Raw genomic sequence first — 67172 nt, 5'->3', positions numbered from 1 at the left:
TTTCCTATTCCTTGAATTGTCTGGAAAATGTAAAACAATATAGGAGACAGTCCCCATTTGCACAGGACACGCTGCATGTGAAAACATAATTGGACCCCGATAGGCCTTGATGGTTATTTAAGTAGGATTTATTCAATTTAAGTAAGCTTAAGTGAAATTTATGAGGAACTAATAAACTTATTACATTTAATAAAATATAAGTAATCATATTTGTCTTTTCACATTAAAAAGAATGAAAAACTACTAAAGTTCTGAGAAACTTGAACACTGATTTTTTTTTTTAGAAGATGTTGGGGGTAGGAGTTTATTAATTAATTGATTTACTTTTGCTGTGTTGGGTCTTCGTTTCTGTGCCAGGGCTTTCTCTAGTTGTGGCAAGCGGGGGCCACTCTTCATCGCGGTGCGTGGGCCTCTCACTATCGTGGCCTCTCTTGCTGCGGAGCACAAGCTCCAGACACGCAGGCTCAGTAGTTGTGGCTCACGGGCCTAGTTGCTCCGTGGCATGTGAGATCCTCCCAGACCAGGGCTCGAACCCGTGTCCCCTGCATTAGCAGGCAGATTCTCAACCACTGTGCCACCAGGGAAGCCCTTGAACACTGATTTTTGACAAAAATTTCCTACTCTTTAGATTTCTGATTGTACAGTCAGACTTCAATAACACAAACCCATTTTTCATTAAATGAACACATTCTAGATTCTAGTCATTTCACGTAAAAAGAATGGAATGCTTCTAACAATAAGGATATAATCTTAATTTTAATTTTTAGGTTGTAAAGGAAAGGGACTTGACAGATAATCATGCCTGGGCACTGGTGGCTGGGTGTTCTGCTCAGTGGTTCCGAAGTTTCAGTGTGGGATACAGTCGCTCACTCCAAAGACTTATTTGTCCAAATACCAACAGCCCTCCTTTATCCAGTCCCAGAGTCTCCTAAGGCTCCTTAACTCAGAAATATCCGAAGCAGTCAGAAAAACCATGATGCTATTTGTGGTTTTAGATCGCCCTCTTCTGGCCAAAGCCTAAACTTGCACCGTGAAAGTAATTCACTTTCCACTGCATACTATAATTATTGATAAAATGTTTCTCTATTTCTACTTTTGTAACCTAAACGTCCCCAAATATATATAACATGTAAAGAGTCATAATGAACATATTTTATCTATCTATTATCTATTTTCCTGTCTACCGTCTAATCCAACTGTCACAGGCAGATAGATACAGATAGTAGGTGATAGAAAAAAGGAAAACAAACCAAGCTAAGTCTTTATGACATGGAAATCCCCTCAATAAGGTATTTTAAAGTGTTATCAATTGATAATTTACCCTTGACCTTGATGTCTTTCCTTATATTCCATTTATTCTGTACCTTTTAATCCTGATATTTATCTAGTTCTCTGAAGTGATTTTTTCCTCCTGAAAGTGAAGTTGACTAAGCCCAAATCACAAAATTTATTATATCAGCCCATGTTTCTTTCCTTTCCTTTCCATTTATCCCTCCACTCCTTCCTACCATTCCTCCTTAAAAAAAATCTCTTATAATTGCTTAAATGAATTTTAGTGCAATGCAGGGAATACTGGGGACCCCAATATGGGGAAGATGATAGTCATCCATAATATATTCAGAGGGTTTCTCTATTTTTTATAATTGAAATATAATTTACAATGTTGGGTTAGTTTCAGGTATATAGAGAAGTGATTCAGATATGTGTGTGTGTATTCTTTTTCAGATTCTTTTTCATTATAGGTTATTAGAAGATATTGAATATAATTCTCTGTGCTATAAAGTACATCCTTGTTGTTTACCTATTTTATATATAGTAGTGTGTATATGTTAATCCCAAACTAATTTATCCCTCCCTCCCCTCTTTCCCCTTTGGTAACCATAAATCTGTTTTCTATGACTGAGTCTACATCTTTTGTAAATAAATTCATTTGTATCATTTTTTGTGATATATGATATCACATATGGTATTTGTCTTTCTCTGTCTTACTTCACTCAATATGATAATCTCTAGGTCCATCCATGCTGCTGCAAATGACACTATTTCATTTCCTTTTTATGGCTGAGTAATATTCCAGTGTGTGTGTGTGTGTGTGTGTGTGTGTGTGTGTGTGTGTGTGTATGTATATACCACATCTTTATTCATTTGTCAATAGATATTTAAGTTGCTTCCATGTCCTGGTTATTGTAAATAGTGCTGCTATGAACATTAGGGTGCATGTATCTTTTCAAATTAGAGTTTTCGCTGGATATATGCCCAGCAGTGGAATTGCAGGATCATATGTAACTCTATTTTTAGTTTTCTAAGGAACCTTCATACTGTTCTCCATAGTGGCTGCACCAATTTACATTCTCACTAACAGTGTAGGAGGGTTCCCTTTTCTCCACACCCTCTCCAGCATTTGTTATTTGTAGACTTTAATGATGGCCATTCTGACTGGTGTGAGGTGATATACCTCATTGTAGTTTTTATTTGCATTTCTCTCATAATCAGTGATATTGAGCATCTTTTCATGTGCCTGTTGGCCATCTGTATGCCTTCTTCGGAGAAATGTCTATTTAGATCTCCTGCCCATTTTTTGATTTTTTTTTTAATATTAAGCTGTATGAGCTGTTTGTATATTTTGGAAATTAAGCTCTTGTTGGTAGCATCGTTTGCAAATATTTTCTCCCAGTCCATAGGTTGTAATTTCATTATGTTTATGGTTTCCCTTGCTGTGCAAAAGCATTTAAGTTTAATAAGGTCCCATTTGTTTATTTTTTCTTTTGTTTCCTTTGCTTTAGGAGGTGGATACAAAAAAATATTGCTGCGATTTATGTCAAAGAGTGTTATGCCCATGTTTTCCTCTTGGAATTTTATAGTATCTTGTCTTATATTTAGGTCTTTAATCCATTTTGAGTTTATTTTTGTATGTGGTGTTAGAGAGTATTCTAATTTCATTCTTTTACCTGTAGCTGTCCAGTTTCCCCAGAATCACTTATTGAAGAGGCTGTCTTTTCTCCATTGTATATTTTTGGCTCCTTTGTCATAGATTAATTGACCATAAGTGCATGAGTTTATTTCTGGGCTGTTTATCCTATTCCATTGATCTATATGTCTGATTTTGTGCTAGTACCACACTGTTTTGATTACTGTAGCTTTGTAGTATAGTCTGAGGTCAGGGAGCATGATTCCTCTATTATTTTTGTTACTCATTAAGTTGAGCCAAGGTTTTGTTGGATTTACTTTTAATTAATTCATTTGTTTGTTTATTCATTTGGAAATAATTGCATATGATGAAAAATTTATGCAATACCAAAATGTATACAGTGAGAAAAGTCTTTCACTTGTCAGCTTACCTGCTGGGGGAGCAATCTCTAATGTCAATTCCTCAACACATGTATTTTATAAGAGAAACCCTCTGCACATGCTTAACAAAATAAAGAAGAATTTCAGGGTGATGACATATTATGTTCCTCATTTAATAAGAGAAAAAAGCATATGCCCTCAAATGCCCTTCTGGCATTTTCTACTAATCCTTCCTACACACACTTTGAGTGGTTCTTCAAGTGGGTAGGAACCCAGCAACCTCATCACCTGGGAAACTGTTAGAAATGCAAATTCTCAGCCCTCTCCCAGACCTACTGAATCAGAAACTCTGGGGGTGTTTTCCCAAACTCTTCAGGTGATTCTGATGTTTGCTAAAGTTTGAGAACAATGGCATTAGAATATCAATGCCTGAGCCCCACCCCAGACCAGTGAACAAAATCACAAAGGTGGGTAGTTTAAATTTTCCTCAGGTAATCCTAATGTACAGCTAGTATTAAGAACTTGGGCTTGCTTAACTGAAGACATCCTGAGTTTCACCTCACCTCAAGCTTTTCTGATTCTTTACCTTTTCATCCTGTTATCATCTTCCTTGGGTGCCCAGTCTTCACTCCCATTTTACAGATAAGAAAGCTGAGAGTCAAAGAGATTGAGTTACTTATTCCAGAAAAGTAACTAGATATTGGTAGAGCTAGGTCTCAAAATCAATGTCCTTGGAATCCCTTGTCAGCGCATTTTCTGTTTGTCATGCTGCCACCTCTATTTAATTTGTACATGTTTTCTAAGAGGCTGTAAGCATTTATGTGACTTGTAAATGTCAGTTAGGAGATGACATCTAAATGTAGGGTGAATGAGTGAAGAATACAGGCCCTCTGCTGGTTCAAGTGGGTAAGAGTTCAACCATTTATCACAGACACACTGATCATGCTGTAAGTCAATCACTGAGCAACTAAACAATGGAAAACCAAAGCTACCAAGTATTCAGAAAAGATGGGGTTAATGGATTTGATGTATAATTACAACATCTGGCATTTCACACTTTTTTGAATGGATGTGAATCTCTAACACTATGGTGTTTCTAAGAGACTTCTCATAATTACCTGTAGGTGCTGTCAATTTTAATTGGCTGTGTCCATCCTGGGTCTTCCTGCCAATTACTTCCATTTTTTTTTTTTTATCTATAAAAAAGAACAATTGGTCCTGTTTTTATTCGCATCAAAGACATGACTTTGGGATGGAGGAAGACTCCTCTAAACATGAAAAACTTACCCTTTTACTCCATAAATATAGCAAACATTCAGCTTAGAGTTTTCTTTCTAGTCTAATCCAAAAGTTGCTCCTTTTTTGAATTTGCATCACTTAGTTCACTTAAGTAAAAAACAGATTTCAAGATTGTGGATTTGTAGGACCCAGGTAGGGTATCGTGGTTGAGCGTAAGCTCTGGAGCCCAACTTTCTGTGTCTGAGTCCAGCTCTTCCAGGTAATCATGGTGAACTTTTGGGCAGGACATGTAGGTCTGTCAAGCATTGCAAGACCTGATTACTAATGAGATTTATGGGCCATTTATCTTTTTCTTTGGGGCTAATACCATTTCTTTCCTTTGCCCATTTTTCTATTAGATTTTTTTTCTTTTTCTTTTGAATCACAGTTATTCATATATTCTAAATCCCAATCCTTTGTCAGTTATATTATTCACTACATATAACTTCTATTTGTAGATTTTCTTTTGCCCTCTCCTTATGGTGCCTTTTGATAACTGTAAAATTTATCAACTTTAAAAGAAATGGCTTCTGTTTATTGTATCATTTTAGATGAATCCTTCCCTTTCCTGAACTTAGAAAGTTATTTTTCCTATATTTCTAAAGAGTATGTATTGGTTAATAATTTTGCTTTTTCATACTTTCATCTTTAATCCACCTGGAATTTATTTTTGCATATGCTGTGAGATATAGTTTAATTTCATTTTTTCCCATGGGGATAGTCATCCCAAAACTACTTATTGAAAAGTACATTGTTTCCAATGATCTACAATGTCCCTATGTCACATAAGTTTGCATACCTTTCACTTCTTATTCACTCTTGCCTTGGCTACTCTTGATCTTTTACTGTTTTGAAGAATGTCTCTCAATTTGGTTCTTTTTAATGTTTCTTCAGGATTAGATTCTGGGCATACATTTTTACCAGGACTACTGCAGAAATGATATGTCCTCAATGCATCCTTTCAGGAAGCACATATTTATTTCTCCTGTTACTGATAATATAAATATGATCACTTGGTTAAGTTGCTGTTTATCAGGTTTCTCAACTATAAACTACTATTTTTTCCCCTTGTAATTACTTTGAGAATATGTAAGTCTCCTGTTTCTTACCAGACTTTCACCCACTAGATTTAGAAGGACTGGTCTAACCTATGAGGGAAGAGTGATTATCTTTTGTTTCATAGCAATGCATTATGTCAGACTATAAGAAGGGGAACCATCAGTGAAAGCCAAAGGTACCAGTCAGAATGGGCTAGGTTATGCTTCTACAACAAACAACCCTCAAATCTCAGCAGCTTAACATAACAAAAGTTGATCTGTTTTGTTCTCCATGTTCCTTTGGTTGTCAGGGGGTTTCTGCTCACTCAGGGACACAGTCTGACTGAGGTTCATCTTGACAAAGGCTTTCATAACTGCTGAGGTAGAAAAACGTAACAAGGTCAGTTGTGCATTGTCTCTTAAAGCTTCTACCTGGAAGTGAAACATCACCTCTACTACATGTCACTGACCAAAGTAAACCTTCAAGTGGGGGCACTGAGTACAATCCTATAATGTGCTCAGGAGAGTAGAACTGGAATGGTTGAACAGGCCCCAGGACTCAACACTATATATCCCAGAGTTCAGGTTTTAGCTAAATAGATTGCAGTAAATTGAACTGTTCTTCCCCATTTTTTCTCTCTTTTGGAAGGCAAAATGTGTTGATATACTCCTCCCTCCTCCCCACCCTCCTTGACTTCAGGCTTGGCCCTATGACTGCTTTGACCGGTGGAACATGAGCAGAGTGACAGGATTTCAGCTCTGGGCAGAAGCTTCAAAATCTAGGGCAGGGGACTTCCCTCGTGCCCCAGTGATTAAGAATCCACCTTCCAGGGTCTTCCCTGGTGGCACAATGGTTAAGAATCCTCCTGCTAATGCAGGGGACACAGGTTCAAGTCCTGGTCTGGGAAGATCCCACATGCTGCAGAGCAACTAAGTCCGTGTGCCACAACTACTGAGCCTGCACTCTAGAGCGCGCAAGGCACAACTACTGAGTCCACATGCCACAACTACTGAAGCCCATGCGCTTAGAGCCCATGCTCTGCAACAAGAGAAGCCACTGTAATGAGAAGCCAGCGCACTGCAACGAGGAGTAGCCCCCGCTCACCACAAGTAGAGAAAGCCCGCACATAGCAACAGAGACCCAACACAACCAAAAACAAATAAATTAAAAAAAAAAAAAAAAAGAATCCACCTTCCAATGCAGGGGACACGGGTTCAATTCCTGGTGGGGGAACTAAGATCCCACATGCTGCGTAGCAAGTAAGCCTGTGCACCACAACTACTGAGCCCGCATGCTCTAGATCCCATGCACCACAACTAGAGAGCCCACGTGCCACAACTACTGAGCCCGCATGCTCTGGAGCCTGCGCATCACAAGAGCCCACGTGCCGTAACGAAAGATCCCACATGCTGCAACGAAGATCCCGTGGGCCGTAACTAAGACTCGATGCAGCCAAATAAAATAAAGAAATAAAAAAAAACAAAAAAAAAAATCAACCTTCAAACTAAACTAAACTAAACTAAAATAAAATCTAGGGCACAATTCATCCCAGTGTGTGGAAGTAATCTCCCCTTTGCTATGGACTGAATGTTTGTGTCCCCCCCTCCCGCTCCAAATTTATATGCTGAAGCCCTAACCCTCAATGTGATGGTATTTGGAGGTGAGACCTTTGGGAATAATTAAGTTTAGATGAAGTCATGAAGGCAGGGCTCTCATGATAGGATTAGTGTCCTTATAAGAAGAGGAGGAGACTGGAGCTTACTCTCTCTCTGCCATGTAGGGACACAGTGAGATGGTGGCCATCTGTAAGCCAGGAAGAGAGCTCTCACCAGAAGTTGACCATGTTGGCAACCTGATCTTGGACATCTAGCCTCCAGAATTGTGAGACATAAATTTCTACTGTTTAAGCCACCCATTTTATGGTATTTTGCTATGGCAGCCCAAGCTGATTAAAATACCCTTCCTCTTCTCACCCTCTACCATGAGAATACCCCAGAGAAAGGCCACTCCTTTATCTTCCACGGGTTCTGGAAAGGGAAGACACGTAGAACCAAGCTGAGCACAGCCCATCTGAGTCCATCAAAGTTGAAGCTGACCTGTAACCCCAAAGAAATATGAAGAAGAAATAAATATTTTTGTTCTTGTAAGCCACTAAGATTTGAGGTTGGTTGTTATCTAGGGTGATGGGAGTGAGACACTCTTTTTGAGTGCAAAATTCACAGGGTTTCAAACAACTCAGTAATCAAGATGAGTGATATTTTTATGCAATGTTTTCAAAAAGGTCACAATTAATGCAAAAAGAATCCATGATGAACAAAATATCAAAAGTTTGAATAAAGACAAGATCAAAAGTGCAACCTGGCCAAAGCTCACTAAAGGAAAGAGTTTTGATGCAATGAAAACCCAAGTGGAGTTTCAGCAAATGGTAATGGACAGAAAACTGGTAAGACATAATACATAAAATGTCAACATCAGTTAGAAACATGTTTCTGAGTTAATGATCCATTATCACATTTCCTGCTTTGTTTTTAGTGAGTTCTAAAAAGCTTTAAACAAATCAAACCTTTTAAACAACAGATTGCAAAAGAAGAGCAAATCAAAAAGAGAAAAAACAAACAAGGGACACATTAGGAATCTAGGCCCAAACTCTACCTCCCTGGAAAGGATTAGGAGCCAATATGGAGGGGAAGGGTGGTATAGGGATGCCCCTCCCCAGCCTGGCAGGGGGAATTCCTTTTATGCTATATGTTTTTCAAAAACAAGGCTTCTGGACACAAATATAATTCAAAAAGATACATGCACCCCTATGTTTGTAGCAGCACTATTCACAATAGCTGAGATGGGGAAGCAACCTAAATGTCCATCGACAGATGAATGGATAAAGATGTGGTACATATATACAATGGAATACTCCTCAGCCATTAAAAAGAACGAAATAATGCCATCTGCAGCAACATGAATGGAACTAGAGATTATCATACTAAGTGAATTCCAAGAGAAAGAGAAATACCATATGATATCACTTATATGTGGAATCTAAAACATGACACAAATTAACATATCTACGAAACAGAAACAGACTCACAGACATAGAGAACAGACTTGTCGTTGCCAAGGGGTGGTGGTGGGAGAGGGATGGAGTGGGAATTTGGGGTTAGCAGATGCAAACTATTATGTGCAGAATGGATAAACAACAAGGTCCGACTATATAGGACAGGAAACTATACTCAATATTCTATGATAAACCATAATGGAAAAGAATATATACAAAAAAAGAAAAAATATGAATCACTTTGCTGTATAGCATAAATTAACACATTGTAAATCAACTATATTTCAATAAAGAAATTAAAAACAAAACAAAAAAACAAGGCTTCACTGTAGGCATACCCAGGTACACTATGTATACCCATAGTATACATAGTGTATGTTACAAAATATCTAATGTATGAATGTATTCTACTGCCTGGCTACTTTCTGAGATGGAAAATTCTCTGGTACTGACAGACAAGCAATCAGAAATAGTGGAGTCCCATTCCAACATTGGCCTTAGACTGTATTTCTGGGTTAGTGAAGCTTTGAATTCAGATCTTGATAGGTTCTGGAGCTTGAGACTTTACAGACTCAACTTTGTCATGCAAACCTCCAGAACTATGTAGGGAGACTTCCATCTAACTCTAGAGGCAACAGATAGCTTAGAGTTTGCCTCTAGGTAAGTTACCAACAAACTCCATGTGGTAAGAAGGGATGTTGATGGATATTGGCAAATTTCTTTTGATATGATTCACTTGTGTCTTGCTCCATGGTCTTGACATTCCAAAGGTTTTGTTGGCAGCAAATACACCAATGCAGAAAGCACTCTTTGAAAGGATTATGGGCAATAATAGCAAGTACCACATTAAGAGAAAGATGGTCTAGTCTTGTTCGTAAAATTTAGTACAGAGACTCCTTTAACTTAGTCAAAGGAGAATTCTGTTACAACCTTGGACCTGGCATGCACTTCTGTTCAAGGCAAAGGCAAAATGGGGGCTCTGAAAGATGAAGCATCTTGTCATTGTTTTGGGTAGGCTCTTTTGGTTTGGAAGTCAGCTCAAGTAACCAGGGGCAAGGAGGGATGAAAGTTGAAGAAAGGAGATAATTCTGAGGATATACAATGGGGAAATAAAAAAGCAATCTCGAAGTTCATGGGAGCGGGAACTGAGAACCCATCAGAAACATCGCAACAGCTCTGGGGTCAGATTTCTCTCTCCTTGAGCTTGTTCTCAGCATCTCTGCTTCCCTCATAGCCCCGACACTAGTTTATATAGCTTGTATTCCACTGCGTCCTCTCCATTTCTGCTCCTGTAGCTGACTCCCAGTTTCTCAGTATTTCCTAGTCCAAAAAGGTCTTGAACTAGCTGTTTGCCTCAGTTATTATTCTTATTTTTTGGTATCAACGTCCAGGGTCATCAGGAAGCCTATTAAAAGGGTGCCCTTGAATAAAGTGCCCATAGCTGTCACCTGAAGTGTGGGACAAAGAGGAGAGACACATGGTATAAAATGGCTCCCTGTGTGCAGTACCTTTAGCAGGGGCTATAGGAGGGGCAGTTTCCTCAGAACTGGATAGGGTTGTGGCAGGCACCATGACGATTCTCCAATATGGTGCAATGAGGTTTTTATATCGAGGCTGCCAGACCTTCTGGTGATGTGGACACCCCTGTGGGAGCTCCAGGTATAAGAAAGTGTGGGTAGTTTACACTTGTTCAGTATCTATGGCCATTCATATAATGAGACAAAAAGCTCCTGGAAGGAATGATGATGTTAATTCCCTGATTTCACAGGAGTTAAGCCATAGGATTCCTGAGTAAATAAGAAGCCAGGCAAAGCAACTGATTGAGCCCAAAGTCGCCCGTATCCTTTCAGGAGCCCAAGGTCCTGAAGATACAAGACCACTCTCTCAGCCTTAATCAAAGCCGCTGCTCCCCGAGGGCATGAGACGGCCTTTGCACCTTTGCACCCTCCTTTGAGTTGGCTAGTCCTACTCCATACTTCAACGACAACTTCTGTTGAGTTTAGATACTAATTTTCTGGCTCTTGACTGCCCCCAGTCCATATTTTGTATGGATTATGACCAAATTCTGTATCTAGGCACCTACCTCAACATATGTGATCCAACAAAACTTGAGTAATCTAAAAGTCTAACTCTGTAAGATTTGTCCGCATACATTCCTATCATGACATGATTACTCCATAATTGTGGAAATGATCATGTGTTAAAATATTTAAATTTAACCCTATTATTAACTAGTAAGAATGAAAAATGAATTGGAAGTTATTACAATTTCTGAGTACTTTATATATTATTTCATTTCATATTTACAACCAACCCTATGAGGTACCATTACCTCTGTTCTACATGGAAAGGAACCAAGACTCAGAACAATGAGGTGCCTTTGCTCAAGGTCCCCAGATAGTAGGTGCAGCAGTAAGGTTTTAACCCAGGTTTTGTCTGACTCCAAAGCCCAGTCTTTCCACTATCAATGCTGCTTCTCTAGAGCGGGTTTAAATGAATGAGAAGAGTTGATTATGCTGAATCACTCAACTTTGTGCAAATGAGTTTGAGTAACATTTTAACTTTATTTTCAGGAGTGGCCCAATAAGGCTGTACTTGGTCAATACTACAGACATAATCTAGGGTCTAGGGGTAACTTAAAGAACATTAATAAATACACAAGCACACACACACATACCCAGTATTAGAAATGATTTAAAAAAATCAGATCTTAGCTCAAAAAGATGAACTACAGTTAACCTTTATTGTTCTTTAGAAATGAACTTTCCACAATATTAATAAATCTCATTTTTAGCTCTGCTTTGAAGTTTTGATACCAGTGAAGTAACCTTTTTCTTCTTTGAATCTTTTCTTGTAAAATTATAGTTTTCTCTTTTTCTAAAATAGCAGGAAGTTCCTTCCAGTTCTTAATAAAGATAAAGGGAGCATTCATGGACTTGAGTAACTGCAGAGGAGCATTATGGTAAACAGATGAATTTCCACAGCTGCCAGCTGTCATTACGTCTTCTACCACGGGAACGGAGCCATAGGAGCAAGCCTCATATATTCTGTAACACTCCGTGTTTACTCCTGCTGGGCACAATGTGAGATCACTCTGACGCAGAGCATCTTGATAATTCTTAAGGCTTTCATTTGTTTCTTGAGGCTGCCACCTAGAAAATCAGAAGAAAACCTGAAGTTTTCACTTTACTAAGCATATCTTTTGTGGAAGAAAATATTTTATCTTTTAATGTTGGTTACAAGAAATGGTAAACACATTATAGAGATGGCAGGCAGAAGAGATGAATAAAATCTTGCCCAAATAGATTTCTTGAAAATATTTAAGAATTTGAGAAGTTTACAGCTACACATTAAAAAAAATCTAGTGGCCATACAATTTCTGAATGAAATTCTATCAGCCAAAATTTTGTGAGTGCTCGTCTTCTTTCTCTACCTCATCCTCCATCCAAATTCCTGCCCTTATGGAGCTTATTATCACAGTTCTAGTGGTGGAGACAGACGGTAACCAGGTCAAGTCAGTAAATTATTTAGAAGGTGTTAAGTGTTGTGTGGAAAAATAAAGCAGAGAAGTGAGGAGGGAATTTTTGGTAGGATGGTATTGCAACTGTAAACAGGTGATCAGGGAGCGTCTCACTTCATGGGCATCTGAGCGGGGAGCCAGAGGAGAGGGAGCAAACCACACAGATATCTGGGGGAAGAAGAGAGCATAGAGCAAGCATAAAGGCCATGACATGGCATGTGCCAGGCATGCTCAAGGGACAGCAAGGAAGCCAGGGTGGCTAAAGCAGGTTAACTGAAGGGGAGAGGTATAGAAGATGAAGTCAGAGCACCCATCACACAGAGTTTTGATCAGAGGGGTAACTGACTTCATCTATGTTTTATCAGAATCTATCTGGCTGTTGTGTTGAGAAGAGATTGTATGGGGCAAGGGTAGGAGCTGAGAGGCTAGTTAGAAAACTAAACGTTCCCTCCTGACTGTTCCTATTTGCTCAGTGAAATAAGCAATAGGGTCATAAGGTAAGAGCAGTTGGGAAGAGAGAAGAAGGTATGAAACAATCTTCCAGGAGAGAGGAAGAATACATGGACAAGGGAGATGGATGACTGCTGGACACTCAAGGGTCAGGGTCATATATATATATATATATTTTTTTTTTTTTTTTAAATAAATTTATTTATTTTTATTTTTGGCTGTGTTGGGTCTTTGTTGCTGTGCGCGGGCTTTTCTCTAGTTGCGGCGAGCAAGGGCTACTCTTTGTTGCGGTGCACAGGCTTCTCACTGGGTGGCTTCTCTTGTTGTGGAGCATGGGCTCTAGGCACACAGGCTTCAGTAGTTGTGGCACGTGGTCTCAGTGGTTGTGGCTCGTGGGCTCTAGAGCGCAGGCTCAGTAGTTGTGGTGCACGGGCTTAGTTGCTCCGCGGCATGTGGGATCTTCCCGGACCAGGGCTCAAACCCGTGTCTCCTGCGTTGGCTGGTGGATTCTTAACCACTGCGCTACCAGGGAAGCCCAAGGTCATATATTTAAAGTGAGATCAATTGGCACCTTTCTCCAAGTGTGTTTGGCTGCATGGGTGAAGGTATGGAGCAGGTAAGAGAGCTGGATTTAACCAGAGTTAGGGTTTGCTAGATTAAGGAACTAGGGAGCTGAATGTATATGTGGTCATGATTGATTATGAAATTTAAGTGGGTAAAGAATAAAGTAAAGATGAGGTGGGTGAAGGACAATGAAATGGTATTAGGAACAATGAACTGTAAGTCCCAGCTAAATTGCTGAAGTCAGATTATTACAGGGAATGAGCTGGAATGATAGAAAATGATGTTTACAGAGAAAGAGATGCTGGAATTTGAGATCATGCAGTATGTGTAATCATAAGGCCCAGGAAATGACCATGACAGTGAATGGCTGAGGTCAAGTGGAGACCCAGATTGCTGGGGGAGAGGAAGTAAAGGAACTGCAAGACCAACGTGATGGAAAGACCATCTATGTGGATTTGGGAATCACTAAGAGTGAGGCTGGAAAAAATGTCAGGGAGACTGAGAGTAGGCCAGGAACTAGACTCTTCAAAGAATTAAGGGGATAAACCCAAGGGTCAGTATATGATTTCTCTTTTCTTTTAGGAGTTTTTTTAAAATTAATTTTATATTGGAGTATAGCTGATTTACAATGTTGTGTTAGTTTCAGGTGTACAGCAAAGTGAATCAGTTACACATATATATACCTCCACTCTTTTTTTAAGATTCTTTTTCCATGTAGGTCATTACAGAATATTGAGTAGAGTTCCCTGTGCTATAAATAGGTTCTTAGTTATCTACTTTATATATAGTAGTGTGTATATGTCAATCCCAATCTCCCAATTTATCCCTTCCCCGTATGATTTCAAAGAGAAAGAATAATGGATAGTTTTGTCTGCTGGTATGAGATTCAAAACTGGAGGTTTTAGGGAGGGAAAAGGGAGAGTGGTCTGGAAGCAGCAATGAGAAGGAGGACACCTACTCCACCTCCTGGCTCAATGGTAGGAGAGAGATTTCAAGAATAATTCTGTTCCCACAGTAAGCTTTGTTATTTTGCCCTCACTCATTCCATTCTAGGCACACTGTCCCTTGTTCCTCACACATGGTAAGCATGCTTCCACCTTAGGCCTTTATATTTGCTCTTCCCTCTGCCTGGGCAACTCTTCTCCCAAATAGACATGAGGCTCACCCCTCTGCCTTTTTCAGTCCTGTGCTTAAATGCAAACTTCTAACTAGCACTTTCCTTGGCTATTCTAAAATATCAAATGCTCCACTCCTGACCCCAAGTCCTCTCTACATCCCCCTCCTCTGCTCAATTTTTTTACATGGTATTTATCATCGTCTGACACTATATATATATGACACAATATATTTTATTGGTTTGTCTCCTCCAATAAGCATTTAAGTTCTAAGAGGGCATGGACCCTTTTGACTGTTTTGCTCACTGCTGTATCCCTTTATGGCTAAAATAGTTTTTGGCATATAGCAGTCGCTTGATAAATATTTGTTGACTGAATGGATATAATATGATTACACTAGCCATTAGAGAAATGTAAATCAAAACTACAATGAGGTATCACCTCACACCAGTCACAATGGCCATCATCAAAAAATCTACCAACAATAAATGCTGGAGAGGGTGTGGAGAAAAGGGAACCCTCCTGCACTGTTGGTGGGAATGTAAATTGATACAGCCACTATGGAGAACAGTATGGAGGTTCCTTAAAAAAACTAAAAATAGAACTACCATATGACCCAGCAATCCCACTACTGGGCATATACCCTGAGAGAAGCATAATTCAACAAGCCATGTACCACAATGTTCATTGCAGCTCTATTTACAACAGCCAGGACATGGAAGCAACCTAAGTGTCCATTGACAGATGAATGGATAAAGAAGATGTGGCACATATATACAATGGAATATTACTCAGCCATAAAAAGAAACAAAATTGAGTTATTTGTAGTGACGTGGATGGACCTAGAGTCTGTCATAGAGTGAAGTATGTCAGAAAGAGAAAATCAAATACCATATGCTAACACATATATATGGAATCTAAAAAAAAAAAAAAGTTCTGAAGAACCTAGGGGCAGGACAGGAATAAAGACACAGACATAGAGAATGGACTTGAGGACACAGGGAGGGGGATGGGTAAGCTGGGACGAAGTGAGAGAGTGGCATGGACATATATACACTACCAAATGTAAAACAGATAGCTAGTGGGAAGCAGCCGCATAGCACAGGGAGATCAGCTCAGTGCTTTGTGACCACCTAGAGGGGTGGAATAGGGAGGGTGGGAGGGAGATGCAAGAGGGAGGGGATATGGGGATATATGTATACGTATAGCTGATTCACTTTGTTATACAGCAGAAACTAACACAACAGTGTACAGCAATTATACTCCAATAAAGATGTTAAAAAATATATATATATGACGCGGACCTGCTGGGGAATGGACTTGGGGATATGGGGTGGGGAGGGGTAAGCTGTGACAGGGCGGGAGGGTGGCATGGACGTATATACACTACCAAGCATGGAATGGATAGCTAGTGGGAAGCAGCCACATAGCACAGGGAGATCAGCTCGGTGCTTTGTGACCACCTAGAGGGGTGGGATAGGGAGGGCGGCGGGGAGAGAGACGCAAGAGGGAAGAGATATGGGAACATATGTATATGTATGACTGATTCACTTTGCTGTGAAGCAGAAACTGGCACACCATTGTAAAGCAATTATACTCCAATAAAGATGTAAAAAAAATATATATATATATGATTACGCGAGCAATACTGAATGGATATGATTACACTAGCAATAGAGTCAGGATTTTTTTTCTTTTTTTTTTTTGTATTTCTATGCCTGATTGATTGGTTCATTTTTTACAATTTCCAACCCCTTTTCTTTGAATGAAACATTTCTTAAATTGTATAATGCTTTACAATTTTCAAAAGTTTCACACACATAATTTCATATAATCACATAATAACCCTTCTTCCCCCTCTACCTCTAAATTGCCTCTCCTGCTTCCCTCTCCTCACTGGTAACCACTAGCTTGTTCTCTGTATCTGAGTCTGCTTCTTTTTTGTCTTATTCACTAGTTTGTTGTATTTTTAAGATTCCACATTAAGTGATATTAAACAGTATTTGTCTTTCTCTGTCTGACTTATTTCACTTAGCATAACACCCTCCAAGTCCATCCATGTTGCTGCAAATGGCAAGATTTTGTTCTTTTTTATGGCTGATTATTATTCCATTGTATATATATATACCACATCTTCTTTATCCATTCATCTGTTGATGGATGCTTAGTTTGCTTCCATATTTTGGCAGTTGTAAATAATGCTGCTATGAACATTGGGGTGCATGTACTGGTATCTTTTCAAATTAGTGTTTTTGGTTTTTTTCCAGTTTTTTTGTTTTTGTATATACCCAGGAGTGGAACTGTTGTGTCATGTGGTGGTTCTATCTTTAGTTTTTTAAGAAATCTCCATACTGTCTTCCACAGTGGCTGCACCAATTTACATTCCTACCAACAGTGCCCTTGTCTCCACATCCTCGCCAATATTTGTTATTTGTGTTCTTTTTGATGATAGCCATTCTGACAGGTATGAGGTGATACCTCATTGTGGTTTTGCTTTGCATTTCCCTGATGATTACCAATGTTGAGCATCTTTTCATGTGTGTGTTGGCCATCTGCATTTCCCCTTTGGAGAAATATCTTTTCAGTTCTTCTGCCCATTATTTAATCAGAATGTTTGCTTTCTTGATGTTGGGTTGGATGAGCTGTTTATATATGTTGGATATCAACGCCTTATCAGTCATATCATTTGCAAATATCTTCTCCCATTGAGTGGGTTGTTTCTTCGTTCTGTTGATGGTTTCCTTTACTGCGCAAAAGCTTTTAGGTTTAATTAGGTCCCATTTGTTTATTTTTGCTTTTGCTTCCTTTGCTTTAGGAGACAGATCCAAAACAATATTGCTGTGATTTATGTCAAAGAGTATTCTGCCTATGTTTTCTTCTAGGAATTTTATAGTATCTGGTCTTATATTTAGGTCTTTAATCCATTTTGAGCTTATTTTTTTTATGGTGTTAGTGAATGTTCTAATTTCATTCTTTTATGTGTAGCTGTCCAATTTTCCCAGCACCACTTATTGAAAAGAATGTCTTTTCTCCATTGTATATTCTTTCCTCCTTTCTTCATAGCTAAATTGACAATAAGCGTGTGGGTTTATTTCTGTGCTCTCTAGTCTGTTCCATTGATCTATGTGTCTGTTTCTATGCTGGTACCACACTGATTTGATGACTGTAGCTTTGTAGTAGTATAGTCTGAAGTCAGGTAGCATGATTCCTCCAGCTCTGTTCCTCTTTCTCAAGATTGTTTTGGCTATTTGGGGTCTTTTGTGTTTCCATACAAATTTTAAAATTATTTGTTCTAATCTGTGAAGAATGCCATTGATATTTTGATAGGGATTGCACTGAATCTGTAGATCGCATTGGATAGTATGGTCATTTTAACAATATTAATTTTTTCAATCCAAGAACAAGGTATACCTTTCCATCTGTTTGTGTTATCTTCAATTTCTTTCATCAGTGTCTTATAGTTTTCTGAGTATAGATCTTTTACCTCCCTAGGTAGGTTTATTCCTAGGTATTTTATTCTTTTTGATGAGACGGTATATGAGATTGTTTCCTTAATTTCTCTTTCTCATAGTTCATTGTTAGTGTACAGAAATGCAACCAACTTCTGTATATTAATTTTGAATCCTGCTACTCTACTGAATTCAGTGATGAGCTCTAATAGTTTTCTGGTGGCGTCTTTAGGATTTTCTATGTATAGTATCATGTCATCTGCAAACGTGACAGTTTTACTTCTTCCTTTCCAATTTGGATTCCTTTTGCTTCTTTTTCTTCTCTGATTGCTGTGGCTAGGACCTACAAAACTATGTTGAATAAAAGCAGTGAGAGTGGGCATCCTTGTCTTGTTCCTGATCTCAGAGGAAATGCTTTCACCTTTTCACCATTGAGTATTATGTTAGCTGTGGATTTGTCATATATGGCCTTTATTATGTTGAGATATGCTCCCTCTATGCCCACTTTCTGGAGAGTTTTTATCATAAATGGATGCTGAACTTTATCCAAAGTTTTTTCTATCGAGATGATTATATGGTTTTTATTCTTTACTTTTAAAATATTTATTTTCTTTATTTATTTTCTTTATTTTTGGCTGTGTCGAGTCTTAGTTGTGGCACATGGGATCTCTGTTGAGGCACGTGGGAATATTTTGTTACAGCACACAGTCTCTTCATTGTGGCACGCGGGCTTCTCTCTAGTTGTGGTGTGTGGATTTTCTCTCTCTAGTTGTGGCACGTAGGCTCCAGAATACGTGGACTCTGTAGTTTGCGGTACACGGGCTCTGTCGTTGAGGCACGTGAGCTCAATAGCTGTGGCGTGTGGGCTTAGTTGCCCCGCGGCATGTAGGATCTTAGTTCCCCAACCAGGGATCAAACCCATGTCCCCTGCATTGAAAGGTGCATTCTTAACCACTGGACCACCAGGGAAATCCTCCCAATTACTGTTTTTGATATCATATTTTACATCTAATTGTTTTGTGTATCCCTTAACTCAGGGGTCCCAACCCCCAGGCCACAGACCGGTAGTGGTCCGTGGCCTGTTAGGAACCAGGACGCACAGCAGGAGGTGAGCAGCGGGCAAGTGAACAAAGCTTCATCTGTATTTACAGCCCTCCCCACTGCTCGCATTACCACCTGAGCTCCACCTCCTGTCAGATCAGTGGCGGCATTAGATTCTCATAGGAGGGCGAACCCTACTGTGAACTGTGCATGTGAGGGATCTAGGTTGCGCACTCCTTATGAGAATCTAATGCCTGATGATCTGAGGTGGAGCGGAGGCAGCGATGCTAGTGCTGGGGAGTGGCTGCAAATACAGATTATCATTAGCAGAGAGGTTTGACTGTACAGAGACCGTAATAAATCAACTGCTTGCAGACTCATATCAAAACCCTATCAGTGGGACTTCCCTGGTGGCACAGTGGGACTTCCCTGGTGGCACAGTGGATAAGACTCCATGCTCCCAATGCAGGGAGCCTGGGTTCAATCCCTGGTCAGGGAACCAGATGCCACATGCATGCTGCAACTAAGAGTTCACATGCCACAACTAAGGAGACTGTGTGCCACAACTAAGGAGCCCTGGAGCTGCAACTAAGGAGCCCGACTGCCTCAACTAAGGAGCCCACATGCTGCAACTAAGACCCGGCACAACCAAATAAGTAAATTAATATAAAAAAAAAACCCTATCAGTGAGTGGCAAGTGACAAGCTGCACCTTATGGAGTAGACTGGACATAAGCAACACACCTCGGGTGTCACTGTCTCCCATCACCCCCAGATGGGACCATCTAGCTGCAGGAAAACAAGCTCAGGGCTCCCACTGATTTTATATTACGGTGAGTTGTATAATTATTTCATTATATATTATAATGTAATAATAATAGAAATAAAGTACACACAGTAAATGGAATGAATGCGCTTGAATCATCCCCAAACCATCAACACCCCCACCACCCCAAGTCTGTAGAAAAACTGTCTTCCACAAAACTGGTCCCTTGTGCCAAAAAGGTTGGGGACTGCTGCCTTAACTGCTTATCGTGGATATGGATGATTTTACTACTTTTGTATTTTAACCTCCCTACCAGCTTTGTGTGTGGTGATTTCCTACTTTCACTGTATGTTTGCCTTTACCTCTTTCATTTTGTAATCTTCTTCTTTCTAGTTGTGGCATTTTCTTTTTTTCACTTAGAGAAGTTCCTTTAACATGTGTTGTAAGGCTGGTGCTGTACTCTTTTAGCTTTTGTTTGTCTGTAAAGCTTTTGATCACTCCATCAAATGTGAATGAGAGTCTTGCTGGGTAGAGTATTCTTGGTTGTAGTAGAGTCAGGCTTTCTAAAAGAGAGTATCTGCTCCAATTAATGTATTTCTAGATCTAAAAGGACATTTTTGTTTAGGCATTACTTCTCTGATGACTCTGCTTTACACACGAAACTCCATTTGTTTATCTAAAAATAAAATGAATGATCCCCAAATTTCTTCCTTCAGTCCATGAACACCTGTTTCATGATTACCATGTAAAAGATGGAAGAAAGTTAATGAAGTTAAATCCATCCATCCATCCATCCATCCACTCCCCACTTATCCTGGCCTACTTTATTCAAGGTCCTATGTTACATCTGGGGATTCAAAGAAGAATAGTACATGGCCTCTGTCCTCAGGGTGGTGTCAGGTTCCTGAAGGTGTGAGGAGTATGGCATGCCAGTCTTGGAACACTGAACTGGTTTGCCGAACATCTCAGAGATGAACCTAAGACCATTACTGTCATTTACAATCTCCTGTGTTCATATCTGACTAACAAATATTATTGAGGAAACCTGAACAATTGACATTTGCATATGATAGTTACCAGCATTCCCCTTCAAGATGGACTACAGGAGAGTCTCTCTATTTTTAATGTATATAGCATAGTTTCTTCACAGCTTTAATTACTCATGCATCTTCTGGAGAAAGACTGGTATTAATGGAGTTTAAAATGTCTGTGAAAACCTGTGCTGTCACACAAAGCAACTCTCAGATTGGAGACAAAATGGATGAATCAAGTAGACACAGAACTTACTGTTCTCTTGCTGAAACCCAACAAAGCTTATCATTCCCATCTTGTTTCAAAATGTTCATTAGTGCTTGTCTGGATGAATTTTCATAAATGGTTCCTACGAAATTACACAAGTATGGCCTTTCATTATGCAGCATTGACCAATTCGCCTCCACCACAGGAAAATTCCTGTATCTATAAAAATAAGTACATGTGAGTTAATAATATATGACAATAGGGCTAGCAAAATTTCCATAATCTAACATCTTAGGTAGCATGATGATGTAGAGAAAAGAGATTTAAAATATGATTTTCTAAACCCCAAATTATAATTTTCCATGCTTACTTTGGAAAAGTTCCTAAATCTACTGACTTAAAAAAAATTCTCACTTTGACATCTTTTACAAAATTGCTATAGAGACTATGTGCCTAAAGTGCTTTGTTTTTTATTCTTCAACTTCCATTACTTACCTGAAGTTATAAGACAGGTTGAATTTAAGACATTAAAGGTATAAAGAATCTTCTACATTCATAATAATCATGATTTAATTAATGTTTTAGGCAGGTGATGGAAAGATTACAGAATACATACTGCTATAGCAAAGAACTCCAACTCCAAAGGCTTATCAAGTAGATAAAAAAAAACAACCTTACATCCCACACAGGAGAGGCCTGTTGCAACTGGCCCATTCTAATAGGCATTTGGTAATTCCAGGCATCAAATTATGTGCCTGAACTACAACCTTCACATAAGAGAAAGCTTAACGTAACAGTTAGTCTGTAACAGGTTTTCTCGATTTTGGCATTACTGCCATTTGGGCCAGATAATTCTCCATTGTGGAGGCTGTCCTCTACATTGTAAGATATTTAGCAGCAGCCCTGGCCTCTATCCACCAGATGCCAGTACAACCTCCTCTCTCCACTTGTAACAACCAAATATATCTCCAGACATTGCCAAATATCTCCTGGGGGTGGGGGTGAGGTGAAATTGCACCTGGCTGAGAACCACTGATCTATAGGAAAGATACTGGCTTTGTCCAACATTACCAGAGTTACTGTGAAGAAGTAATTCTTTTGTTTCAAAACATTTTACAAATATGGGCTCTACACAAGGGATAGATTTTTCAGAGCACCTTAAACTTGGCTATACCTAACAAACCTTTTTGTCTGCCCTACCCTAAGCCTGCTGAGTCAGAATTTTGTTGTGGAAGGCCAGGGAATATGTCTTATTAATGTGCTTCCCTGGTGATATTTGTGTAGCCAACTGGGCAGCAGTCTAAGGTCACATTTTGTAACCAGTGATAAAATAATGCATAATGAACATCTGATTCAAATACAGTATCATATTACTGAGTTATTTCATAATTCATCCATTCAACAAATATTTATTGAATGATTACTCTGTAGGCACTGTTTTAGGCTCTACAGATAAAGTAGTGAACAAGAGACAAAAATCCCTGCCATCAGGAAGTTTATGTACTAGTGGCAACTTAAAGTCAACTTACTGTTATTCAAAGGCTCTCTATTAACAGAATGATACAAAATAAGTTTCCAGTTCTATAGAAAGACTTTACGTATATTACATACTATTTAATTACCCTTTCTTTTTACACAACAGATTTGTGCAAATTCTATCAATCTTAGTCGGAGACCTGAGTATATTATAATCCTCCCAAACCCCAGGGTCAGTGTGCTCTTCATTTAATATTGGATCTAAAGTAAGGATTTAAGGGGAGTTTGCTGGCAGTCCAGTGGTTAAGACTCCATGCTTCCACTGCAGGGGGCATGGGTTCAATTCCTGGTCAGGGAACTAAGATCCCGCATGCCATGTGGCATGCCCCCCTCCCCAAAAAAAGAAGAAATAAAGTAAGGATTTAAGAAAACTCGATATCTATATAGTTATATAGGTATAGTTATATATATAGATTCTATAATTGTTTTAGGAAGGTCCGTCTGTCTGCCATCCACCGCTAAACATTTCTTTAAGGTACTAGTGATAAACTTTAAAATTTATCCTATGACTTGGGGTTCTAAAATACAAAAATGTAACTCATCTGCTCTCCTCATAAAAGTCTAAAATACTCTAAAAACATCATTATTACCAAAGCATGAGACCAAACCATATTTTTGCCCATAGAAAAGGTTGTACACAGCCTCAATGAGCTCAGAAGAACTACATTTATTACAAATTTAAAACACAATCTTGCTGATACAGAAATTCAGGTCTTAGAGTCTAAAAACATGTAAGAATATTTGGTACTTACGTTGCTACTCCTAAAGGCCATTGAAAAACATCCATGTTATTAATCCAGGGGCTGTCATATATTATGAAAAGTAGTTCCACAGAGCCTCCATTTCTTTTGAGAAACTGGTTTATCCACTCATTATTACAATGTTCATTTCCAAGCAAAACAACAGCAAGATGCTGGAGTTTTTGAGTTTGCACTAAATTTTGTGCATAAAGTAACCACTGGGTGGCATAAAAGACCTTTGCTTTTTCTCTTCCATTTAGAATGAGTACCACATTATTCTCATCAGCAGAGAAGTACCCTGGGACCACAGCTGGACCAGTGATGAAGCTGTTAAAAACAAAACAAAAACAAGAGACAAACAAAAAGAGAACAGAAGTATTTGCTATCAGAAGTTTTAAATCATTTTATATAAAGTATATAATGAAACTTAATCCATATTCTTTCTAGAAATAATTTCTATAACACGTTTTTTTGAACAACTCTGGATGATGGGACATAGATGTAGATTAATGGGAAACTTTGGTTGTAGACAGATTAATTATATGCAAATTTGAAAGTACTCACAGGAAAAAATATTTACCTTATATATCTAATAAAAGTATAAATTTGAATGGGAAGATATATATAACAAACCCACGATAGTTAGTGGTTGTCTCTTAGGAGGAAGGAAGAGGAAAGGGCCTGAGGAACAATACAAAGAGAGCATTTATTGCCTTTACTGGAAATATCTAATTCTTTTACGAGGAAAGTTAATTATCTGAAGCAAATATGACAGCCAGCCAGAATTTGTTAGTTCTAGGTGGTGGGTAAATGGGAATCTGTTGTATTACTCTCTATTCTTTAAGGTATTTAAAAAATATCATAAAAGGAATAGATACATGTCATAACTCACATTTCATATTATGTGTTGCTTCGAACAACCAATACCACTGAAATATTTTAAACGAATATGTATTAAATACAAAATATACCATTTAACCTATCGTAAACTTAGTTACAACGGTCCTAGATTCTTTGCAAGCTGCTCAAACATTTCTTTATAACTTGCTAGAATCTTTTAATATTTAGTACAAATACGCTGAAATCCTGCTTTTTTTGCTTACTGTTGGGGATTAAAAACTAACATTATTAAATGCCTTTTATATACATGATACATAGGCACTCTGCACAGGTCATCCTTTAACCTCCACAACAACTCTGCAGAGATTAGTCCCCCATTCTGCATTTGGGAAATCAGGCTTAAGTTGCACAACCTGTGATGGCAGCATCAAGTTTTGAATCAAGATCTAACTTCAGCAAAAACAAAAACAAAAAAAATGATCTAACTTCAGAGCTTGAGTCATTCCCATGACACTATGGTTAACAAGTAATCAAATTAGTAGATATTAATTAAAACACAAAATATAAATATGTATTTGTCTGTATATGTACTGTATGAATTCTATGACATTATTCTACAGTGATAATAAGCTACACGGATCAGAACTACATTTTGAGGCTGCTTTGGACAGGAAGATGCCAAATAATTCAGCAATCATTTAGTAATTTAAGAGAACGGGCAGAATCTGAGGGGTTAGAAAGCACTTTAAAGAGAATGATAATAATTATGATAGGTTTAAAATACTTATTATTGGTAGTACATGAACAGTTTTTCTCTCGTTTAAAATTATAGGTGGGAATAGTTCTAATTTTATTGATCCACACAAATTAACAAAAGCATTATTCATTCAGGGCACATTTGACCCATCTTGGAATCTCCACAGCTCTCTTTTTGTAGAATGCTCTCACATTCCAGCAAGCAGGCATGTCAGCTCTTATGCTCTGACTAATTGGTTTTCTAGACCTCAAGGCCATGTTCAAGTAATAGTGAAAGCCCTGGGGTCAATGCTCTGGAGCTAAGGTATAGATCGGAGGTTCCCAAATTTTATTGGTTCCCAAGACTTTCAGTGTTTTAGTAATTTTTTCAAGCCAGAAGAAATGAGTAATGGTTCAGTTTTTTAAGTTGTTAGATCCAAATAACCTAGTATTTATGTCCTAAGAGCTTAGAAGCCACTTTAAAAATAATACACATACACTGAAGGAAAAAATAATATTCCTATTTCATTCTTAACTAACCACACACACTTAATAATGGGATGTGTGCACCCGTTGAGCACTACACAACTTCTCAAACCTTGGAATCAGAGAGGATACTGCCATGGTCGCTGCCTGTTGCACTTTGATTTTTGCACAGTACTTGGATTTGATCACAGCAATCATAGGAAATCCAGCTCCACAAATGTATGACATCTCTGAAATGGATGTAGGGTGATCTAATGTTGAAATTGTGAACTACCTCAAACTGGTTTGCATGGTGTTTGACAGATATGAAGTATAATTGTGATTCCTACAAATATTTGTGGTGCCCCAGGGTGCCTTAGTATACAGTTTGGGAAGCACAGATTTAGGTAAAGAAACTTCAGGGGTAAAAAAAAAATCCCATAAGATTCAGATAGTTGTGTGTGTGTTGGGAGGTGTGTTAGTCAGACTGCAGTGGGTTGAGAAGTGAATGAGAAGGGGACAGTAAGAAGTAAGTGGGGAGAAATGCAAATCAAAACTACAATGAGGTACCACTTCATACCAGTCAGAATGGCCATGATTAAAAAGCCTACAATTAACAAATGCTGGAGACGGTGTGCAAAAAAGGGAACCCTCCTACACTGTTGGTGGGAATGTAAATTGGTGCAGCCACTATGGAAAACAGTTTGGAGGTTCCTCAAAAAACTAAAAATAGAGTTACCATATGATCCAGCAATCCCACTGCTGGGCATATATCCAGATAAAACTCTAATTCAAAAAGATACATAAACCCCTATGTTCATAGCAGCACTATTCACAATAGCCAAGACATGGAAACAACCTAAATGTCCATTGACAGATGAATGGATAAGGAAGATGTGGTACACATACACAATGAATATTATTCAGCCATAAGAAATAATGAAATAATGCCATTTGAAGCAACATGGATGGACCTAGAGGTTTTCATACTAAATGAAGTCGGACCTAGAGGTTTTCATACTAAATGAAGTCGGAAAGAAAAATGATATCAATTATATGTGGAATCTAAAATATGACACGAATGAACTTATCTACAAAACAGACTCACAGACATAGAGAACAGACCTGTGGTTGCCAAGGGGCATGGGGAGTATGGGAGGGATGGATTGGGAGTTTGGGATTAGCAGATGCAAAGTATTATATATAGAATGGATAAACAACAAGGTTCTACTGTAGAGCACAGGGAACTATATTCAACATCCTGTGATAAACGATAATGAAAAAGAACATGAAAAAGAATGTATATATATGTATAACTGAATCACTTTGCTGTACAGCAGAAATAAACACAACGTTGTAAATCAACTATACTTGAATAAAATAAAATACAAAAAAGAAGTAAGTGGGGACAGTAAGTGTAGACAACTCTTCTGAAAGTGTGGATGAGAAGGTGAGAACACAATAATGAGTGAAAGGTGGGAGACAAAGGAGAGCAAGGAAGTAACGGATGGAGCAAGGTCTTGGGATATGCAGAAGGAATGCACAGGTGGAGGGAGTTAATACTGAACACAGGTGAGGGAGATCACCTCATTGTCTGAGAGCTGAGGAAAGAGAGAAGGTTAGGCGAGGGATCGCATAGAGATCATGTAGGTAAATGTTAGAGAAGCAGCTAGTTAAGGGAGATAATTGTGGATATCTTGAGGAAATAGAGGCAGGGTTGTCTGCTGAGAAAGAGGGAGTTAGGCAGGTGTTGGGTAGTGGCCTAGAGAAGAGTAGAAAAATCTGCTTTTATTCTTTCTGTATTTTCTATCTTGAACGCATACTAGCTATCCAGTCATGCAAGCTAGAAACCAGGGAACTATCACATTAGATTCTTGCTCTCATCTGATAATCCTTAAATTCTGATAGTTTTGTCCCCAGATTTCTAAAATTCCTGGCTCTGCTGGAATACCACTTCCCAATTTCATCCCTTATTTATATCTCTGCTGGATACTTATAGTTTCCTAATGCAATGTCCTGGTCTGCCTGCATTCAGCTGTCTCCTTCAAATCATTTTTCCACATGGCTACTGGAGACATCTACACAAAAAACATACATGACAATACCACTATCTAGCTTAATCATCTTCAACTGCTTTTCACTGAACAAGAATAAAGTCCAAGAGTTTTAATGTGGCAAATACAAGGCCCATGATGATCTGGCCCTTGCCCTCCACTCCCAATATGAGCTACCCTACCCCATCTTCATGCTCTAGGGATTCTGAACGGTTTGCGATTCTATGCACAACCCAAGCTGTTTACCAATTCTTAGGCCCTGATATTGCCTCCGCTGGGAATATAATCACTCCTCTCACTGCCTTCCTAAATCCTACTAATCTTTTAAGACTTAGCTCAGCTATCACCTCCTCTAGGAAGTCTTTCTTGATAGGCCCCATATCCCCAACTCTACTCATATTGAGTTAGTGGCCTTCCCTCTATATTTCCCTAACAACTAAGGAGTATGCACGTCCTTACCATTAGGCTTTGTATAAGGTATGAGAATTATTTATGTGTTTATCTCAGCCACTAGTGTGTGAACTCCCTGAGGCTAGGGAAAAGTATTTTATTCTCTTTGAAATCCTCAGAGCCTAGTAGGAACTAACTAGCAGGCACTTAGTAAACGCTGAATGAGTTAAGCCATAATTCTCTTTAAGGGAGTTATCTGCTCTACCAATTTATTTAAGTTCTCCTACTGCATTTAAAATATGAATCAAGTTACAAAAATTCAATTTATTAATAAATTTCTAGCTATACATTTATTACATAAAGTAGGGCATATGTATGAGATATTATAGTATATTTATGCATGATAAAAGATGTATTTTAGTTTCCTGAAGTTATTCATCATGCATCAGTCACAAATATCCATTAGCTGAAAAATGAACATATTTAAGGAGCTCATACACAGAATTTTAAAACAGTGACTTGCTCTTCTAGATTTCTTAGCATATATTTAATAGTCAGAACTTCTATTTTTCAATATTTATTCTTTTTCTGCTAGGTTCGGAAGAAAACTTTCTTCCCAATAAGTACTTTCAATACTTACAGAGTCCAGAGAAATCATTTGAATATTGAGTTCTAAGCTGAACAAGAGCAAAATATATTTTTTTAGAATCCAATATAATTATTGTTTCATTCTTTCTAAATTCAGTGAGTGCTACTGAACAAACGCTATATGCTATTACATTAAGTGAGTTACAGATAAGATTAATAATTGCCAGCTAAGAGTCTGGCAAATGCCTTGATAAAGAATAAGCGCACAAGCTAAACCATCCACACAGCTCTCAGCCATCGAATTCTACATCATTTTTGGTTAATACATAGTTTTAGAAAATAGGTATACCGAGCCCATGAATGGCCCTTACTTTTGAATAGCTGTTGCAATTCACCCTACTTCTGTGGCCAGCATCATTGCCATGACTCCACGCCTTCTGAATTCAGTGTTTATGATGGAACACTCCCACCCTCATACTAGCTTGGCTGGAGTGGGAGAATGGGCATTATGAAAAATTAACTATATTGTCTTTCTTTACCAATGAAAATTTTATTTGAGATCTGTATTGATCTACGGTTCAGTATATGACTGAAACATAGTATAGCCATTAATATTATCTATAAAAGCTTTCACTCACTGTAATGAGTAGTGAGCTCACTAAATTCTTATAATAGTAATATCTGGAAATTGTAAAAATAGGAATCAGACACATTTTATCATGATCTTCAGAGAAAAGTTCAACTTTTTCATAAGGAGCAGATGCTCATTGAAAATATAATTGAATTTAGGACTTCCCTGGTGGCACAGTGGTTAAGAATCCGCCCGCCAATGCAGGGGACACAGGTTCACGCCCTGGTCGGGGAAGATCCCACATGCCACGGAGCAACTAAGCCCGTGCACCACAACTACTGAGCCTGCGCTCTAGAGCCCATGAGCCACAACTACTGAGCCTGCGCTCTAGAGCCTGCGTGCCACAACTACTGAAGCCCACGTGCCTAGAGCCCATGCTCCGCAATGAGAGAAGCCACCGCAACGAGAAGCCTGCGCACCACAATGAAGAGGAGCCCCCAGTCGCCGCAACTAGAGAAAGCCTGCGCGCAGCGACAAAACACCCAACGCAGCCAAAAATAAATAAAATAAATACACTTATTAAAAAAAAAGAAAGTATAATTGAATTTAGATAACAACGAATTAAGTAATTTAGCATCTAACTTTTGTTTTATCAAATGGGTAGACATTTATATATCTTATGATAATGCCTGCACATGCACATTACAGAATTCTGAAGGCAGTCTTTTGGGGATAATCAAAGGTTATGATAAGCAGAAGACTCCTCCTAAGAAATTAAACATAAAGTTGCCCTTTGAAATTAAACTATAAATGAACATATGACAGATATGAGCAGAGACAGGCAAAGTTCCTTCAAGAGACGGAATGGGTGCCATGCTAGCTTGTAACCTAATTGAACACATTAACAGAAAACATGTATCAGAAAGGTGTTTATTGGGAGGTATGTGAATGGAGAGATAATAGACAATAATGGAAACACAGAAAAAAGGAGAACTGAAAGGTAGAGAGATGTTGCAGTACCTATTTAAGTAATAGTAAAAATAATACAACTAGTAACAAGACTTCTATTAGTGATTACCATGTGTCAGATACTGGTCTAAGCACTGTATACCTATTAATGTGTTTAATCTTCAAAACAATCCTGTGAAATAGAAACTAATGTTTACCTTAATAATTATTTTAAATTATTATATTATATTATATATATTATATATATATATTACATTATATTATAATTATTTTAAACTCAAGGAAATCCAGGCACTGAGAAGTTAAGAAACTTGCCAAGGTCAGACACTAATAAGAGGTAAAGCTGGAATTGGAACTGAGATATTCTGGCTTCAGAGTCTGTGACCTTAACAACTCAGTCACACTGCTACACTGCCCACAGGTGGCTGGACTTCACCAGCCTGCCTCACAAGTTCAGTCTGCCCTGTATGTATTCATCTATTCACATCCTGAGCACAGCCTATGTATGGTACTGACTCAGTGGTGAACATGGAGTCATTCATTTCTTCCCTTCTGAAACACACAGATTTGGAAGTGCTATATATAGTTATAGCCCACATTTTGATTCCATATTTAATCAAACAACTCTCAAATATTTAGGTATCATTTGTAGTCTGCCTATATGGAAAGAATGTGCTGTTCAAGCCAATACAAACATGTGGACTGACCGATAGTTCTATTTCCATTCTGAGTTATTTACCTGACATTCTGGATTACATTATTTGGGCCTATGAATGGATAAGAATCAGCATTCAGGAGCCTGATCGACCCTGGAACACTGAGGATACCCTTTCTATTTTCTGTCTCGGAAGTGCTGTGAAATTAACGTTAAATGATATAAGCTCTTTGTAAACGTAAAGGTTTATTTAAATAGAATGTATTTATGCTTATTTAAAGGATTTTGATAGTATTTAGAAACTCTTTCTGTATCTTCAAGATGACCGATTACTGCCAATTCACTTTTGGTCAAATAAAAATGAATGTGTTGGGACCTCCCTGGTGGCGCAGTGGTTAAGAATCTGCTTGCCAATACAGGGGACAAGTTCGAGCCCTGGTCTGGGAAGATCCTACATGCTACGGAGCAACTAAGCCCGTGCACCACAACTACTGAGCCTGTGCTCTAGAGCCCGCGAGCCACAACTACTGAAGTCCATGCACCTAGAGCCCATGCTCTGCAACAAGAGAAGCCACCGCAATGAGAAGCCCGCACACGGCAATGAAGAGTTGCCCCCACTCGCCACAACTACAAAAAGCCGGCGCGCAGCAACAAAGATCCAATGCAGCCAAAAATAAATAAGTAAAATAAATAACTTAAAAAAAAGAATGTGTTGAAACATTTAAGTTAATACCCATGTAGCCTGATTCAACTCAAAACTTGCAATTTCATAAAAGTTTATTAATTTTGGATAAATTATGTATGCTACTTTCCATAAGCCTAAAACTTTAATAAAATGTTTAAAAAAATCTTTTACAATAGTGAACTTCCTTGAATATACAGTTCTCTTAAATTCTAAAAGGAAGTAGCATTGTTATTGAATCATAATATAAAATCTCAGGTAAAAATTTCAGAAGGAAACAGGAAGTTAGTTTTTCTTTTGGGAATTAATGCTATTTGCTCAAAACCTTTGCTGTAGTAACACCGTATATTAACTTCTCTATGAATTTCAAATAATTCTTTTGAAAATGCTAATATATATTGTAGGTAGACCTAATAGACTAATACTCATAACACATGTTTACTTTTAAAACAGCAAAATGTTAAATTTATATGCATAATACACATTTACTTTCAAACACCCAAATCCAACTATTTTAAGTTTAGGATTATGTATAAACTCTTCAATGGGATTAGAGCAATAGAAGCCTGGAGATAAAAGGAAAAATAATCATTACCAATGATGATTTAAAAGCCTGTTTACTTTTCAAGAATGATTACTTTGAAAAGATACATGCAATGAAATTGCTTTCCAAGTGTGTATACAGTAAATAAAGAATTAAAAGAGCAGCGAAAATTCAAATGAAACTGATATTAACTACAGCTCTTCCTCTTGATTTCTGTGAGAAATAAATGGAAACCTAAAGGAAACCATAATCTTTGATTCACATTTTTTTCCCTTAATAATATAATTGTAAAATGAAATAAGCATTTTAAAATAATTATTTTTGGTTTTTATTTCAATAAGAAAGCAAAATCTAATAGAAAATAGCATTCTTTCATTGTCACAATATTTCTAAATAAAATGATCTTAATTCTATTTAAAACTCTTCAGAAAATATGCAATCACAGATAAAAAGTTTTATAAAAATAAGAGTGCAAAAATGTCAATAATACATTGGTTTTATTGAATTAAAAAAAGATTTCTGAATATTGCAGTGAAATGGTAATCTATACTATCAAATCATGATAGAATTCATATATGAAATGTTTTGATAAAAATTTCAACACTAATAGCAGTAGCTTTGCTACCACGTGAATATATAAAAATATGTGAATCTATTACATGAAGGAGAAAAATAAAAATACTTTAAGTTTTCATATTATTCCAACATACAGAATGTTACATGTTTATCAACAACCAAATGTTGCAAAATTTAGAGCATGAACTTTTCCATATAATCAGACATGTTTTGATTAAAATGAAATAGACACATGATTCCAAAAAACCCGTATTCTGTAACATCCAATTTTATAAGAAAATGTTTAAGGTAAGCTTTAACTACAAATATATATACATGAGGTTTATCTCTCCATCCTTCACAAGTTGAAGTGAAAATATTTTCTATAAATATTGAAATATTTTCCTCTGATTTTTCTTCTCGTATTTACATAAAAAATTGTACAGCAACATATCAAAGGTTAATGCTGCACAATTAATACCTGTAATGTGTTCTTCCAACAATTAAATTTCCTTCTCTCCGCTGAGCAGTCACATCAGTGGGCTCAAGTAAACCTTCAAAAATATGCTCCCAGAGATACAAACCTGGTAATTAAAAAAACAAAAAACGAAAGCATGTACCTTCTGGTGTACTCTAGTGCGTGAGATGAATTTATGTTCTGCTCTTTCATATCACTTGATTAGGAAACCAGATTCTATTCCTCTTTGGGCTCAAAATCATCAATATGGCAGCTAATGTACGAGAGACTAAACTCAGAGGTTGTCAGTGTAAAATGTGGGTTATATTAAAGACAAAAAACTCTCTTACTCTATATTTGAGAAACCCCTAATCATCACTGGACCTTTACTACCTATCTTATCCTGAAATGTGTTATATTACAGAGTAAGTTACTATATGATTACAGTGTAAGTTACTGTATGATTAGGACTGTTTCTATATTATAACACAAGGAGGGGGGAAATCACCATCTTGTGCCAAACAGAACCAGAGAAGCTCATGTATGTACATATACATTCAATATGTCAAGGAGATATTACCTCCTCCCCACCTGAACACACATCCTTCACTGCATGATGCCCTCTGCAAACAAATGCCACTGTGTCTTTTCTCCTTAGGCTGGCCCCTACGTTTTATCATGATTTCACCTGAATGAAAGCTCTGTGAGTAGAGGTCTCAGAACTCTGTGTTGTCATACAATGAGGTAATCTGGAGATGAGGAGGTAATCAGGGAGCCCAATTACATAAATGTAACTAAAAAGTTAGATTGAGAGATGTGTTTTGTTCCATTCTCATTACACCGTGGTACTAAAAGACACACACAAAACTCATGTTTAAAGACTTGGCTAATCAGATAAAGCTTTCCAAATATGGTAGGCTGAGTAATACTTTCCTCCAACCCAAGAGGTCCAAAGATGAAATCTCTAGCACCTATGAATGTTAACTTTACAAAGTAAAAGAGGCCTTCTAAATGTGATTAAGATAAGGATGCTGAGGTGGAGAGATTATGCTGGATTACCTGGGTGGGTCCTATGTAATCACAAGGGTCCTCAGGAAAGGGAGGCAGAAGACTGAAAATGAGGGAAAGAGATGTGAGGAGGAAGCAGAAGTCAGAGTGAGGTGGGGCCATGAGTCAAGGAATGCAGGCAGTCACTAGAAACTGTAAAAGGCAAGGAAGCAGATGCTCCTCTAGAGCCTCCAAAGGGAATATAGCCCCGTGGCCACAGTTTAGATTTCTGCCTTCAGAAACGTAAGCTAATAAACTTACGGTGACATCAGTTAATAATACTGTATTGCATATTTGAGAGTTGCTAAGAAAGTAGATCTTAAAAGTTCTCATCACAAGAAAAAAAATTGTAACTATGTGAGGTGATGGATGTTCACTAGACTTACTATGTTGATCCTTTCACAATATATATAATATATCAAATCATATGTAGTACACCTGAAACATAGTTATATAATGTTATATGTCACTCACAGATCAATTAAAAAAATGTGTTGTTTTAAGCCACTAAATTTTTGGTAGTTGGTTATGGCAGCTAAAGGAACCTATAGATTATGTAGCAATAGATTATGGTACCTGGAAATGGGGTGCTGCTGTAACAAATACTTAAAAATCTGGAAGTGCCTTTGGAATTGGGTAATGGGGAAAAGCTGGAAGAATTTTGAGAAGCATGATTAAAAAAAACCTAGATTAGATTGCCTTGAACAGACTGCAGGTAGAAATATGGATGTTAGTGACTCAGTTCTGAGAACTCAGAAGAAAGAGAGGAGAACAGTAGAAAAAAACCTGTATCACCTTAGAGAATACTGAAATCACCATAAACTGACTGTTGGTAAAACTATACACATTAAAATTGCTCTTGGTAGGGGCTCAGAAGGAAATGAGGAACATGTCATTAGAGACTGGAGAAAAGGGGATCTTTGTTATACAGCAGCAGGAAGTTTAGCTGAATTGTGTCCTGCAGTTATATGCAAAGCAGAACTTGTAAACGATAAACTTGGATAGTTAGCTGAAGAGATTTCTAAGTAAAGTGTTGAAGTTGTGGCCTGGTTTCATCTTGCTGATTACAGTAAAATATGAGTTGAAAAGAGAGACTGAGGAAAAAACTGGTAAGCAAAAAGGAACAATGACTTGATGATTTCGGAAATTCTGAGCCTATTCAGATAGCAAAAGAGGTGAAAAATTAGGAGATTCACTGTCAAGAAAGCATGTTCTGGAGAGAAGGCTAAGGATGTAGGTGACATCCTTTTGCTAATGCCTGGTCAGAATACTCAATCACAAAGAGGGTTTTTTGAAAATATTAGGTGTTAATTTATGGATCTCCTTAGCCATCTCAGCAGAAGCTAGAAATAGAGATGGGATTATCCAGGTAAGACCTGTGGAGGAACTCTTGTCTAAAAAAGCAAATCTTTGTGACATAAATGGGAGACCCACAAGGTTCTTGAGAATGTTATATTAGCAGAAACACTGCCAGCTTGGACTAAAAGGGACAGAGACAGCTTGAAATGAAACAAGCTTATTGGACTCCCAAAATCCTAACAGCAGGAACAGGATGATAAAACTACTGAGCTGCAAACACATGCTAACCTTCCTGAAAATGGAAGGATGACTTCCCAAGCATGGAGCTGAAAGTCCAGAAGTAAAGCTCTGAGCCACAGAGTACTCCCAGGCATTGAAACCTAATGGAGTTTGCCTGGCTGGATATCAAAATTGCTTAAACCTGTGACTCCATTTTCCTTCCATTTTCTCCCTTTTGGAATGGGAATTTCTATAACTGGTATCCTATGACTGTGCCTAGAGAATAGATCGATGAATGAATGCAGTGCTTGATAAAGCTCATCTGGACACTTTGTGCCTACTGGATTGAAATGAGAAAAGTCTGGAAACATGAAACTTGTTAAGAAGTCGATATAATTAAAAACTAGAATGAGGAAGTGGAAATTTAAAGGAAGAAATTAATATTAGAGATTTTAAAGAGAAAAAAGTTGCTAGAACTTGATGATTGGATGCCTGGGTCTGGGTACTAGAACTTCAGAGGTCAGTAGTAATTTTCAAGGATGTATATATGCAAGTGTCTATGAATTTATGAAACATCATGGGTCAGGCACTACTCTTCTGTTTACTTTCCTTTCACCTGGTACCTTCTATCCATATCCCTTACTGTACATAAATCTAACTAATGTTTTATGGCCAAAGAAAGCCCCTTCTAACTCACTAAATTCCTTCTGACTCTTCTGTCATTGAGGGTCCCCCATTCTCTAATTGAGCATATCATATAACTTAGAACACTACACTCTCATGATACTCAGAGCAAAAATGCTTTTGTGGGCAAACAAGTTTAACCAACTACATACTATATCCTCTTCTTAGACATTCACAATGAACACTGGCATATTAAAGGCTCTGACAAAGTCCTGCAATAAAGAACCTTGTTTAACTTTGTGCAGTTCAATGTTTCCCAAACTTGTTTGGCCATTAAGGGCAGGGGCCACATCTTATACTTGTGCATCAAGTGTCCAATAAACACATAATTCCATGAAAATTCAGTTGACATAGGCATTTCAGTATAATTATGCATACAAAACCCACTCTTTGTATTGACAAATAAAGCTGTGCTCTGCTAAAGACCAACAACAGAATATATGTGTGCATGTGTGTCTTTGTGTGTGTGCATTTACACAGATGTTGTCTAACAGAAAAGAGAAATGGAATATTGAGAAAAAGTGAAAAAATGCATCAGGATGTCTTAACAAATGATGAAATAAACTGTAAATGTATTAACAAAGTGCTTTTTACATGTCTTAGCTTTAAACATTAACTTACCAATGGCAGCTTTGCCCCAGATTTGTACATGGAAGTCTTCTTTCTCTTTTGTGGACTTATTTAATATCTGCAGTCTGTGTTTTTGCTCATTTTTTTCATCTTCTTCCCAAGGATTCCATTCTTCACTTCTCAAAGTAGATTGTTCTATGTTATAAAAAGAGCAACAAGTGTTATCAATAAGGCAGAGCTGCAGTTGTAGATAAATTCAAGCCACTTAAATTAGATGTTAGGGAGTTTTAATTGCATCCTAACTTCAATTTTTCAAAGAGATAAAGCAACAGAATTTGAACTGGTTAAACACTGTAAAAATAAAAAAAGGAAATCATAACTTAATTTTGATTGGACCGTTACCCTGAAAGAGCTTGATATAAAATAATAAAATGTTAACACAAGGCAGGAAATTCTCTCTCCCAAACAAAGCCTTCTAAAATGACTGGGTACAGTAATATGCATCAAGTTACAAGCTTAACTTTTGCCAGTTCTTTACAGATCGTATATATGTAACGCAACCTATACATAAAAACTTGACTTCAACATGAAAAGTGTCCCACAGTTTCAGATACTATTGTGCAAAATTCTGAAAGAAGGGAGAAATAAGCCTGAGTCCGATCCTGACATAGGTCAAAATACAAGAGAGGGGATCAAAACTTGGAGATGAAGCGCTCTGGCCTTTAGAAGTCACAGCAGGATTAGAGCAGGCCCTTTGTTTCAATATGGGAATAGGTGTCCTTAAGCCAGCGGCATTCCAGCAAATCTCTGGCATTTCGTGACAATATCTTGGATATATTTTTTAACATCTTTATTGGAGTATAATTGCTTTACAATGGTGTGTTAGTTTCTGCTTTATAACAAAGTGAATCAGTTATACATATACATATGTTCCCATATCTCTTCCCTCTTGCGTCTCCCTCCCTCCCACCCCTCTAGGTGGTCACAAAGCACTGAGCTGATCTCCCTGTGCTATGCGGCTGCTTCCCACTAGCTATCTATTTTACGTTTGGTAGTGTATATATGTCCATGCCTCTCTCTCGCTTTGTCACAGCTTACCCTTACTCCTCCCCATATCCTCAAGTCCATTCTCTAGTAGGTCTGTGTCTTTATTCCTATCTTACCCCTAGGTTCTTCATGACCTTTTTTTTCTTAGATTCCATATATATGTGTTAGCATATGGTATTTGTTTTCCTCTTTCTGACTTACTTCAGTCTGTATGACAGACTCAGGTCCATCCACCTCACTACAAATAACTCAATTTTGTTTCTTTTTATGGCTGAGTAATATTCCATTGTATATATGTGCCACATCTTCTTTATCCATTCACCTGTTGATGGACACTTAGGTTGCTTCCATGTCCTGGCTATTGTAAATAGAGAGCTGCAATGAACATTCTGGTACATGACTCTTTTTGAATTACGTGGAGAAAAGACAGCCTCTTCAATAAGCGGTGCTGGGAAAACTGGACAGCTACATGTAAAAGTATGAAATTAGAACACTCCCTAACACCATACACAAAAATAAACTCAAAATGGATTAAAGACCTAAATGTAAGGCCAGACACTATAAAACTCTTAGAGGAAAGCATAGGCAGAACACTCTATGACATTAATCACAGCAAGATCCTTTTTGACCCACCTCCTAGAGAAATGGAAATAAAAACAAAAATAAACAAATGGGGCCTAATGAAACTTAAAAGCTTTTGCACAGCAAAGGAAACCATAAACAAGACCAAAAGGCAACCCTCAGAATGGGAGAAAATATATGCAAATGAAGCAACTGACAGAGGACTAATCTCCAAAATTTACAAGCAGCTCATGCAGCTTAATAACAGAAAAACACATAACCCAATCCAAAACTGGGCAGATCTAAATATCTTGGATATTTAAGATGCGTTTTAAAGGTGTGCGCACCTGTCAGCCCCAGGGGTAGGGAGTGGGGACGGCGTGTGGGACTTGGGCGAGGACGGGGGCATTCATACATACATCCTCCAGTCCCGAGGCCTGGGCTGGCTACCGAGAGCTGAAGGAGGAAAAGCGCATACCGGGGCCCGGGGGCAATCCCGGACCCGAGAGCCGGACCGGTGGCCGCGCGTCTCCGCTAGCCCAGCCCCCACCAGCCCGCAGCCCCGAGTCTCGGCGCGCCGCTGAGGAGGGAGGCCGCGGGCCGGTGTCCTACCTCGGCCTCGCCTCTCCCGCGCCGGGGCAGCCCCCTTCCTGAGGCCCCGCAAAGACGCGTCCTGCGTCCGGCGGCTGCGCCCGAAGAAGACGTGGTAGGCGGCGTAGATGGAGAAGAGGCAGTACAGGGCGATAAGAATCGAGCAGAGACGCTTCCGCGTCAGCCGCATCCCACTCAGCCTTCCCCTCAGGCCACCACCACAGTGGAGATGGGCCGGAGGCGAAGCCGCCACTCAGCTCCGCGGCCCTAGCGTCGCCGGATGCAGACGCAGGCCCTGCCGGAGGGAGTAGTCATCCGAAACGGACCCGCCCGCCGCTTCCGCCCCGACGCGCCCCGACCCCGCCCCTCGCCCCACCCAGGACTCGCCCTCGGCCCCGCCCTCAGCCCCGCCTAAGCCTCTCTGAGGCTCCTCCGTCCCGCCCTGCCAACGGCCCCGCCCTTTCGGGGAGCGCTAAGATCCTTCTTGCCTCGGACTCTGGAGTCGGGCGTTGGAAGACCGCCCCTTCACCCGCGCCAATCCATGACCTCTGCAGTGTATCCACGGCCACTTTCAACCCTGCCCATCTTCCGATGTACAGAAAGACTTCACCATCATCTGACCGCAAAGAAAAAAAACCAAAACAGCACCATAGTCCATTAAGGCCACATGAAGGCATGGACCACGGCAGTTTTTGTTCAACATGTGATCTCCATCCCAGCCTGCTGTATTGACAGACGAATGAATATAAATGTCCATTAAAATATTTAAGTGGTGGTAGTGGCACAACATTGTGAATGTAATTCCCACTCAACGGACACTTAGAAATGGTTAGAACGGCAAACATTATATATACCTTGCTACAATAAAAATATGAAAAAAATTGAGTTTAATTACTATGATGTGACTTGAATGCACATAGGCATGCAGTCTTTTGTCAAATAGAGGCTGTAAAATTGAATGTTGTCTATCCATTTTCTATGTCAAGCCTTGCTAAGTTGGGCTACTATTTTTTTTTGGTCAGTTTTATCTGGTTTTGCTGTTCAACTTGTCTGGCAGTATTCTTAGCTGGAAAGCTTGTAGGACATGAGTGTGGAGTAGACTGTTAGAGCTTTAAGTTGTTGTGTTCCAGAGCTTTAAGTTGCGTTCTGACAGATTCAACTCTACCCCGATGCAGTCTTAACATTTCTGGATAAAGTTTCCAACCTCTCTGTTGGTAAAAGCTTACCTTTAATGAATTGGGTTTTTTTTAAAGATTTTTATTCCTGTGGACCATTTTTAAATTCTTTATTGAATTTGTTACAATATTCCTTCTGTTTTATGTTTTGGTTTTTTGCCAGAAAGGCATGTGGGATCTTAGCTCCTCAATCAGGGATCGAACCTGCACGCCCTTCATTGGAAGGGGAAGTCTTAACCACTGGACTGAACTTCATTTGAAACAATTTTGCTAGATTGTATGTGACAGCTGTCATATCAGTGTACATTAAAAAAAAGACATCAGAATTGGTGAGTTTTTGTGTAGCCATTTTAATATTGAAGATGGAACAAAAAAGCAACATTTTCGGCATATTATGATTTATTATTTCAAGAAAGGTAAAAATGCAACTGAAACACAAAAAAAGATCTGTGCAGTGTATGGAGAAGGTGCTGTGACCGATCAAACATATCAAAACTGGTTTGAGAAGTTTCGTGCTGGAGATTTCTCGCTGGACGATGCTCCACGGTCAGGTAGACTAGCTGAAGTTGATAGCGATCAAATCAAGACATTAACTGAGAACAATCAACATTATACCACACGGAAGATAGCTCACACACTCAAAATATCCAAATCAAGCGTTGAAAATCATTTCCACCAGCTTGGCCATGTTAATTGCTATGTTTGGGTTCCACATAAGTTAAGCGAAAAAACCTTCTTGACAGTATTTCCGCATACGATTCTCTACTTAAATGTAATGAAAACATTCCTTTTTTTTTTTTTTTTGGCTGTGCTGGGTCTTTGTTGTTGCGTGCAGGCTTTCTCTAGTTGCAGTGAGTGGGGGCTACTCTTCATTGCGGTGCGTGGGCTTCTCATTGCAGTGGCTCCTCTTGTTGTGGAGCATAGGCTCTAGGTGCAGGGGCTTCTGTAGTTGCAGCACGCGGCCTTCAGTAGTTGCGGCACGTGGGCTAAGTAGTTGTGGTGCGCAGGCTCAGTAGTTGCGGCTTGCAGGCTTAGTTGTCCTGCGGCACGTGGGATCTTAGTTCCCTGACCAGGGATCGAATCCGTGTCCCCTGCATTGGAAGGCGGATTCTTTACCACTGGACCACCAGGGAAGTCCCGGCTTCTCTCTCTCTCTCTCTCTCTCTTTTTTTTTTTTATGTATGAAGATATTTATTTGAAGCATTGTCTGTAGGACCCAAAAAACTAGAAACTAGGTAAATGCTTATTAATAGGGAAATTAGTAAATAAATTATGGTCTATCCACACTGTGAATTAGACAGTATTTGGGCTTATTTAATCTAGTAGTGATTATAAGAGAGAGGGTGTGTGGAATTTTAATTACCAAGTGGTAAAGATTTGATTTGGTTTTAAAAATTTTACCTATGTGATGGTTGAAATGACATTCTGTTGTTTTAATTATCATTTCCCTGGTTACTCGTGAGGGTAAGTACTTTTTAATTATATTTACTGTTTTTTTGTTTACCCCTTCTGTAAATTGTCCATATTTTTTGTACAGTTTTCTATTCATTGTTTATCTTTTACTTTTGATTATATGACTTTTAAATTTACTTTCCAGAGTAATCATTTGTTGTTTATTGCAAATATATTTCAAATCTATTTTTCCAATTTTTGGCTGGTCTACTAGTTTTATTTATATTATCTTCTATTGTAAAGACATTCTAAATTTTAATATAGCTAAATTTATCAATCATTTTTATAGTTTGGTGTGTGTGGGTGTGGGGGTGTGCATGTGTGTATTCTTTAAGAAAAATTTACTTGGCACTAACAACAAAAGATCAGAAACATAAATTAAGGAACAATCCCATTTACCATCGCAACAAAAAGAATAAATTACCTAGGAGTAAGACTACCTAAGGAGGCAAGACCTATACTCAGAAAACTGTAAGACACTGATGTAAGAAATCAAAGACCACACAAACAGATGGAGAGATATACCACGTTCTTGGATTGAAATAATCAATATTGTGAAAATAACTATATTACCCAAAGCAAGCTACAGATTGAATGCAATCCCTATCAAGTTACCAATGGCATTTTTCACAGAATTTGAACAAAAAATTTTACAATTTGTATAGAAATACAAAAGGCCTCGAATAGCCAAAGAAATCTTGATAAAGAAAAATGGAGCTGGAGGAATCAGTCTCCCTGACTTCAGACTATACTACAAAGCTACAGTAATCAAGACAGTATGGTACTGGCACAGAAACAGAAATATAGATCAATGGAACAGGATAGAAAGCCCAGAGATAAACCTATGCCCTGTGGCCAACTAATCTATGACATAGGAGGCAAGGATATACAATGGAGAAAAGACAGTCTCTTCAATAAGTGGTGCTGGGAAAACTGGATGGCTACATGTAAAAGAATGAAATTAGAACACTCCCTAACACCATACACAAAAATAAACTCAAAATGGATTAAAGACCTAAATGTAAGCCCAGACACTATCAAACTCTTAGAGGAAAACATAAGCAGAAGACTTTTTGACATAAATTGCAGCAATGTCTTTTTTGACCCATCTCCTAGAGTAATGAAAATGAAAACAAAAATAAACAAATGGGACCTAATTAAACTTAAAACTTTTACACAGCAAAGGAAACTATAAACAAAACCATAAAGTCAACCCTCAGAATGGGAAAAAATATTTGTAAACAAAGCAACTGACATGGGATTAATCTCCTAAATATACAAACAGCTCATGCAGCTCAATATCAAAAAAACAAACACCCCAATCAAAAAATGGGCAGAAGACCTAAATAGATATTTCTCCAAAGAAGACATACAGATGGCCAAAAAGCACATGAAATGATGCTCAACATCATTAATTATTAGAGAAATGCAAATCAAAACTACAAAGAGATATCACCTCACACCAGTCAGAATGGCCATCATCAAAAAATCTACAAGCAATAAATGCTGGAGAGGATGTGGAGAAAAGGGAACCCTCCTACACTGTTGGTGGGAATGAAAATTGATACAGCCACTATGAAGAACAGTGTGGAGGTTGCTTAAAAAAGTAAAAATAGATCTACCATATGATCCAGCAATCGCAGTCCTGGGCATATACCCTGAGAAAACCATAATTCAAATAGACACATGCACCCCAATGTTCACTGCAGCACTATTTACAATAGCCAGGACATGGAAGCAACCTAAATGTCCATCAACAGAAAAATGGATAAAGAAGATGTGGTACATATATACAATGGAATATTACTCAGCCACAAAAAGAAATGAAATAGTGCCATTTGAAGAGATGTGGATGGACCTAGAGACTGTCATACTGATTGAAGTAAGTCAGAAAAAGAAAAACAAATATTGTATAATATCACTTATATGTGGAATCTAGAAAAATGGTACAGATGGACTTATTTGCAAAGTAGAAATAGCAACACAGATGTAGAGGACAAACTTATGGATACCAAAGGGGAAAGGGGGGTGGGATGAATTGGGAGATTGGGATTGACATATATACACTACTATGTATAAAATAGATAACTAATGAGAACCTACTGTATAGCACAGGGAACTCTACTCAATGCTCTGTGGTGACCTAAATGGGAAGGAAATCTAAAAAAAGAGGGGATATATGAATACATATAACTGATTCACTTTGCTGTACAGTAGAAACTAACACAACATTGTAAATCAACTATACTCCAATAAAAATTTTAAAAAAAGAAAAATTTACTTGGAGTCATTTAAAAGTGTATTGAATTTATAGAATAAATAGAAACGACATGTTATAGTATTGAGACTTCCCACCTGTATGTGTTACAAATCATGCCATTAACAATTATTATTAGATCATTGTTTAATGACTAATCTGCAATACTCCCTCTGCCAACATCAGGATTTCTTGTATGTGTGGATCTAGTCTTATTTCTCTGCCTTTCCTGCATCAGTTACTATAACTGTAACTCTCTTAGTTACTATTCACTGTTTCAGTTACTAAAGCTTTATAATAATTCTTATATTTAGAAAGGCAAGTCTCCCTAACTTGTTCTTTTCTTTTTGTTAAAAAAAAACTGCCTTGGCTATTCTTGGCCCTTTGCTTTTCCCTGCACATTAGAATTAATTTGTTAATTTCACTAAAAACCCCTCTTGAATTGGAATTTGTAATCAGAATTTTATTGTATTTAGAGAATAATTTGGGGATAACTGACTTTTAAAATATCGAATCTTTTAATCTATTTATGGGCATTCAAATTGTGCCCAATATAATTCTATACAAGCAAGGAACACGCTTATGTTTACCTCCTGTGGCCATGTGTGATATCCTCCAGGGCACAGGCCCTGATACACTCGTGTCAACGGAAAAATGTAAAAAACATAACATTGAGTGACAAAAACAAAGCACAGAAGAAAATGGATAGTAAGATACCATTTAGGTCTAATTTAAAGTCTTTCAATAAAGCTTTATAATTTTATCCATAATCTTTGCAACTCTTTTATTGGAATTTCTGTAATAGTTAGGTTTGGCTACATGTAGCAGCGACTCAAAATAACAGTGACTTGAGAGAAATTTATTTTACGCTGAACTGAAGTTTTGAATGAGGCAATGTCTTCACTTATCTCCATAATCCAGAAGAGGAGGAAGAAACAATAACTGATAAAAGTTTCTATTGCAAGAGTAATCTGTATTTTAATCAAAACTTTCTGAACAAAAGTAGTAACATGACAGAACTGAAAGTGATCCTAGTAACTGAATTGGAATCTTTTTTTTTAAAAAAAAGTTTATTTATTTATTTGGCTGCACCAGGTCTTTAGTTGGGGCATGCAGGATCTTCTAGTTGCAGCATGTAAACTCTTAGTTGCAGCATGTGGGATCTAGTTCCCTGACCAGGGATCAAACCTGGGCCCCCTGCACTGGGAGCGTGGAGTCTTAGCCACTGGATGACCAGGGAAGTCCCTGACTTGAAACCTTAATCATTTTGTAATAAAACTAAGGAAGACAAAGGTAAGCCAGAAAGGCTTTCTTTGAAACAAATTATAGCTCATTACCTATAAAAAGGTGCACTCATTGAATCTTTTAAAAATTTAATTTAATTTAGTTTTTGTTTTATTTTATGTTTATATTTAAAAACATTTTTATTTTCATTAATATTATGTCAATAATTTGAATAACAGTTTTAACATTTATTGTTAATTTATATTTTTATTTACTATGTTTATAAAAGTTTTGTATTTGAAAAAGTATATATATTTTTTGTATTTGAAAATATTATTTTTGTATTTAAAAATATAATTTTGTATTTATCATTTCAAATTTGAAAATATCATTTTTGTGTTTGAAGATATAAATGCATACCACTGAAAACACCATACTTTCCTGTCCATGTGCTGATCAATTCTGGACTAAATCATTCTTTCCTGTTTTTGACTAACCAGAACTGGGACTAGGGAAATCTAGCTTAGATAATTCCTCTAGGAAATCCTTGCTCCTGGTTGTAAACCAATGAAAATATCTTACTTATCAAGAACTTGCTTCAAGACCTTAGTTTGTCTCTCAAGCAGCATACAGTTGGTTTTTACCTTTTAATTAGTATTTGCCTCATTATGGAACTCTAAACCTTTGTGTATGCAGTGATAATTGCTATATGCAGTCTTCTGCTAAACTTTGTTAAGCTTTTTATCTCTTGTGCATGTTTGCTCTTTCTTTTTTTTTTAATTTTTATTTTATATTGGAGCACAGTTGATTAACAATGTTGTGTTAGTTTCAGGTGTACAGGAAAGTGATTCAGTTATACATATACATGTATCTATTCTTTTTCAAATTCTTTTCCCATTTAGGTTATTACAGAATATTGAGCAGAGTTCCCTGTGCTATACAGTAGATCCTTGTTGGTTGTCTATTTTAAATATAGAAGTGTGTACATGTCAATCCCAAACTCCCAATCTATTCCTCTGCCCAACCCTTTCCCTCTGGTAACCATAAGTTCCTTCTCTAAGTCTGTGAATCTGTTTCTGTTTTGTAAATAAGTTCATTTGTATCATTAAAAAAAAAATCTTCATATAAGTGATATCATATATTTGTCTTTCTTTGTCTGACTTACTTCACTTAGTATGATAATCTCCAGGTCCACCTATGTTGCTGCAAATGGCATTATTTCATTCTTTTCTTATGGCTGAGTAATATTCCATTGTATATATGTACCACATCTTCTTTATCCATTCATCTGTTGATGGACATTTAGGTTGCTTCCATGTCTTGGCTATTGTAAACAGTGCTGCAATGAACATTGGGGTACATGTATCCTTTCAAACCATGTTCTTCTCTGGGTATATGCCCAGGAGTGGGATTCCTGGGTCATATGGAGTTCTATTTTTAGTTTTTTAAGGAACCTCCATACTGTTCTTCTTGGTGGCTGTATCAATTTATATTCCCACCAACAGTGCAAGAGGGTTCCCTTTTCTCCACATCCTCTCCAGCATTTATTGTTTGTGGATTTTTTTGATGATGGCCATTCTGACTGGTGTGAGGTGATATCTCATTGTAGTTTTGATTTGCATTTCTCTAATAATTAGTGATTTTGAGCATCTTTTCATGTGCTTTTTGGCCATCTGTATGTCTTCTTTGGAGAAACGTCTATTTAGATCTTCTGTCCATTTTTTGATTGGGTTGTTTGGTTTTTTTTTTTTTTTTTGCGATATGCGGGCCTCTCACTGTTGTGGTCTCTCCCGTCATGGAGCACAGGCTCCGGACGCGCAGGCTCAGCGGCCATGGCTCACGGGCCCAGCCACTCCATGGCATGTGGGATCATCCTGGACCAGGGCATGAACCTGTGTCCCCTGTATTGGCAGGTGGACTCTCAACCACTGCGCCACCAGGGAAGCTGGGTTGTTTGTTTTTTTGATATTGAACTGCATGAGCTGTTTGTATATTTTGCAGATTAATCCCCTGTCAGTTGCTTTGTTTGCAAATATTTTCTCCCATTCTGAGGGTTGTCTTTTCGTTTTGTCTATGGTTTCCTTTGCTGTGCAAAAGCTTTTGAGTTTAATTGTTTATTTTTGTTTTTATTTCCATTACTCTAAGAGACGGCTCAAAAAAGATACTGATGCAATTTATGTCAAAAAGTGTTCTGCCTATGTTTTCCTCTAAGCGTTTTATAGTATCTGGTCTTACATTTAAGTCTTTAATCCATTTTGAGTTTATTTTTGTGTATGGTGTTAAAGAATGTTCTAATTTCATTTTTTTACATGTAGCTGTCCAGATTTCCCAGCACCGCTTATTGAAGAGACCATTTATTCCTCCATTGTATATTCTTGCCTCCTTTGTCATAGATTAGTTGACCATAGGTGCATGGGTTTATTTCTGGGCTTTCTATCCTGTACCATTTATCTATTTATATGTTTTTGTGCCAGTACCATACTGTTTTGATGACTGTAGCTTTGTAGTATAGTCCGAAGCCAGAGAGCATGATTCCTCCGCTCTGTTTTTCCTTCTCAAGATTGCTTTGGCTATTCGGGGTCCTTTGTGTCTCCATACAAATTTTAAGATTTTTTTGTTCTAGCTCTGTGAAAAATGCCATTGGTAATTTGATAGGGATTGTATTGAACCTGTAGGTTGCCTTCGGTAGTGTAGTCATTTTGACAATATTGATTCTTTTAATCCAAGAACAAGGTACATCTTCCATGTGTTTGTGTCGTCTTCAATTTCTTTCATCAGCGTCTTATAGTTTTTGGAGTACAGGTCTTTTGTCTCCTTAGGTAGGTATATTCCTAAGTATTTTATTCTTTTTGATGCAATTGCTCTTGCTTTTGTTTTTGATCTTTTGCTGTATGAATTTTCTTTAATTTGCTTTTAGCTTCTCCAGTGATTTGAAAAGAACTCTGTAACTGTTTTAATTAATTTTATAATTGTTTTGGTAAGTTTCATTTTTAGCAAAAAGAACTTTTAGTCTATATTTCTCCAGTTATTAAAGTAAAAAATACAATGGTATATTTGATCTCTCCCCCCACTCCCACAAGTCATTGTGAGGATAACCTGGATTTAGACCCACATGCCATTAAGTGACTGATTAGACATTCTACATTCTATTTTTCAGTACATGGTGGTGGTAGAATATATTACTGTTTAGTAGTATTTGCAGTCTTTCCTCAGAGGGGGATTTTACACTCTTGGCCTGTTAATTGATTTCAGGTGTGACCATATGACTTGCTTTGGCTAATACAATTTTGAGCAGAAGCATCCTATGGCACTCTCAGGCAGAAACTTAAGAGCCAGCATGTGCTCTGCCATCCTCTTTTCCCTCTGTCACTGTGACTGGCATGTTCTGGATAGTTTCTGTTCCCTCAGCCTGTGTGCTGCTGGACTGAGGGTGATTATTATGCACAAAGTCCCACTGCTGATCTGCTGTGGACATATCCTGTGAGTGAGAAAAACTAACCTCAGGTTTTATAGGCCACTTAGAGTATAGGATTATTTGTTACCTCAGCATTACTTAGCTTCCCCTGACTGACACAAGGATGTTTGGAGAAGTGTCTGACAAGAATGAGTTTGCCCTCAGAAAATTAATTTAGTAAAATCTATCCACAGTGTGGTAATTGTCTACTTTGGTAGTCAAGCAAGAGATTGTAAATGTGTTCTGAAATGTCCAAGAACTGTCCTGGGGCAAAGCAGTTCTGCTTCACAGGACAGAAATTAGTGGTCTCCTCAAGAGATACAGTTAGAGAGGCCCTTGAGAGCCAAATATTCAGTAATGAAGGGTTTTGTCCTTGTCCTGAAGGCAGCAAGAATCTGGTAGATGGTCTTAAACACTCATTTCTCCATTCCACAAACAAGTACTGAACAATGATATGCTCGTCATCAGTTTTAGTAATGGCACCAGCTGTGAGCAAAATAGTGTTCCTTCCTTGAGGCAAGATGACAAACCATGTCCCTGACCCTGTGGTGATGCCAGCATAGCCAACTCAAAAGTCTCTGACAGGACTACTCTTCCTTGTTGCCTTAAAAGTTACTGTGAGAAATGTTGGATCAACAGTTGGTGGCGTACGTAATTCATTCCACAGGAAAGTATGGAGCTACGTGCAAGATGTGTAACACAGTCAGCTTAGAAAAACAAGACCTGAATGATTCGGGCCAATGTTCCAGTTTAGACAAGAAATATTGTAGGCTTGAAAGCTATCTTGTGATTAAAATAAATGTTGGGGTTTTGATGAGAGGAATTTAAATAATCTTGGTAATTGATTTTGTGTTCCTGGTCCTGACATTGTAGCTGCTTAAGTAAAAAGGAAAATTCTAGTTATTACAAATGGAGTTGTCCAAAGAAAATCCCCTGAAAATTCTGTAATAAAACAATACTGTCAAGATGACCTATTCAGTTAAAAACTGTATTACACATAAAATTATATGTTTCTGTATCTATGAACTGGGAATGTTTGATTGAGGGGAGAAATAATGTCACAAGGGTAATTCTAGATTTGTCATTAAAGACATCTGTGTTCAGAAATTAAGTCACTATTTTATAAGTAACCATGTTTCTCAGGTTACTCCAATCTTGGGGGAAAAATAGAATAATAATGACAATTAAAAAGAAGAAATATTTCTCTGGCTCTGCCACTATTCACTGTGCATGGACACTTATCTCTTTGATATTTCTGTCAGAAGTGTCTTACGTGTGGTAAGTCGTCTGTTATTTGCCTCCTCTTTCACTTTGGTTTGCTGGTGATGTCTTCTATGTGCAGTACTTAGGTAAGACCCAGTGCAGGTGCCATCACTACTGGTTCTGGGAGATGTGTACACTGATACTGCCCTGAAATATTGACATAGGTGGTACTGATATCTGTGCCAAGGTTCTCTTGACACTGCCAATACTGCTGGCATAGTATCCATTGACTATACAAAATACTGTCACCAAGGCCACATATATACCTCCTTTATCCTCTACTCATTTTTCTTCCCAAATAGATCTCTTTAGTCTATTTCCATCATGCCTCAAAACATGCTCAGTCTTGCTTATGTTCTAGAATAAAGGCAGTTTAGAATCAAGCTTGGATCTCAAAAACTTCTAGAACAATTGTATTGTTATCATTTGCAAAGGTCAGCTATGGATGGGGACCCCTATCACTGAGTATATCTGAGCTAACATAATCTAGTCTGAACTGCCTCATGGAGGTGAGGATGAAAATATTTACAGCAGCCTCCTCAAATAACCCATTATCTGTAAATGTTCTTGTCATTCAAATACACAGAGTTGTACAGTACTGCTCTCTGGTCTAACACCAGTTCTATTCTGTACATACGAACAAGCTTAATTTAGGCAACATTTACCTCTAGAGGTAATTTGTTCCCTTTGGGATGTATATAAAAATCTTTCAGGGACTTTCCTTGTGGTCCAGTGGGTAAGACTCCGTGCTCCCAATGCAGGGGGCCCGGGTTTGATCCCTGGTCAGGGAATGAGATCCCACATGCATGCCGCAACTAAGAGTCCACATGCCGCAACCAAAAATAATAAATAGATATTAAAAAAAATCTTTCAAATGCTGAACTCTATCTCTCCCTCCCTTTCTCCTGTCTTTTCTTTCTTCCATTTCTTTTTTCCTCCCTCCCTCCCTCCCTTTCTTTCTTGCTCCCTTCCTTCCTTCCTTCCTTCTTTCCTTCCTCCCTTCCTCCCTTCCTTCCTCCCTCCCTCCCTCCCTCCCTTCCTTCCATCCTTCCTTCTTTCCTTCCTTCTCCTTTATAAGACAATTCTCTATGAGTCTCTTATGTTTCTGCATGTCTTGTGAGCAAAGGCATTGACCATCTCTGGTCTGGACTATCTTTTCAAGGATGTTTGTATAGCAAACAGCATTGGAAAATGGAGATAGTGTCTTTCCCTGGAGCAAGAAAGCAGGTTGTTTACTGTGCAGTATCATAAAGGTAATGATTTAATTTGGGGCAAAGAATTCAGGCAGGTTTACTGCCCATTACAGAAGATTCAAGTTCCCTAAGCTCAAGGTTTCTGTGCTTGATGAAGACACACTGCCTGTGCAACATCCACTTGGACCCTGTGCAGTGTCCCTGTGAGACAGCAGGAACAAGGGGAACTGGCGCAAATGTGATCCGCAGGCTACTTGCTGTGCCTTTGTCTCTGACTCAGGATCTTATGCCTTCTCCCAGCACTCACGAAACTGTGCCAGGCTAAGTTATTAGCTTCCAAGTAAGGTAAAATCTCAAACTCATCACAGTTCCTGACTCTTAAAGAGAGAGATGTAAGCTTCCCAACATTAAGATTTCTTTAAAATAAAACCAAAGGCAGAGGAAAGAATCTCTGAACTAGAGATATATGAATAGAATCCTCAAAACCCCAAAAGCAAAGAGAACAAAGACCAAGTAAAAAAAAAGAAAAAAACCAGAACAGAATATCCAAGGACCGTGGGACAACAACAAAAGGTGTAACATAAGTGTAATAGGAATACAAGAAGGGGAAGAAAGAGAGAAAGGAGAAGAAATATTTGAAACAATAGTGACTGAGAATTCCTGCAAAGTAACCAGACATCAAAACACAGATCCAGGAAGCTCAAAGAACATGTTTCTAAAAGCTTAGAAATATGTAGGCTATTTAGTTTGGCTGATTTCTGATAGAAAAAACTGTGATAAAATATTCACAGATCTCTCTTCTTAGAGAGTTCCAGTTTGCAGCATATTAATTCTTAAACATATTAGGCAGTGGAAATTCTGATTTTCTCATTAATTTCAGACTTTATCTCTGTAAAACAAATGTATGACTCCTAAAGTTACTCACAGTTTTCAAATGTCTGAAGTCAGCTATTGTAGCCTATCTCGTCTCCTTCAGTCTTCTACCTGAACTAAAATTTCTCCATCCTTTGATGAAATTTCTTCAATTGGTTTTGAGTCCAATCATCACCCTATACTTTCCTTTGAAAAAGTTCTACTATATATGCATTCTACTATAATATGCATCCAGTATTTCTATATACTATCAAGTTCAATTGTAAACTGAAAAGAAAAGCCCTATACAATTTAAAATAGCTCCATAAAAATAATTTAGGATAATTCTAACTAAAAGCATGTACAGAATCTATACACTAAAGCTAAAAAAAACACTCAGTAACTTAATAAAAAAGACCCAAATGAGTGAAGAGAGATACCATGTTCATGGATTAGAAGACTTGATATAATTAAGATACCAATTTTTCTCAAACTGATATAAGATTTAAATGAATTCAAATAAAAATCCAATAAGGATATTTTGTAGATACAGATAAGCTGATTCTAAAGTTACATGTAAAGACACAGGAATTGCAATAGAACAATTCTGAAAGAAAAAAGAATGAAGTAGAATAACCATAGTACTTGATTTTGACTTATGATAAAGCCACAGTAATCAAGATAGTGTGGTACTGGTGAAACAATGGACTCATCAATCAATGGAACAGAATAGTCATTTAGTGATTTTTGACAAAGGTACAAAGGCAATTCAATGAAGAAAGGGAACTTTTTTCAACAAATGGTGTTGGAATAATTGGACATCCCTATTCAAAAAATCCTAATTTTACACCTTACACAAAAGTTAACTCAAAATAGATCATTGATATAAACATGAAATTATCAAGATTTTAGAAGTTTACATAGAAGAAAACCTGCATGACCTTGGGTTTGGGAAGCAGTTTTTGGATACAACACCAAAGCATGATTTCTCAAAAATGGATAAATTGAACTTCATCAAAGTTAAAAACATTTGGTCCGCAAAAGACACCATTAAGAGGATGATAAAGAGCAGACCGGAAGAAAACATCTGCAGATCGTGTATCTGACAAAACAGTGTATCCAGAATATACAAAGAACTCTCAAAACTTGACTGCAAGAAAACAAACACCCAGTGAAAAAATGGGCAAAAGACTTGAATAAGTACTTCACCAAATAAGACATACATTTAGCAGATAAGTAAAAAGATGCTCAGCATCATTAGCCACTAGGGAAGTGTATGTTAAAAGCACTACACACTGATTAGAATGACTAAGAGAAACAAAAAACCAAACAAAAAACTAAAACAAAAAATAAAAACAAAAACGAAAGACCCCTTAACACTACCAAGTGCTACTAAGAATATGCTGACGGAGACTCTCATACACTGCTGCTGGGAAATGCAAAACGTCCTAGTCATTCTGGAAAATAATTTGGCAGTGTCTTATAAATGTAGACATACATTTACTATGACCCAGCAACCCCTTCCCCATGTTTTTCCCTAGAGAAATGAAAACTTATGTTCATGCAAAAAACTGTACAAAAAGGTTTATAACAGTTTTATTCATAATCGCCAAGAACTGAACACAATCCAAGTGCCTTTCAATGGGTGAATGCATAAATTGTGGTACCTCCATGTCATAGAATACTACTTAAGAATAAAAAGAATGAACTATTGATGCACACAACGTGAATGAATCTCAAAGGAACTATACTAAGTGAAAGAAGTCTCAGAACGTTACATACTATATGATTGAATTTAAATGACACTCTGGACAGGGCAAAACTATGGAGACAGAGAAGAGATCAGTGGCTGTGAGCAACTGGGGGTCTGGGAAGGATGTGCCTGCAAAGGGGTAGCAGGAGGGAATTTTTTAGGGTAATGAAATTATTTAGTATCTTGATTGTAGAGATGTTTACATGAGTCTACACTGGTCTCAAAACTCAAAGAACTTTACATCAAAAATATTCTCTCCCACAGTATGGAGTTTCCTTAAAAAACTAAAAATAGAACTACCATACAACCCAGCGATCCCACTACTGGGCATATGCCCTGAGAAAACCATAATTCAAAAAGAGTCATGTAACAAAATGTTCATTGCAGCTCTATTTACAATAGCCAGGACATGGAAGCAACCTAAGTGTCCATTGACAGATGAATGGATAAAGAAGATGTGGCACATATATACAATGGAATGTCACTCAGCCATAAAAAGAAATGAAATTGAGTTATTTGTAGTGAGGTGGATGGACCTAGAGTCTGTCATACAGAGTGAAGTAAGTCAGAAAGAGAAAAACAAATACCGTATGCTAACACATATATATGGAATCTAAAAAAAAAAAAAAAGGTCATGAAGAATCTAGGGGCAAGATGGGAATAAAGATGCAGACCTACTAGAGAATGGACTTGAGGACATGGGGAGGGGGAAGGGTAAGCTGGGACAAAGTGAGAGAGTGGTAGTGTATATATGTCCATATATACACTACCAAATGTAAAATAGATAGCTAGTGGGAAGCAGTCGCATAGCACAGGGATATCAGCTCGGTGCCCTGTGACCAGCTAGAAGGGTGGGATAGGGAGGGTGGGAGGGAGGGAGATGCAAGAGGAAAGAGATATGGGGATATATGTATATGTATAACTGATTCACTTTGTTATAGAGCAGAAACTAACACACCATTGTAAAGCAATTATACCCCAATAAAAATGTTAAAAAATAATAATAAAAAAATGAATTCCACAGAGTTTACAGAGTGTTGATAGCTACTTCTAGTGGAATACTATGTAGCCGTTAAAAGAATAAGGGCTGCATGCTTTGCTGTGGAAAGAACTCCGCAATGTATTGCTAAGAAGAAAAAAAAAATGAAGGTTCAAAAAAAAAAAAAAACTTTCTCCTAAATCTACACACACACATGCACATAATATATATGTATGCCTATAGACATATATGTACACACATATTTTTGATTATGCTGGTGGATTATGCTTGGGTGCATGTATTTGTCAAAATTCATTTATACTTAAAATGGGTACATTTAATATTATGTAATTTGTACCTGAATAAATTTGATTAAAGAAATGTGGCAACCAGAAGCAACGGAAAAGAACTGAACCTAAGGCTTTGGGTAATAACTAATTAGCATTAGGTAGAACTGGACTGTTCTCTACCTTGTTATATGCTCTATTGAGATCCATGAATTTTATTAATAAAGTATGAATGATATTTACATATTCAACAAACGTTATTTAGATTATTTGGGTTTTGGGTCCACGTAATAGCTGACATTACCTCTTGTACCCAAAACACATATTAAGTATGTTTCACTAAATATATGTCTTGTGCAATCACTTGTGCACTGGGAAATAGATGCTGTGAACTGGAGCAAAGGGAATCTGCTGTGACTGTAAGAGGAAGAGTGACTAATGTCAGAGTTCACCACAGGAACAAAAGGATGGGTAAAATCTGCAGGATTTATGCTTCTTATGTTGCCTTCTTAGGAAGAAATTTTGATAACCATCTTTTGCATTAGGATATATATGAATCTTAAGATGTTGAACTTTTTTTTTTTTTACAAACTCTATTTTGTTTCTTGAGAAGTTGATTTGTAAACTTGTAAACTTTTTTAAGTAACAAAATTGGTGATTTTTCTAGGAAGAACTGAAATATACTTTGCAGAAATTTTAAAACATTGAGATATAACTGACATATAATATTGTGTTACTTTTAGGTGTACAACATAATGATTCGATATATGTGTAGATTGTGAAATGATCACCAAAATTAGTTTAGTTAACATCCATCACCACACAGTTACACATTTCTTTTTCTTATGATGAGAACTTTTAAGATATACTCTCTTAGCAACTTTCAAATATGCAATATGGTATTGTTAACTATAGTCACCATGCTGTACATTAATTACATATTCAGAATTTATTTATCTTATAACTGGAAGTTTGTACCTTTTGATCACCTTCACCCGTTTTGTCCACCTTTCACCCTCCACCTTTGGTAACCATCAATCTGTTCTCTGAGTTTTTGATTCTACTGTATTTGCCTTTCTCTGTCTGACTTATTTTACTTAGCATAATGCTCTCAAGGTCCATCCATGTTGTTGCAGATGGCAGGTTTTCCTTCTTTTTTATGGCTAAATAATATTCCAATATGCTGTATATATACATATATCACATTTTCTTCATTCATTTATCCATTGATGGACATTTAGGTTGTTTCCATATCTTGGCTATTGTACTCTAAATAATCCTGAAATGCACATGGGGGTGCAGATATCTTTTGAGACAGTGATTTTGTTTCCTTTGTACCAATACCCAGGATTGGAACTGCTGGATCATATGGTGGTCCTATTTTCAATTTTTTGAGGAAACTCCATACTATTTTCCATAGTGGCTGCACCAATTTACCAACAGTGCACAAGGGTTCCCTTTTTTCCACATCCATGCCAGCATTTGTTATCTCTTGTCTTTTTGATAATAGTAGAAATTTTAATAAAAATCACAATCTTCCTATGAGGAAATATTTTTACTAATTTGATCTATGGTTTATGTGCCTTTTTACTTTATATAAATATAAATTACTTAAGTTACAGAATTATCAGCTGGATATTAACCTAACAAAATACTCGACTTCACAATAGAAAAAACTGAGACCAGAGTTTCTTTTTCTTTTTTTTTTTTTGCAGTACGCGGGCCTCTCACTGTTGTGGTCTCTCCCTTTGCGGAGTACAGGCTCCGGACGCGCAGGCTCAGCGGCCATGGCTCACGGGCCCAGCCGCTCTGCGGCACGTGGGATCTTCCCGGACCGGGGCACGAACCCGTGTCCCCTGCATTGGCAGGCGGACTCTCAACCACTGCGCAACCAGGGAAGCCGCAGAGTTTCTTAAATGATTTGTTCAAAGTCACACAGGCAGTTTGTACAAGAATTGGTGCAAAACCTCAGAAGTCTAGCTGTCCAATCCACTTCCCACCTGCCCCCCCAGTGTAGTACATTGACTCTACACAATACATATACACACAGACACAAACATTCACATGTAAACTCATGTCACACGTAGTCACACACTATCAAACACATATAATGCCTTATTCTGAGTATTGACTTCATAATTATAATTTGCATGTGACCAGACTAGTTTCCATATTTTTTTGATTAAAAATACTGGATAGGAGAATATATTTATTGCTATGCGATGATTATAAGATTTAACAAATAAGTTTTATCCTTCAGGGATTTGAAGTGGACACATGAATAAAGAGATTTCCACTCCCCACTCCCTACCCTGGGTCCACTATAAGAAGCAGGTACTCCAGCTGGAAAGCCTCAGTTTCAGATTATGTCTGATTGTGGTTAACAGAATTATGGTCCCCAAGTAGATTCCGTAGTCCCGAATCCCTGGGACAATGAATATATTACCTTACATGGTAAAAGGGAACTTTGCAGATATAATAATCATTTGATATTAAAATAGGAAGATTCCTGGATTTTCTAGGTAGACGCAGTATAATCACATGAGCCTTTAAACCAGAAGAAGGAGGCTGAAGAGTAAGAGAGATGAAGCGAAGTCAGACTGATTTGAAACACTAAGGATTTGGAACGCTGTTTCTGGCTTTAAAGGAGCGGGGTATGAACTAAGAACAGTGGGTATTTTCTAAAAGCTGTGAGTGACTCCCAGAAATGGGAACAATTGTTCCAGCAACCTGAAAGGATGCGGATTCTCACTCAGAGTTTCCAGAAATGAGTCCAGGCCAGCCAGCATCTTGATGAGATTTTGACCAAAGGACCCATCTGAGTCCTCCTGAAATTCTGACTACAACTGTGAGATAATAAATGAGTAATGTTTTAAGCCACTAAATTTGTAGTAAATTGTTACAGTAGCAATAGAAAATGACCATATGTGGAGGTTGGAAGGATCGCCCACCAGAGGTGTCATGACTAAGATGCCTCCTGGGAATGAACTGGGCTTAAGAGAAGAGAAAGTTGGGGTACTTAAGGTTTTCCTTTGAAAATGTGTTGGGCTCAGAAGACTGAGACAATTTGGAGCATACAGCTTTGTGTATTTACTCACATTGCTTGCTAGTCAGTCCCTTGGACTCATGCTTAAGCCTTAGCTTTCAATAGAGAAGGAGTTAAAAAAAATAAAAAGCTATTTCACAAAAATTTATATAAGATCCTGAAGCTATCAGAGTCTGCTTTTTTGTTTTGTTTTTTTAAATAGCATATGTAGCAGAGTTCAACAAAGTTGAATTACTGTTGCTTTCCTCACAGGAAGGTTTCTACTGAAGCGTATTGGCATCCACAATGTTCAGACTGCCTTGGACAATGAAAAAGCCACTTCTGAGAAGACACAGTGGAGGAACATGTTTCTAGACTTCCTACTGAATCCAAGACAATCTCAGTAGCTTTAGAATGACAGTATTTTCATGTTGCTGACCTTTGCTTTAATTATATAATTTTCTCAGATAAACTAGTTGCCTTTTCCAGATCTTAAAATATATGACCTAAATGAAGATTGGGGTCCATACCTTAACTATATAAAAAAGTGTTGAAATTAAGCATTACTTAGATATTTTAAAACTTGAAGCACTTACATATTTTTGTCCAAAATGGATTTTTTAAAAATTAATTAATTAATTTTTGGCTGTGTTGGGTCTTCGTTGCTGTCCGCAGGCTTTCTCTAGTTGCAGAGAGCGGGGGCTACACTTCATTGCAGTGCAAGCTTCTCATTGCAGTGGCTTCTCTTGTTGTGGAGCACAGGCTCTAGGTGTGCAGGTTTCAGTAGTTGTGGCGCATGGGCTCAGTAGTTGTGGCTCGTGGGCTCTAGAGCGCAGGTTCAGTAGTTGTGGCGCGGGGGCTTAGTTGCTCTGCGGCATGTGGGATCTTCCCGGACCAGGGATCAAACCCATGTGCCCTGCATTGGCAGGCGGATTCTTAACCACTGTGCCACCAGGGAAGTCCCCAAAATGGATTCTTTTGATTCAAAATCTTGTATTTCCCAAGGGTAATACAACTTAGCTTAATGCTATTTATATGTTGAACTTGGGGCTATAGAAATTTCTTTTCCCAGAAGTAAGAGACGTTGAATAGATATTGAAAAGCCCTACAAAGTCCTAAGAAAAAGATCTCCACGATACCTTATGACTTCTATGGAAATCTGGAAATGATTCATGTAATCTTCTTGGCTAAGTTGTGAGTATATGTTTCTGAACTTTCCTAATCCTTATTTTACTCTTGTGGGTTGTTTTTGCCAAAAGCTGCAAAATAAAAATTGCTTATATTAGAGCTATAACTGAATATGGACCAAGGAGCTTTCTAAAAATGTGGTTTCAAATAGAAGATTTGCGATTATAGGAGTGATTCCAGGGAGGAGGCGAATGGGGTAGAAATGGTATAAGAAAAGTGGGGAGGGGAAGAAAGCATGGAGTAACTGGGAAGCAGGGAGCACGCTAAATGGATTGCAGAGTTTATGCTGGGAGAAATGAAAGCTAATACTGGGGTCTGTTAGCTTGTTATTTAGGGTTCATTGCAGGAGACAGAAACCATCCTAGATAGTCAAAGCAGTAAGGAATTTAATACAGGGAATTAGGTGCTTACAAAATTTTTAGAATGGAGAAGGAACAGATTCCAGGCTGGGCCTCCAGAAACGTCTTCAGAACAATAAGGAACTGACCTATGGGAGCTACCATGCTTGAGGCCTCATAAAGGCTGTGCCAAAGTCAAGACTACTACCACTGCCTCTATTGCCACTGTGCTTTTACCTCTGAACACCCATGAAACTGAAGAATGGTTACTCATAGCTGCTCATAGCTTCTACCTTTAGGGAATCAGCTCAATATGATGCTTTCCAATACCCAGGAATCTGAAATGTAGTCACTTCTAAGGTGATGTTTGCTAGCAGAGACTGCCAAGATGATGACCTCTGATTGATATATGCTCTTCTTGCCTGTGGGTATAGCTTGAATGAAGAACCTTAGGCCTGAGGGAGTCAGAGTCATATTTTTAACTTTCTAGTTTTTCCAAATACAAGTGGATGAGACTTTGTGAGCCAATTCACAACTTCCACACATTTGAGTAGGTCATGGAAGGCTGGGACAACAAAACTAAGGAATTAACTTCCTCTTAGAAAGAAAAGTAGCTCACATATATTGAATGCTTACAATATTCCAGGAATAGTTCAAACCACTTTTATATATAGTATCTTGTTCATTTTTCTCAATAACCCTATGAGAATTTATCTCCAATTTACACGAATAAATTGAGGCACAGAGAGGCTAAATTACTTGAAAAAGATCACAGAGCCATTGTTTGAACGCATGAACTATGTTCTTTTTGTTTGTTTGTTTGTTTGTTTTTTTTGTTTTTTTTTTTTGCGGTATGCAGGCCTCTCACCATTGTGGCCTCTCCCGTTGTGGGGATGCCCAGGCTCAGCAGCCATGGCCCACGGGCCCAGCCGCTCCGCGGAATGTGGGATCCTCCCGGACCAGGGCACGAACCTATGTCCCCTGCATCGGCAGGCAGACTCTCAACCACTCTGCCACCAGGGAAGCCCTGAACGCATGAACTATGTTCTTTAAAAAAATTTTTTTTTAATTATTTTTTTATGGTGGTAACATTGATTTATAACATTATATATTTCATGTGTGCAACATTATATTTCTAATTTTGTATACCGTACAATGTACTCACCACCGAAAATTTATTTTCCATCTGTAACCGTACTGTTGATCCCCTTTACCCATTCCCCCAACCCCCGCTCCTTCCTCTCTGGTAACCATTACTTTGTTCTCTGTATCGACGTGTTTGTCTTTGTTTGGTTTGATTTGTTCATTTATTTTGTTTTGCTTTGTTTATGTTTTTTTATATTCCACATATGAGTGAAATCATACAGTATTTGTCTTTCTCCATCTGACTTATTTCACTTGGAATACTACCTTCAAGTTCCAATCATGTTGTTGCAAATGGCAAGATTTCATTTTTTTTATGACTGACTAGTATTCCATTGTGTGTGTGTGTGTGTGTGTGTGTGTGTGTGTGTGTGTGTGTGTATACCACATATTTATTCATTCATCCATTGATGGGCACTCAGGCTGTTTCCATATCTTGGTTACTATAAATAATGCTGTGATGAACATGGGAGTGCAGATATCTTTTCGGATTAATGTTCTTCATATTTTTTGGGTAAATACCCAGAAGTGGCATAGCTGGATAATATGGTAGATGAACTGTGTTCTTAAATACCATAATTGCTTCTTGGGGGCGGAATCAAAGTAGGCTACCTGGAGGTGGTAATGCCTCAATTAAGTTTTAGCATGAATAGTAGTTTTCCAGGTGAGGAAGATAGGAAAGAGCTTTTTAGGGAAAGTTGTGGAGATATGATGGAGCATGACTCATTTGGTAAGTTGCTGGTGGTTTTGTTTGGCTGCTATCTAGGTCATGGGATGAAGCAGCAAAAGATGGCATTATAGGGACAATCATGGAATAGATTCTAATAGGCCTCTGATTTCCTGCTAAGAGATTTGAATTTTAAAGTGATCAGATTTTCATTTTCAAAAGATTAATCTATTTATATCATGGAATATGAGTTAGATGGGGGCAAGGCAGTAGTTATTCAGGAATTGATATAGACCAGGTGAGAAATGACGAGAGGGAGGAAGAGCAAGAGGACACAAGAAACATGTAGGTAGTAGGACCACAGTTACATAGCGACCAATGGGAGGGAGAAGAAGGAATATGGGGTTACTCCCAGATTTCTGGTTCCAGTACCATCCATTTGGTCATTGAGAGGAAGGGAGGCAGGTTCCATTTTGAGCATATTGAAATTGAAGTACCTGTGGAATATGAATGGAAATGGTGGGTAGATTCCAGATTCCAGCTACTGAAAGTGAAAAGTAGAATCAGAAACATTCCGACTATAAAAGCCTCTGCTCTGGATAGCCCCAGGAGGAAAATACATCTGTGGCTTAAGGGGAGGTTAGTGGGTTAACATTGTTAGGCATCCCTCATATATGTTTTCTCATTGTGGGCAAAGAGAGATATTCATCATACCTTTGGAGGACTATGAAGACTAAACAGAGTCATTATTTTTTAACTGATAAGGGCCTTGTGCCTAACATTCTCGGGGAACGTTTCTCTATACTCTGTTTTGCTTGAATGAGAACTATCCTCTAGTAACGGACTTGAGGTAGTCATTCCAAGTCTGTTGCTCACAGGGTTTTCTAAATGAAGAAAAAGCTTCCCCACTCTCTTTGCCATAAAATAGGGTTAGAGTGGTATATAGCTGGTGTTTTGTTGACCACTGGAAAAACCAGAAGGAAGTTTCGTTTAGCTCTCGGTAACAGAGAACTGATTCAGGTGATGTGAACACATACAGATTCCTTTTTTTATGTAAAAAAGTCCAGAAATAGATATTCTAGTGCTGGTGAGGCAGCTTCATGAAATCTTCAAGGAGTCTGCTTTCTTTGACCTTCTTTTTCCCCACTGTGATAGCATGTGGTTTTCTTTCTTAAAATAGATATATGGTCCAGATGGCTGTTGGATCTCTAGCTATCATATCCACAGTTCCTGGAAACAAGAAAGATGAAGGGTGGAGGGGCCAAAAGGGCCTATCCAACAACCTCTGTTTACACGTTATTTACTAGACTTGGTCACACAACCAAACTAGCCACAAAGAAGGCTGGGAAATTAATTGCATCCATTACTATTCTAAATAAAATCAGAAGAAACCGAGAATGGATATTAGGTAGATAACTAGCAGCCTTTGCTCCAAAAGGATCCCAAAGATCAGTAAACCTTACAGTTATGCATTGATAAATCAGAGACAGAGAAAGACAGAGATAACAAGAATTTTGAACAAGAAATAAACAATAAAATTTCCTTGCATTTGATAACTCCTTTTTGCCTAAAAAATAGATTATTAACCCAAGGGTCTATGAACCTACTCCATAAATGGGATTTATGGGATTTTTTGAAACTCTTGGAATTTGGGGGAAAACTTTTTTTTTTTTTGGCCATGCCATGCAGCTTATGGAATCTCCGTTCCCCAGCCAGGGATTGAACCCGGGCCCTTGTCAGTGAAAGCATGGAGTCCTAACACAGGAGCACCAGGGAATTCCCTTGGGGGGAAATTTTTGTGTTTACAGAAATGTGTATAATTTCTTGAGAAAATGGTCAAAATATCATCTCTCCTGAGAAAACCTTTCTTAACTCGTTAGAATTGTCCTCTCTTCTGGGATTTTAGAATAGTGACAATGCCTAAGATAACAACTTGGGATATAAGGGTGCCACCATTAGAAGGCCAGATGGAGGAGGTATGGGGTTTGATACGGAGCACATGGAAATGAATTAAGGTATGGATGCAGAACAAAGTTTATCCTTGGGGGTGTAGGACTCTGGCTGCTAACAGAATGGGAACGAGTGTGGCTTATAAGGCTGAAAGCAGTCTGATAATTTTTTAACCTACCTCCCATTTGGGCATTAAAAAAACCTCACTTTATTGAGGTATAATTCACATACAAAAAAACTGTACATATTTAATGTATACTGGGCATTCTTAATCCATTCTACCAAGACCCTATATTTGAAATAATATTTCTTTTTTATGTGTAAGCATGGTTCAATTCCATTACGTGAACTGTAATTATGTTCAAGATTCTCTTCTAAGCATCATAAAAGAGACAAAGTTAATGAAGTATAATATATTCTGAACCACAAACAGAGATGGCAAAAATAGGAAGACTCTAAATTCACCTCCTCCCATGGACACACCAAAACAATAACAATATACAGAACAACTCTCTCTCAGAAGGACCTGAAGACCTGCAGAAGAGCAGGATATAAAGAAAAAATTAAGGATATAAAGAAAAAAACTACACCAAGGTGGGTAGGAGGGGAAAAGAAACGATCTAGTCAGGACCTGCACCCCTGGTGGATGACCCAAAAGAGGGAGGAGATATCACAAACTTGGAGGTCCTCCCTAAAGAGTGAGGGGTTCAAGCCCCACATTGGGCACACCAGACCTGGTGACTGGCACTGGGAAGATGAGCTCCCTTAACTGGTTTTGAAAGCCAATGGGGCTTATGACTGGGAGAGCCAGAGGGCTGTAGGAAACCAAGACTCCTCTCTTAAAGGGCTCGTGCACACATTTAACTTGCTCTGAGTCCCAGCTCAGAGGCAGCAGATTGAAAAGCTCCTGGCACTCTAGATGGCCTGCCAAGGCTACTCCAGCATGTCCCCCCAGCCCACACCCAGCTCCAGCTCCAATCCCCCTGCTGAGAGGGTGGCCCCCTGCATGCCCTGAGAGAGGTGCTAGTTTGTGTGCTGAGCTCTGGTTCTAGCCTGTCTGGTTCCAGCGCCCCCTCTATGCCCCTCCAAGGCAGTGGCCCCCAGAGCGCCCCAGAAGAAGCCTTGGCCTGCACCAGACTCTGGCTCTAGCCCTTCAGCTCCAAACCTCCTGCCAAAGGGGTAGTCTCTGGCACACCACAGAAGAAGCTCTGGCCTGTGCTAGGCTCCAGCTGTAGCCCCTCTAGTTCCAGTCCTCCCGCCCTTCCCACCAGGCTACAGTCCCTGGCACACGCTGAACTCTGGATCAAGCCCACCCTGCCAAGATGGCTGCATAAGCACGCCTCAGAAAAAGTCCCAGCCACACTTCTTACAGCTTCAGTCACAGAGACAAACACAGAAAGTCAGACAAAAGTCAGACACAGAAGGAAGACAGAGGAATATGCTCCAAATGAAAGAACAAGAAAAAGCCTGAGGAAAAAACCCTAATAAAATGGAAATCATTAGTTTACCTGATAAAGGGTTCAAAGCAACAGTCATAAAAATGCTCACTGGAGGTAGGAGAAGAATAGAGAGACACATGAGAACTTCGACAAAGAGTTAGAAAATATAAAAAAGATCTAATCAGAGTTGAAGAATACAATAAATAAAATAAAAATACACTAGAAGGAATCAACAGCAGATTAGGTGATACAGAAGAATGAATAAGTGACCTGGAAGACATAATAGTGGAAATCACCCCATCAGAACAGCAAAAAGAAAAAAAGAATTTTTAAAAAATGAGGATAGTTTAAGGGACCTCTGGGACAACATCAAGTGTGCTAGCATTTGCATTATAGGGGTCCCAGAAAAAGAAGAAAGAGAGAAAAGGGCAGAAAAAGTATTTGATGAAAAAATAATGGCTGAAAACTTTCCTAACATGGAAAAGGAAACAGATATCCAGGTCCAGGAAGCACAGGGAGTCCCAAACTAGATGAACCTCAAGAGATACACACCATGACATACATATCATAATTAAAATAGCAAAAGTTAAAGAGAGAATTTTAAAGACAGCAAGAGCAAAACAAAAAGTCACATACAAGGGAAAAAGGTTATCATAAGGCTATATAAACCCAAAAGCCTATCAGCAGATGTTTTAGCAAAAACTTCACAGGCCAGAAAAGAGTGTCATAATATATTTAAAGTGCTGAAAGGGAAAAAACTTACAACCAGGGATACTCTACCCAGCCAGGTTATCATTCAGCATTGAAAGAGAGGTAAAGAGTTTCCCAGACAAGCAAAAACTAAAAGAGTTCATCACCGCGAAACTGGCATTACAGGAAATGTTAAAGGGTCTTCTTTCGGTGAAAAAGAAAAGGTCATAACAAGAAATAAGAAAATATATGAAGGGAAAAATCTCAAATCTCCCTGGTAAAGGCAAATGCATAGTAAAGGCAGTGGATCAACAACTTAAAAAGCTAGTATGAAGGTTAAAAGACCAAAGTCATAAAATCAACTATAACTATAATGAGTAGCTAAGGGATACGCAAAAAGATGTAAAATATGATGTGAAAAACAAAATGTGGAGGGGGAGTAAAAATGTAGAGCTTTTAGAATGTGTTTGAAGTTAAATGACTATTAGCTTAAAACAAATCCAGTTGACTCTTGAACAACACAAGTTTAAACTGTGTGGGTCCACTTATATGCAGATTTTTTCCAGTAAATGTATTGGAAATTTTTTCTGGAGATTTGTGACAATTTGAAAAAAGTTGCAGATGAACCATGTGGCTTAGAAATATTGAAAAAATTAAGAAAAAGTTAGGTATGTCATAAATGTATAAAATATATGTAGATACTAGTCTATTTTATCATTTGCTACTTTAAAATATACACAAATCTATTACAAAAGGTGAAATTTTACCAAAACTTACACACACATACACACACACACACAGACTGTACATGGCACTGTTCACAGTTGAGAGAAATGTAAACAAACGTAAAGATGCAGCATTAAACCATAACTGCATAAAATTCACTGCAGTGTGTATTGTAATCCTGTAATAATTTTGTAGCCACCTCCTGTTGCTATTGTGGTAAGCGCAAGTGTTGTGAGTGTCCACTTGAGACATCGTGTGATGCTAATCATCTCTATGTGAGCAGTTAGTCTCTTTAGTAAATTGTGTATTGCAGTAACAAGTGATGTCTAGTGGTTCTAGCATATATTTCATCATGTTTAGCCCAATACCATAAACCTTGAGTAACACCATGGGACACATAACCCTAAACTTTTATGTGAAATATCCAGATTTTTATCATTTTAAGCTATTCTAAAAAATTTACAAAACTCTCCAGGCTAAATAAACACCTTGAGACTACCAGTTGATGACCTTGCCTTAAGTAGTTTAGAGACAATTTTACATTTATTATCTCATTGGATCCTAAAAATAGTGCTATGAAGTACTTTTTATTATTGTCATTTTATAATTATGGATAATGAGGTTGAGCACAATCAAGTAATTTGACCAAAGTCACACAACTAGTATGTAAATCTTCTGATTCCAATTCTGTCTAGAACATTTCCACTTTTTAAGATTTTTTAGAAGATGTTTTCTGAATATCGAAATGGACTTCGAATCAGACACCTGTTTATCACTATTCTGGTGCCGTTTCTGCTGTTTCAATGTGACTTTGAATTTGACCTTTCTTATTTCAATTTATCTTCTGTCAGATGGGGGGCGGACACTACTAGACCTTGTGGTTTCTATGGCCACTTCTAGTTCTGAAATCTCATGGTTTTCAGTCAATAACTTCATTGCCATTACCATTCATATATAAATATATATATGACTTCATATGACCCCGTGAGAGGTGGCTCAGGTCACCAGATAACATTATGGCCATGATAATCTGGCTTACAAGGATTAGTCAGTAGATACAGGGCACCCTTCTTGCCCGTGCTATTTATATTTTTTGCATCTCTTTCTTGTCTCCACACAGTCTAAAAAGATACTAGATATAATACCCTGAATAAGTCAATCTGGTCCCTACTTTAAACTCAGGATTATGAAATTGATCTTTTATTTCTTCCCAGATACATACATTTTTGTAATGTGTAGCTATAAATTCAGTGGGCAGAGCAGAGATAAAGGGGCAAAAGGCAATTCTTGCTTGGAGTTCTCCTTTAATTATAATTTATAATTTATGACTCTTTCACACTTTCAATGAGTTTCTCTGTTTTTCATTTTTTCTTTTTCTTCCCCCCGGCTGCATTGGGTCTTCCTTGCTGTGCGCGGGCTTTCTCTAGTTGCGGCGAGCGGGGGCTACTCTTTGTCGTGGTGCGCAGGCTTTTCATTGCGGTGGCTTCTCTTGTTGCGGAGCACAGGCTCTAGGCACGTG

The 67172-nt window shown here is 38.1% G+C and overlaps 1 protein-coding gene across 1 annotated transcript; it reads right to left on the bottom strand.

Annotated features, from left to right (window-relative positions):
• Positions 1–7846: 7846 nt before the first annotated feature.
• Positions 7847–38908, bottom strand: RXYLT1 (ribitol xylosyltransferase 1). The gene is made up of 6 exons (XM_022571636.3): positions 38620–38908; positions 36451–36594; positions 32605–32707; positions 23088–23402; positions 20848–21018; positions 7847–11808 (listed from the first exon to the last, which is right to left on the bottom strand). The coding sequence occupies exons 1-6, from the start codon at positions 38786–38788 to the stop codon at positions 11391–11393; spliced, it is 1320 nt and encodes a 439-aa protein (XP_022427344.1). The 5' UTR covers positions 38789–38908; the 3' UTR covers positions 7847–11390.
• Positions 38909–67172: the final 28264 nt, after the last annotated feature.

The sequence above is a fragment of the Delphinapterus leucas genome, chromosome 11 (assembly GCF_059928025.1).
Source record: "Delphinapterus leucas isolate spDelLeu-1000000601 "Yukka" chromosome 11, BTC_Dleu_Yukka2, whole genome shotgun sequence".
Lineage (NCBI taxonomy): Eukaryota > Metazoa > Chordata > Mammalia > Artiodactyla > Monodontidae > Delphinapterus > Delphinapterus leucas.
Note: the sequence above shows the minus strand (reverse complement) of the source record. Positions and strands in the feature narration are given on the sequence as shown.

Bases quoted from the DNA above. Each gene is read 5' to 3' on its own strand.
- RXYLT1 (XM_022571636.3), bottom strand. From the start codon at position 38,788: ATGCGGCTGACGCGGAAGCGTCTCTGCTCGATTCTTATCGCCCTGTAC. The intron at 36,595-38,619 runs GTAGGACACCGG...TTTATAACATAG, and splicing joins GCGGGAGAGGCGAGGCCGAG to AACAATCTACTTTGAGAAGT. The intron at 32,708-36,450 runs GTAAGTTAATGT...TTTAATTACCAG, and splicing joins CTGGGGCAAAGCTGCCATTG to GTTTGTATCTCTGGGAGCAT.